The sequence below is a fragment of the Cryptomeria japonica genome, chromosome 2, assembly GCF_030272615.1.
Source record: "Cryptomeria japonica chromosome 2, Sugi_1.0, whole genome shotgun sequence".
NCBI lineage: Eukaryota > Viridiplantae > Streptophyta > Pinopsida > Cupressales > Cupressaceae > Cryptomeria > Cryptomeria japonica.
In genome coordinates, this window is record NC_081406.1 from 572,276,092 (window position 1) to 572,348,180 (window position 72,089).

General features: G+C 33.2%; 2 long non-coding RNA genes across 2 annotated transcripts in view; both read left to right on the forward strand.

Annotated features, from left to right (window-relative positions):
- The first annotated feature begins 10,737 nt into the window (after nt 1–10,737).
- Nucleotides 10,738–47,888, forward strand: LOC131050782 (uncharacterized). The gene is made up of 4 exons (XR_009371643.1): nt 10,738–12,005; nt 12,093–12,214; nt 47,285–47,382; nt 47,470–47,888. It is a non-coding gene; the product is annotated as an uncharacterized LOC131050782 (long non-coding RNA).
- A 23,197-nt stretch (nt 47,889–71,085) lies between these two features.
- LOC131050801 (uncharacterized) overlaps nt 71,086–72,089 on the forward strand; it is a 1,859-nt gene continuing 855 nt past the window's right edge. The window contains exon 1 of the long non-coding RNA XR_009371644.1: nt 71,086–71,189. This is a non-coding gene — a long non-coding RNA (uncharacterized LOC131050801). The remainder of the gene's footprint in view (nt 71,190–72,089) is intronic.

Genomic DNA, 72,089 nt, shown 5'->3' on the forward strand with positions numbered 1-72,089 from the left:
ACCTACAAACAAGAGAGTGCAAGAATAATTGCAGACAATTGCAAGAAGGAATCAAAATTGAATTAACTTGCTAGAATGAATAGTTACAATGAGATCATTCATTTAATGAAGGAGATCAAAACCCTAAAGGAAACCCTAAGGGATGAATGCATGAAATAAAATAATTATTAAATGCCTAAAAAAGTTTCCTAAATTTTAGCTTAAGTGAAAAAAGAAAAGGAGAGTTAATTAATTAATTAATCAATATGATTAAATTAATTAAGTAAATAAAACATTTTACTCTAACACTTTGTACTTAGTAATGTTTGGATCTCTATTCATGGAGAAATATATTGTGGATAACAATATTCTTAACAAAACTTAGCTAACCAATACTTTTATTTCTTATTTAGATAAGGAGTTATCTAGGTAGAAATTCTCATTGTATGTCTCTAGAGAGAGACCTTGTGAGGAAAAAAACATGTAACTTCAATTTCATTTTGAAGTGAATATATAGGTAGTCCATGGGTTGAAAGGAAGTAGTATAGTGAAAATAGCTTCCTACATTGATTTAATGAGGAAAGTTGTGCAAAAAAATTATTTTCAAACCCTTAAATAGTTACTAAAAGAAGATGCACAATAATAAATATAAACATGCAAAACAAGACCATAACACAATGTATACGCCGGGAAAACCCTTTTGAGAGAAGAACCCCACAATCCAGAGCATAACATAATGCATTAAAATAAATCAAATGGTTACAATACAATTTTAGAGATATCTCTTTAGAAGTCTTCACATAATAATAGTCTCCTCGACTGAATTAAACAACATAAAAAATACTCGTTAAAACCTCAAACAAAACACTCCAAACTACACATGGAAATGTCTAATGCCATCATCCTCTTTACTACATGTATGCAAACAAAAAGGTGAACATGCAAGACACCTATCTTCTTTTATTTATGCAAGATGGCTCTAATCTCAACATGTAAGAAATTTGCATGAATGTAATAAATCCCACTTGATTTGCATAACACCTAACACATGCAAGATTACCACCAACGCCAATTTCACTAGCCATGACTCTCACACTATCATATAGGTTGTCATAGTTTATCATAATTTGTCATTGTGTTGTCATAACTTGTAATAAAATGAACTCCTACAACCTAGGACAAATGTGACAGTAAATTAGCATAAACTGGGATCCACCAAGTGAGCCATGTACTTCCACAATTATAGTTTAAATGTCATACAATAACCTCCATGTAGGATTCTACCTCAATCGATAAGTGTCACAAGTTGACTTGACATTAGTAGACATAAAATATATAGATATATGCTAGTAATTGCAAAGCTTGAGGCACCTTAAGGCTAACATGGACAACGAATGCCAATATGATATCAAGTGCACAGGGGAAGGGTTTAGGTGATAATTGTTAAAACATAATGTTATGAGAGGTCATACCCTTATAAGATTTATATAATATTATAATATAGGGTTATAAAACCTTACTTTATAAATCATATCCATTTAAAATTAATAATCTAATAAATATTAGATTGTTGATTATCTGTGAATGGTTGTTTTGAATAGGCATGACTAATACCGTCAATGTATTTTTCTACCCTTCTATATTTAATGAGGTTTTATCTCATTTGAGAGTATAGTGAATTTGAATATTTATAGTGAAATGTATCACTATACACACTAAGACATTATTGGCCATGTGAACATATGTAGAGGTGTGTCCCTAATTCAATCTATTTTTAATACTATTTGTAAGTGTTTTAATAAAATGATAATTTATGGGGTTTTTTATTCAAAATGGTTTCTGCATGTATATCTTATGTAATGTGTAAAATATATATTTATATGGTTCTCATTTTTATTTTATTTTAGATTTTGTCTATAATGATTTGTATCCTAATATTCTAATTTCTAACATGTTATGAGGATCAATTAGGTTGTGCTAATCATTTACTACATGTAAATTCACTTTATTTACTAATTTTTTTAAACTACTTGCATCATCAAGTTTTGGACTAGGTTAACATTTCAATACTTTTGTGATTTGCAAAAAAAATGTAGATTCATTTGATAAAGCTTGGAATACATTTTCACCTCCTTAGGTAATTATATGACATTATTTGAGTATGATTCATTCTAAAAGGTTGAATTTCATTCTAGAGAATTTCAAGTGCGCATCATGTTGTGATTTCATCTAGGGTACTTAAATAATCATATACCTTGAATTGATGTTAATTTGTGATCTCAACATAAATAAAAGAGCTTATCATCTATCAAATTTAATTTAGGCCTAGAGATTTCATATTTGAAGAAGAATGAATCATTTTTTGTATATCATTGCTATTATTACTAACAATTAGACATAATCTATGACATTATGTAAAATTTCTACTAATTTATGTGTATATCATATGATAATTTATACATCTCTACAAAGATAATTAAAATTATGTTGATTAAATTATTACACATAGCAATATAATTGCTATGCTTGAATTGAGAGGACAAATATGTTTTGTTGATAGATATTGATTGAAAAATGTAAGAAAATAAGCAATTTGGCCTTTTGACTACTTAAAATTAAATCAATATTTGGCCTTGGATGATGCCATTGAGGGGGAGTGTGCATTTCAATGACACCACTCAGTGGCTAAAAAATAGATGTAATCCCTAATATGCACAAGTCCTAATAGCATAACATAAGACCTCTAGGCATTATTAAGTCCTTTGGGCATTAAGGCGTAACAAACATAAGCATGTCTTAATATGCATAACATAAGACCTAGATATTAATTAGTAAGCTCTTTGAGCACATCATAACTTTTTGTCTTTGTAAATATTCTACTTGTAAAAGAATTGTATTATATAAGTTCTACAATCACTATGAATGAACTTGAGTGAGTGCAATTTGAGGAGACATGAGCTTCAAGAACATTTTATAAGACCTAATATACATAACATATTTTTAAAAACACTAGGATTATAAATTATGGCAATGTGACTTTCATGTTTCATCTTAACATATATTTGTGTCCCTATTTATCAGTATCAAAGAAGACCTACATTATCGAGGTACTTCATTTTTTAATTTTATATCATCAGGGATTTTTCAGAAACGATGTCTCCCGCCCAAGCATTTTCAAACGGCTCTTGGATCCCTACCGTTGCGAATGGTGCAACTTCTAGGGATGTCGCTGTTGCTGTGGGTAGTGGTTGGGGCTGCTCTGCGCCCTTTACCGTTGCCTCCCCTCCCCTTTATGTTGAGCGTTTTGTGCGCGATGCTGCCCTGATGGTGGGTTGTGCAGCTTCCCCCGCGACTGGTGTCCCTGATCCGATTTTGGATTTGGACGCCCTTGCTGTTGTTTTTGCTACTGATGCTCAGGTTAATAGGGACTCTCCTCAAATTGGTGGAGCTCCTAACGACCCTCTTGTGGGTGCTAATGTTCTGCCCAGACCTTGTTTTGTTGGGAACCGTAGCTATGCTCGTGTGGCCAGATTTCTTGTCCATCCTTCCAAGGGGGTTCATCCTCTTCCTTGTGCCAAGACTTCCCCTGTTGTGGTCTGCGGCCAGGAGGTTGTGGAGAATATTGATTTCTACCAACACAGTGCTTTGGTCTGCAGATTTGTTGGGTTTTGGCCTTCTCTTCCAGACCTTCATCATTGGGTGAGTGATTCTTGGAAGCCTTTAGTTGCTTATGGCATTGAGCTTTTCCCTCGTGTTAAAGACTTTTTCATTGCTTTTTTACCTCTACTCTTGGCCGTGATTTGGTTATGCGAAAGTTGTGGTCTTGGGGGGATCACGCTCTCTCTATTAAGCCCTGGTCTACTTCCTTCAACCCCCTTACTGAATCTCTATCTATTTGTCCGGTTTGGGTCAGCCTCCCCAATCTCCCCCTCCATTTTTGGGAGCCTTCTTACTTTGAGGCCATCAATAACTCCATTGGCATCTTCTTGAAGTTTGACGATGTAACGACCTCCATCGGTCATTCTACCTTTGCTCGCCTATTAATTGATGTTGACATATCTCTGGCCCTCCCCAGGGATGTGGTTCTTATGGTTGGGGATAGGCCATGGGGTCAACCGCTGGGTTATGAGTGTCTGCCTTTCGCTATCAAAGGTGCTTCTCAACGGGCCACTTAGCTTCAAATTGCTCTCTCTCTTGCCGCAGAGGTGTTGCTACTTGGTGGAAGGACACTACTGAAGATCACTTGACAATTAATGCTTCTGACTCTGTCTCGGTTGAATCCTCTCGAGATGAGGTGCCCCTTACTGCTGATGATGCCTTTGTTGAGGTTACTATTGTTGTAGACTCTTCCGTCCCCTTGGCTCCTACATCTGTCGCTCCTGATCCTCAACTTTGCTCTTCTCCTGGCAATTTTGTTCTTGTTCAGCAACAGTCTGCTATTGTTTTGCAGCAATAGTCTGCTGGTGTTCTGTTGCAACAGTCTAGCAGTGACTCTGCGAGGTCTCCCCCGCTTGATTTTTCTTTGAATATTCCTAATGATAGTGTTGCCTAGATGGTTGTTTGTCGGAGGCGGAAGGGAAAATATACCCCCCTTCCCTAGTCCCCCCTTCATCAAGTTGTGGATTATCCCCACTCTTGAGTTGGGTTGGGTTGTTGATGTTTTGATAGGTGGGTTTGTTTGACCTATCTAACTTTGTTTTTTTGGGGTTTACACCCCTACTTGGTCTGTTTAATTCTGATAGGTTGTTGGCTTTGTAAAGGGTCAGCGCCCTAGTAAACGCTGATTTATTTATCAAAAACATTAAGGGGGATTGCTAGAACATAATATTATTAGGGGTCATACTCTTATAACACTTATATATTGTTATAGTATAAAGTTATAAAACCTTATGTTAGAAATCATATACTATTTAATAATACTAAATATAATTTTTTTTTTTAAGCAAAAGGCCATGGCCTATAATATATTAATAATAATTGAAGATATACTTAGATAAAAGAAAAAGACACTATCTCCTTCGCCCTACTAGATTCAATTTTGAAGGAGCAGTCCCCATTTAATGGACATGGGGTCATTTGAAAAAAGCCCTGAACAAAGGCTGAATGGGACAAAACCTTTCCCGATATGGACAACAACAAAACTAAACCCGTACAAACGATGAAGCGAGATTATCAAAAAACAAAGAGACTACATGTTTGAAAATGCCATGCTCGGATCTACCCAAATTCTACCCACTTTAACTGCCACCCCAGCTAGAGAAAACTTTCATGTTACAATTCTCGATTTTTGAGAGGAAGTGGCCTCCATTAGAGTTGGGAAAGACGAATGGTACTTGTGAGGGTCAACTAGAGCATGATCACAAATTTGCCACACAACCTTGAATTTAGCCATTACAATTGAAGCCAATTGTTCCCCGATTTGAAATGCAAACTACATTATAAATTATAAGGTTATTAATTATTTTTTAATGGATACTTTGAATAGGTGTGACTAATATCCCTTAAGGTATTTTCCACACTTTCTCTTTATTTAAGGAGATTATCTCTCATACGAGAGTTTAAATTTGGAGATTTGTAGTGAATTATATCATGATGCATTGGAGTTATTATTGACCATGTGCAAGTATGTAGAGGAGTGTCCCCAAGTTTGGTCTATTTTTGTAAGTGTTATAATAAAATGATGTTCTATGGGTTGTTTTTCTTTATCTAGAAGGGTTTCCCCCATGTATATCTTTTGTAATGTGTAAAATCTATGCTTATATAATTGTCATCTTATTTTTTAAAATATATTTTATAATGATTAGTATCGTAAGACCCTATTCTAACAACTAGCGTATCTATATTAAAAAAAATTAGGTATAATACATCGAGAGATATCCATTTTAAAAGAGCAGTGGACCTTCTAGAAAGCCATGCATGTAGAAAAAATCCACACATTGAAAAAGCTAGCAAAACAAACCAACAAACACTTACTATTGCTTCACCGTCAACCCAACATATTGAGCAAAAAACAATATGTACTTAAGCCATTTAAATCTTCTGTACACTAGAAGAAATATTCCATAACAAATAATAACCTTCCAAAAAGCTTCAAAGCTTCAGGAACACAAACAATTCAATTCTCCTAATAAAAGTGAAAATAAAAACACAACCTAACCATCAATTATAAATTCAATTGTTAGAAGACAACATGCAACTACTACCATATTTTACAAAATGTGTTTGAATGAAAATAATCAAAAAAGTTAAAAAAAGCATCCCCAAAACCCATGCAAACAATATTTTAATAGAAAACAACTTAGAAATGGATGTTAAATAATTAGAAAAAAATTTATGGCAACAGTTTTTTTTGTTTTAAAATTATTTATGGAGTACTTTATTTAAATAATAAATGTTTAGAAGTTAAATAATCAATTACAAATTTGTAGATTACAATTTCTTAGATAGAATCTTTTAGTAACATATAAAGAAAAAACTTTTTCACATTTTCATTTGGTGGCCACGATGATGAAGGTTTTGTTGTTCAATCTAAGTTTTTTGCATGTTATAATTTTCATGAGTCAAAATTATATATAGATTAAATACCATTTACAAACATAGTGGTATGTACAAATTTAAAAGTTTGTTCTGTTGTTGCTCTATTCTTCCTAATGATGGATCATGGAGTTTGATCCGAAATGTCAAAGAAACACACTTACATAGTTGATACCAAAAGCTAAGCACAATAACATTATGGACTATGAAAATCATATGACTACAAATATAGTGGTATGTTATAATTTTGATGTAAGTCAAAATAATATCAAGTAAAAGTCATTTACAAATATATGCATAATAAAATTGATTAGATTGTCCATGTAAAATCAAATCTTTTTATTCAACTGATCATGATGAGGAATACCATATATATATTTTAAATCAATTACAGTATTACACACTGCAATTTATAAAATAGATGTTTTTAAAAAATATATAGATTTTTTTTTTTGACCTTTTAATTTAATGCTCATCATCAAAGAAGTTGGATATTTCAATTTTATGTTGTTGGTAGGTTATAGAGTTTTGATATAGTAAAAAGTATTATCAAGCAGAAACACATGTACATGTATAATAGAATTGATTAGATTATCAATATTGAAATTAATTAGTCATAAAATCATTTTTTTTATAACTGTATCATAATCAATACAATTTGTAATACAATCTAAAACAAACTTTCACTTTCATATTTGGTATTGACCAATAAGAAAGCTGGATGAACTAACAACCCAAATTGGCAATGCAGTAAAGTTAAAAGTACCAAATATATTTTGTCGACGTTCTTTCATGGAAGACTGTAATTAGAATTAGATAAAATATTTGTAAGTGTGAAATAGTTGTGAAGTTGGAACATGCAATCTTCCATTTAGCGCCCACAATATTGACATAATAATAATTCTTTGCATCCTTCTTCGCTAGATTGATTCCCATCTAATAGCAATACATTAAACCCTCATTGTACTGTAATATGAGGCAAAGAGGAGTGAAATGAATAACACCTAGGTTTGCATGATCAACAACCAAAATGTTAGTAGTTTGTTGGTTTGCAAAACTCAAGGTTGAGAACCTTATTAAAACATATGATTTGCGACATAAATGTTAATGAATTTGCTTGATGATAATCCTTATTAGATGTTATGGGTATTCAAACATGGCACTATTAGATGTTATGGACATTCAAACATGACAACTAGAACACACTAAAACTAATAAAATTGAAAGATGTTTAAAATGATATATTTTGTGTGTAAATAACCACGAGAAGAAAGTATAGTCAAAAGTCCATGACTCTATCTAGTTGGAAAATAAAGACTTTGGATTTATTAAAACATGCAATAATTGAAACCAAGGTGATATCGTAATTAAGACATCACAAAAGACTACACCTTTCAAAATGCACATGAAAGCTAGGCTCTACACATACATTCAATTTTTTTTTGATAATTACAAAATTTTAAACAAGTCTACTTATTTATTCATGAACCTAACCATACATTTTCTTTATTTTTCTTGAGAAGATAACTTGAAAAAGATTTATAGAGATTTTATAATCGATTTGTTGGCCAACTAATTAGAAACACATCTAAAATTGTACATCCTTAATAGGGAGACTCAATCAATATCAAATATACTTTTAATCATTTATTCTATAATGGTTACATGTATTATTACATACATGAGATAAACCTAGATCATCAAAATAAAAAAATACAATACCTAGATTAAGATTGTGAACCCTCTAGTTGTATTGCCTAATTCTTCTTTTTGCTATGTTCATCGCCAATCCAAGGGCATTCTATATATTTTGTATGTTTACTATCACATATAAAAATACTTTTGCACTGGAAACATATCACTTATCAAACAAACCCTTCAGAGCAAATCATAAGGAACAAAAAGTCATTTTTATATGTACGACTATATAAAAAATTACATTTAAAAAATCAAGAAACTCTTGCATATCATAATCAAAAAGTTTAATGGGTTAATGTATGTATCACCATTGACTATCTATCGAGAATGTAAAAGTATTTGTTAGGTGATCAACACTCATCCTTACTAAAAATAGTTTGATCATAAACTACAACACATGGTTGAAGGGTTTTCTCATAGCCTCACCAAGATTTACTCTTGAAAAAATAAAATCTCTTGTCAACTTAGATAGACCTCAATCATGAATCTAACAATTAGATATAACTCCCCAAAACTTGTTTTAAAAAAAAAGATTAAAATAAGTGACAAATACTAAAGAAAAAATATTACTTTTACACTTGGATGCCATTGACGAATCGTAGAGGCACATCAAAGCAATTTGAATTGCTCATTTTTTGCTTCACCATCTTCTCCATTTATTTTTCACCATGACCGTATCTAAAAATATCATATTTCCAACAAACACTACAAAAAAGAGGATTTTCAATACCTTCACAAAAAAAATACTCATGCTATCTTTTGTCGGTAATTTGGAACTCTAACCTAAATGGATTTCTATACAAATTGGATCCGATAGTTTGAGGTTTTAAGTAGTAGGAAAAATAAGAGCCCAAATGTAGGTATAAGGAGTAAAAAACATAAAAATTCCAAATCTTATTTAACTGATTTAAATAAATTGACGTGTTAGCATAGAAATGGTGCTGATTTAATTGTCCTCATTTGAGAAAAGCCTCTTTAAATGACTAGACTGGGGAGTATGTTTGTCATTGATGTCAACACTTGTCAACACTTGTGAACACTTATCAACACTTAGAGATCTTTGGTTATGTTCACCAACAAGTCAGTGACTTATGCAGAGTCAGAGATGAAAAATTTAAATATTTCATAGATTGCATAACCCGACTATTTAATTGCATCTTTAAATCTGCGTTGCATTATATTATACATTTATGGAAGAGGCAATTTAAATAATTCGTATGATGCACTCATAAGGAGAGCTCGAGTAGGTTTACAAAGGTTCAATCGTTGAGTGTAATGAAGGAAGTTGGAAGAGGAAATTAGAGGCTAAGGATGGTAGTTGTAATATCTCAAAATCCTCTCACTTGTGGTAGGGATGATTTGGTGATGTCAAACAAGGAATAATATGATGCATACAAGCATATGAGAGAGATGGGGATGTTACTGACAGGAAATAATAAGCCCTCCTAAGCCATGCAACATGCTCAAACATTTCACCTCTATCTTTGTTATCATCTTCACAAAGCCACAAATGCTACAATACACTTTTTCATGTCTTCCCCTAGGCTTCACAACTCCACCTTGCTTTACAAGTTTGTTCCAAGTTGAGATCTTACAAATATATAGATGGGGTAAGTTTTAAATTTCTATGTTTTCTTAGGTATGTAGAAGTACCCTATGTGGAATGTCTTCCAAGTTATTGGGACCTCTTTGCTTATTTGAAATTTCAACTCCTTTTGGAAGATAGGAATCTTGGTTAGAATGACAACATTCTATGCACATGGTCATCCTCTTAGAGAGGATAGTTGTTGGTCTACTAATCTAGACACTCCTAGAATATGGTGGGAAGTGTGAACATTTTATGTTTTGCTCTTAGAGAAAATTAGGCTAGGCGGAGGATAGAACAACTCACTAATGGATCCATACCTATTTGATTGAGGGAACCATAAATTTACTGGCTAAATGTCTTGAAAATGAATGTTAAAGAATCTTATTTATCTCCTTTCCAAAAGAAATAAAAAACAAATGCTTATTTAATTTAATTTAATAATAAAGTTATGAGTAGAGACTTCTTTTTTAAAGATGAAATATTGAAAATTAGGATACTTCCTATTGCTAAATAATAAAATATAACAAGTATCTAGAAATATGGAAAAACAAAAATAGTATGCAAGGAAGAGGTGTGGAGAGGGTACAGGAAGTGGGTGCCTTGCTATTCACTTCTCATCGAAATTACCAGTAAGAAATGAACATAAACATATTTGAATCCAAAAAAACTTTTCATTGTTAAAAACTTGGCACATCCGTACAGATAACATTCTGATTTTTTTCAAAGATTTTTCATTTTTCTTGTAAGAGTTTGTTTGCATTGTGCACACTGATCTGTCTGTCCATTATTTTCATCTATGTCCATTATTTTCATCTATTATTTCATTTTTTTGGTTTTTCTTTAACGGTAGAAGATGAAGAGGTAAAGCAGAGGATGAAAAAATAGCAACTGAATGAAGACAGAATTCTTCCTCCAGGTAATTCTTTGTACCTCTTTATTATTTATTTATATTTTTACGCGTATGTGGTAATAGATGAAGAGGCAGAGTAAAGGATTGTTTACCCTGCGCAATAAAATTGTGCACTGATGAAAACCCTACGAAATTTACTAATAGATCGCCCAAAATGACATGAAAAATTGAGCTCTATAGGATTCAATCCTTTGCATTAATTTCAGCTATCCTGGCATTCTTCTTCATTGAATTCGTTAGGCTAGGGTACCAGAGCAGTCTCTGATCATTCTTAGATAAATGTAGGACCAAACTAGCCGGCAAATGAAACCCCAATCACTTTCTACTTTCAACAATTGAAAACTACTTCAAAATTGAATTAAAACTATGGATGATAATGCCATGACTAAGAGGTATCTATATTATCAAAGTCACCGAGGATTTGCTCTTGCACTCATCTTTTGGGTACACAATATCTATAATTGGATGCAATTGTTTACCAGTTTAACATTTAAACCTGTAACATGATTCTCGCTGATGAACATGAGTCTCCACTATGCAAACCATGATGATCATCACTGTTCATATACAATTGCATTTGCATTAGAAGCTTAATCTGGCTTCTAAATTGGTAGACCAGCTTAGAATTGATTCGATGTTTTATGGATAGGCTGAAGTTGTTTTTTTATGAATTGAACATACAATATTCAGGTCTAAAGCATCCTTGACACTTAGAATTGATTCAATGTTTTATGGATAGGCTGAAGTTGTTTTTTTATGAATTGAACATACAATATTCAGGTCTAAAGCATCCTTGACACCTGTTCTAACCTCTTGAGGGAAGGGAAAGACAAATTTTCAGAGAAAAGGGAACAGATGTATTATTGTTTAGATCATATTATATTTTTTTTTTATGTTTATTGCAGGGATATGATAATCCTAATAGATATGATTATTATCAGCTTATTTATTCTGGAGTAAATAGGAGATATTGCCCAGTTTCTATTGAACCTGTCCATCCATCTTTTCGCTAATGTTTAAAATACATTTTCACATTTGCATTGGAAATTTAGTCTGTTTCCAAACTTCTAGTTCTTTCTACACATCCGGTTTGCAGAAGTATAAAATTTTAATGTATGAATTTATTCAATTTATTTTTGATAGGCTAATTTTGATTCTTAAAATCTAATAGTACATTGTGAAGGCGGTTGTAAGTCAGATTATTATATTTGATTGTTGCATCTCTGCATGAGACAATGTTTGGTTTCTCCTATGGAGAGGTGCTGCTACTTTTGGGAGCAACCGTTGCTGTTATTGGTGGGAGAAATGTCCTTCTCTTGTATATTTTCTTATCATGGTTTCTTATTAATTATGGTATCTCTAAACTTCCTTGTCTGGTTGCAGGGCCAAAAGATGTACCGAGGATTGCTAGAGCGGCTGGCAGGTTAGCTGGTAAAGTAGTAGGCTATGTCCAAAGTGGTCGAGGACAGATGGAAACTGTCTTGCATCAATCTCAAGCTACTCAGGTCCATAGTCCTCTATTTGCAAAACACTTTTTTTTCATGCTTTCTTTTCTGAGTGTCATATTTATTAAATAACATTTTCTTTCTGATCAAAGAAAATTAATGTGCATGATGCATTTTTGGGAATGTTGATGTGGCTTTTTTAATACTCTGAAATAGGACGTAAATGACTTGTGCTCACCAAAGACAATTCCCTTGGAGGGGCATAAGAATTGTGACCTCTCCTAACTTAATAACCTATCAACATTAAAACTAGAAAAACCAAAATAAGGAATCCTATAAGAGTAGGGGTGTCGAACACCAACCTGTACTATAAAAATTATGTTCTAACATGGACAATATAAAACATGCAACGTATGTATATAAAAAAAGTTAGACCAATCTATAAACATGCTGTAATGTATTCACAGCATTCAGCTTGGCTTTTTTATATCTATTGGTATACTATCCAATAATGGCACCTAGTAAATCTCTAGGAAGCAATGTAGGAATGATGCTACAGATGGGATTTGCCATGCTTCCATTGGTAGCTAGCATGTCTGAATGTTCAACAACGCAAAAACCTAACGATCAACACTTCAAGATGGTCTAGCTCTAAACTTTGAATTAATCCTTTTCATTGCAGGCTCTAAATTGCAGGGAACAATTAAGATAGACAACCATTTATTTTTGGCTAAAGAAATGATATTAGAAGAAAAAACTACATATTAGTGATTATCATGAACACCATATGATATACAACATAGTGAGCTCATCAATTATGGCTTTATTTATGAATATCTATCACGAGTCATGCTGATCACACTTGAAAACAATTGTTCTCTCATTTTAATTGTGAATCACTGCAACTGATTGGAGCCAAGATCTCCCTATATTGCATTGTAAGATCTTTCACTGTATAGCACAATTACTGCAAAATCAATTCTAAGAGTTAACTGGCATCAAGTAACAGTTTTTGGCTTAATCTTCTCAAAGGATGTTTTCTAAAGTGTTTGTCATTCTTAATTTAAATGGCAGATGTTTTGTTTAGTTTAGTCAAAGTCTTTCGTTCATAACAATTTTTCTTGTTTCATCATATAAAACAGCACAACCCAATTGGTTCCAGCTATATTAACCAAACTGAGGACATTTGCTAACAGACTTGTCAAATCTCGAAAAAAATTATTGGTTCATCATCCAAAAGCATGACATCAATATTTTTTTCATGTTCCACTAACTTAAGAAATGTGTTTCTGAAAAGCAGTAACCCAAATGAAACTGCTATAGTGCTCAAAGTTTGACATAAACAACCTTTGTCATCAATGCAATATTTCCAACAATGTCACTCTTACATCAATGACCATATTTCCAACAATCTCCCTTGAACAAAACACAATTTGACATCAATGAAAACATTTCCAACAATGCTTTCACTTGTAGGTGGGTTTCTTGACATTAGGATGATTACATGGTGTGATTGGTAGGTGCATGATGGGTTGGTAGATGCCTTGGTATAACATTGAGCCTCAAGTGTGCTTCTCAGATAATTATGATGACAACACTATTTGATTTTATAAGTGTAATTCTTGGAACAACACTGTACCATGTAGTTACTATGTGATGATTGCTAATCTTTGTTGTTGGCCTAGAGGTGTGTTAGACTCTATTGAAGTTATGGTAGCTAAATTCAAACATGTTTATTTTTATTTTGCAAAACAAAACTTATCTTACAGTTTGCAAATATCATTTACATTCTATTGCTACTCTGCAGAACAAAACTCTCTAAACACTTGTTCAAAATCGTTTTCTATATATTTGAAATTGCAACTTCACTCTTAAATTGTTTTCTCTCCCAATCCAATGCCCTTTTCCTGCTAAGCATTTGGCTCTGAAAAAATTCTTTATTCTTTAAACTCCAGCATACCTTTCTCTTCTCCATCTGCTCTGTTCTTAATAACCTTTTACTTCACCTTCCTTACCTCCTTATTCTCTGTGCATTTCAACCTTTGCTTCCTTGCACACATATTTCTTTTTCTTCTTGCACTTATTTATTACTTCTCTTCTTTAATATGCACTTTCCTTCATTTTACTGATGAGTTCCTTAGAGAATTACATATGTTTTATTTTGCAAGCTCCATTCTCCTTATTCTCCCATGTGCTTCTATTTTATTTCAATTTAATTGAATCTGCAAGTTCTTTCTTCCTCTAGCATGGATGCCTTCCCTCTTTATTTTGTATTCTGCAGATTTTAATCCCAATTTCGGTGCTTCAATCCATTTTCTCTCTCTTCCCACACTCTCCTCTATTTTCCACACACTTTAACATTCTAGCTTATTCAGCTCTTACGCAACTTTGATTTATGTTCCTTACACATCTAGTTTGACTCTCTCTCATCTCTCAAATTGTAACTTTGTTTTAAACATAAAACTCTCTTCCTTATGCCATCTCCAATCAAGAACATCTTCAAATTCTATGCCCCTTTGTCTATTCTGCCTTAAAACAATTCAACTTTTCCAGTGTAGTTTTAGAGGAGACACTTCCTCTTCATCACCATAATCTACAAAAATAAAAGTAATTTGATTCGCGCTGCCTCTCTAATAATTACTTTTAATATTATTATGGTTTGGGACTTTTGTTCAGGTTCCTATGCACTTTCATTCATGTTGCTCTTCTTTAAAATTAACTAGCTTTTATTTTCCCATCGATTTGTCTCCCAAAATAATGGGATGGACTATCTTCACAGTTGTTTTTCGTAAATAATGTTTTTGTCCAATAATGTACCTGCCAATGGATTCTTGATCTTTTCTTTTCACTTCCCATACCTCTCTATTTCTCTATGGCCCTCATGATTGTCTCTATTTCACACCTGACATCATTAATTATTAATTATCTTTTTAAATCTTGCAAAACGTCTTTCCATTCAGTACATAGAATCAAGATTGAATGTCATTCCACGTGGGAAAAATGCAGATGCAACGATGGTCCAATGGCTCATATTTAATTGCAAAACATTTATTGTTTAATATCAGTCCATATAAATGTTGAATGGTAGACACTTGAGAATGAACCCTACAATATTTCACCACCCATCTCTAGTTGCTAAGTCATTTATAGTAGCATTGTTCTTGGGAAATCAAAGCAACATAGGTGATGAGACACTAGATATATGGTAGAATGTGGTCTAGATGTCTAAAAATTTGGAAAACACTTTGGTATGCAGCTTGAAAATTGATTAGGATGAATAATTTTCCCAATTTAGGTGCATAATAAATGATTAACAATCCTTCAATAAACTGAGCAGGTTTCTCTTTATGTGAACCATAGAGTATACCCTAACTGATTAATAATAAATGCAAGAGAAAGGTCCACAACCAGATCATGTTATCTTTGCTTCTGTTCTGACTCATGCAAGAGGATGTTACCACACTCTTTTTAGTAATGCAGGTCTAGTGTCAAAGAATGCAATACTTTGATGTTATGTTTGTCTGATGCAAAACTAAAGAATCCCTAACAAGATATAAACTTCTCCTGCCTCCAATGACTTTTACTTTAGGTTGAATTTTTTTCAAGGCCCATTTTGAAATTTGTTTATCTATGACAAAACTAAAGATTCCCTAATAGGATATAAACTTCTCCTGCCTCTAATGACTTTTAATTTAGATTAGAGTTTCGTCAAGGACCTTTTTGAAATTTGTTTATCTGTTACAAACCTAAAGACTCATTAATAGCCCTCTTCTTTCTAATTCCATGGGGATTTATTTCTGGTTTACAAGCCTTGCTAAAAAAATTAATCCATAGTTTGTGTTTCGTTGATTTGTTGAGCCTATAATTTTCTTTTCCTTTTAGTAGCTCATTTACAGATTCTATGAACCTGAAGATTACAGTTCACCAATATGATTCAACTATTCTAAAGGGCATGGGTGGAGTGACTGGTTAGGATACTGTAGAGGCAGGGCTTGTAGATGTCTTATTCTAGCTTATTCTTTGCATAAAATTTGTTAGGGGCCAAAAATAGATTGCCTTGATAGGAAGGAGCTCGATCATGTGGTAGATCAAAATTACTTGCTACCGTATGATTAGATGCAAACAAAATTTAGAGTTGCCTCCAACATTGACAAGAATAACAACACCATCAAAACTATGATTAGAATTCAGAAGAGTCTTCATAAAAGGAACAAGAAAACTTTCCATGGTAGTCCAATGAGCTCATTAGAATCACTATAGGGCTCTTGCATAGGCCGGGCTTCAAGCAAGGTCTTTTGATGGTGCTGCAATATATAGGACTCATATGATACCCATTTTATTCTTAACTAGAGTTTTTCCCACCTCTGTTAGGATGTAAAATCTCTAAGAAACTCCATTAATGTCTATGAAACAATCTCCTTAATTACAACATGACTTGCAAGCGTTGTAATTATTCTCTTTAGATTTTCAAAGGATTGGGCTATTGTAGGTATTTTTGTAATGTCCCTTTCTAAGATTTCTTCTATCTTCACAATCTAATGATCATACTTATGATTTTGGGGGTATTGATTGAAATGTGTAGCAGATTTATTGTTATGCACTACTATAATTAAAGAGGACTTAATTCGAGCAATTTTTACGAATTTGGAATGAGAGGACGAAACCTTCTTATCTGATTTAACATTCAATATGCAATGGATCTAAGTTCATTGGGTTTATGACTATATTGGTGTTACAAATATGTAGTTTCAGATCTTTCTCTAGTAAGATTGTTGTCTCTGCCATACCTTTATGATAATGCAAATTGATTGGGTCATGAATCTGATCTGAATTGTAATCTTCTTTTGGTTCTCCTGATATAGCCTTAAAATTGTGCATCCTTGATGTTGTTCTTGCTATAATATCCTTTGTGCATGTGCCCTTTTACCTTGCAATCAGACGGGTGATCACCTTCCTCTCTCTCAGTTGACTGTTGGCTTGTGTGAGAACTTTAGATAAATAGAAATATATTAAACAAACATTCGATTATGATATTCTTGATGACGTGTTTTGGATTGATTGTTGACTGCCTTCTTATTGGTTCGATCCTAATTGAATTGGTCTCCCTTTGATATGATTGTCTAATTTGATTAGTTGACTCTAAGTTGTTGATTCCAATGATGCTTATCCTTGACTGATTGTTGGTTTCTTCTAGTAGATGCAGATAGAATTCTCTTACTTGTTCGATTGTGTCCTTATTGTTTTCTCCTTATGAAGGGATCGATGTTCCTTAAAAGTTGCTTCCTCCCCTCACCCTCTCTTCCATTCTCTTAATGCCATGAGGCCAGATTCTTGTTGTATGCACATGCTCTTAATGCCATGAGGGCAGATTCTTTATGTTATGAAGTATGCATGCATGTTAAATTTCTCTAATATTTAAAGAGATGACACTCTTTCACCATTACGCTCTACACACAACTAACAACACATAGACAATTGAATTTCCTTTCATAAATCATTAAGTATTGACCATCTTCTCATTTGTGAATTAATACTCAAAGAGAGCACTTAGTAATTCGTTTCAACTCAAATATTACTAGCCGATTTGCACACCTCTAGGGTAACCGTCTACCGCTAATTAGCCAACTTCATCCATGAATGGTACATCCATCCATTGCATCCATACCCTTAGAACCAATCACAATCATCTCTTTTCAATAGCCTCCTCTTACTAAGATGTCATAAGGAATATTATTCACTCCATATCTGAAGTTAAGGGAAAGTTAGTGCAACACCACCCGTACTATGATTCATAACAAAAATTAATTGTTAACATATCATTCACCTCTATACTCACGTTCATTCATCCCTCTATAGCTTAACCTCGCCAATAATGAGCAATAACCAAATCTCCCTCCTAGATCACAAACATACTCTTTCAACTCCTCCTTATCATAACTTGGCATGATCTCCAATGGCCAGGCTATGCTCTAGTTCTCTCACATCTAATATGATCAAACTCATTCAACCAATCCAGTTTTCTCAATATCCAATCTTTACTTACTCAAGTCCATTGCACATTAAATTGACTACTCTAAATCTCCTCTCGACAAGTTATGCTACAATGTCAATATTATCCGTACTAATCAAATCAGCCATTTACCTCTTTTGCTACCTTCACTTGGTCCTATCATCGTGGTCCTTAGTTATGTCCTTCCTTCTTATTCATTAAGCAAAAGATCTCGTTGTACACTAATTGCAACTATAGTCTCCTTAGTCACAACATAGCATCAAACGAAATACACATCATGCTTTCGTACTAATCAAATCAACCCTTTACCTCTTTTGTTACCTTCACTTGGTCCCATCATCGTGGTCCTTAGTTTTGTCCTTCCTTCTTATTCATTAACCAAAAGATCTCGTTGTACACTAATAGGAACAATAGTCTCCTTAGTCACAACATAGCATCAAACAAAATACACATCATGCTTGTTGTCCTTGAGTCCCGATGAAGATGTATTAGCTTAAACAAAACAACTTCTGACCACCTTTCTAACTAAACATTCCATTGTGGCCAAAGATGTAAACTTTTGCTTTGGATATCAACCGTTGGGATTTAGATAACAACTTGATAGCACAAAATTATGTCATTCATAACTTTCACGTAAAACATTATTTAGCTAATCGCTCCGGTGGAAACATACAAAACTCAGTCTTGAACATCATATCCAATTTTTGTGAATATCCAATGGTACATTAAAAGTTATGCTCGTTGTCTTGAGACTGTCTTGACTGACCTAAAACAAGAAGAAACTATGGCACAGTCTACCTAGGGCATCAAATAACTCTGCCAATACAAAACCATTTGTTACCAAATCAATTCCATATTAAAGTTCCTATAATACACTATCAAAATTGAAAATACACTTTCAAAAATGATAAAAACATAGATTCAGACCTCCTTCTATATCATCTTTAATCTTCCATGGGAATATTGAAGTTGGAGTAATTCCCATCTTATAATGTAGTAAGCAATGGTGCCCAGTATATTTATCACTAAGGGTTTATGTGGCCCTTCAATCTTATGGACTGGCGTAGGTTCATTTCCGGTGTGGAATGGATCACTTGGAATTTGCTGCAAAGTTGTTGCTTACTATGATGTGACTCCTCAGAAGCCTGAGGACGAGGATTCCTACGAGCCTCTATGCGACTGCTATGGCAACAACCATGTTAGCTGCCTTTAGCAGGCATGCTGACCGGACAAGATGCAAGGCACACTATAAACCACTAATACAAGAAACTCAACAACATCTAGTGGGGATATAACTATTGGGCCATCCCAAGGTTAACTTCTATATAGCATAATGGGTTGACATATAACCAAAGTACCCAGTGTAGAACCCAGAAACTTGTGAGCTATGCTCTGATACCAAAGTGTAGTGACCCGCCAACAACCCCAGGGAAAAACACTAACCTAAGCCACTAAAAGCGGACTATTTTGTTGTTGTTGTTGTTGGCAAAGGTTCACTTAGCATTACTAAATATTAATTACAATTAGTTGTTTTGATTAAGGAGTTAGATGTTATCATATAACAACCACTTCGAACAAGCGGTAACCTTACCGTGCACTGCTGCCCTAACTTAAACTATGGATAGTTAGGTCCAATTTTAATGTTTAATTTAGCATACATGGTCTGATAAGATTTACTAAGGCTTCCTTGTTAATAATTCGTTCATTTAGGAGGTCTAGATTAAATCCAAGTGTTATAGTATATTGTTGTCCTTAAGAGTTTAATCCATTTGTCTCATGTTTAATGATCATTGTTTATATTGAAAGAATCCCTTAATGATTCTATACATGTGGAAGCACATATGGAGGATAAGGGGTTTCGATTGATATGAGTGCCATTGCTGATTCCTAGTTTGAAGTTAATCATTTACTTCTCGTAATAAAACCATGTAAATGCATGCTTATGACTAACTTTAATTTGCAATAACCATACAAGGTAATACTTCTAATCAATTACAACTTGCTGATTTGATAACATAAAATAGTGCAATGTAACTAGCATTCAATCCATTGAGATATTATAATCTGCATAATATCCTTCTAAACATCAAGTACAAAGCCGGTTTCTCAAACTATTACAAGGCTCTAATATCTTTACATTAATTCATCAACTGCTTAACCTTCAATATGAATTACAATACTAGAATCAAATAAAAGATCACATCTCATGTTCTTATACAAAAAGATGTCCATAATGTCAATGTTTTATGTCAAATACATAAATGAATATAGTGCAATGCATAATGATGCGAGGCATCCAAGAAGAGGTGCTCCAAGATTCCAAGAGATGAAAGAAGAACTCCAAGCCACGAACAAGAAGAATGAACATCAACAAAAGGGAAAACCCAATGTCGACAAAGCTCCAACCACCCGACCAAACGTGGAACCAATAAGGTTCCACCCCCTGAGCTAGGAGATGTCACTGGGTCCCCCACATATGCTCTAAATCGGGATGACACTCAACGAGAACTGACACAAACATGCAATGCAATCAACATATTCAACCACATATAAAGTACAAATGCAAGTCAACAAAGACTGCCGAACAAACGTAACCAATAAATGCAACATATGAGACTCATGTAGGAGGAGTGTCATCGCATGCCCTAACAAATGAACCAAGGCATCTAGCCTGGGCATGCAGAGCCATCTCAGCCCCTGAGAGTTTTGAGGGAGATTTGGCTTACTGTCTTAACGACCTTCTCATGCTTGCTACATGCATACGCTCACGGGCTAAGTGATGAGGCATCATAAGATTTCTTATCTTATTAATTTTCCTATCTACCCATTCCCATTAATTCATTGAGTTTCCACTTATTAATTATACAAAACCCTCATGCATCCTAATGTCTGGATTCCATGCATCCTTACAAGGAACCTCATGAAATCCAACTCTCACGACTTTTGGCACGTAGGAGAGCCCACTCCCCTACATAAGCTCAAAAACTCAAGAGACTCAGTATGAAAACCAAAGATCATGTGCATACAAGCATAAACATACATGCTCACAAAAAAACTTGGTAGTAAAAGAATAATATGTCATATAAGAAAGAATGAGTCTCTTGGACAAGATATTGAAAACCAATAAAAGATGGATTGCTGCAATTAAAATACATATCCATCAATGTCTCCACACATGTTGTCCCTCCTGCAGTCAATAGGCAACTACCTCGTGGCATGGGTCCTCACGAGGGTGCATAAGTAGACATCATTAAATAACTCAAATCGTGACAAAAGCACAATTTAAACTCAAAGCGAACAACACTTTACAACCAAAAAGGGCCTCTGGATAGCAAGATCCATTATGACACTAAGTGCAACATTAAAAGAGAAAGGTCAGCAAAAGTCCTATCGATGCCCTATGTATAACTTGGGATCCAGTTTAAAAACAACCACATAAATACATACAAGTCGTCATGTAAGAATTAGAAATAAGAAGAATTGCAAATTATGAGAAAAGACATGTATTATAGCTGATTATGGAAGAAGAGAACAACAATTAAAATGGACCTGAATCAACTCAGATTTATGTGCAAAACATCATTAATCCGTCTATGTCTTAACTTTCCAGTTTCGAGTTATTCTAGTTTAATCATTCGTTTTAAGTTTCTACATGCTGATAGTCTTCCAAATTCTTTCTTAAAATCTATGTTTTCTCGTTTTCCAAACTTCATTTCATGTTCTTCATTATTTTCCAATATGCTGCTAGTTTTCTATTTGTCTTTAAGTCTATAAAAAATTGTCATATTTATTATTGCTAAAATAATGTTTCTCAGTCCACATTATATTGTGGGTTCACATATACATATAAATATATATTGTTGTTTTAGACTTGTCCACGTAACTGTGGATTTTGTTTTATTTTATTTATTTATTTTTCATTATTTAACTATTGGCAAAACACAATCGCAACAATATATAAACAAAAGAATCGTGCAACATAAAATGAAAGCAGCATATAGGGTAATAAAATAATTGATATTTAGGTTTTTAAAATAGCAACACTATATATATCTGTGTGTGTTTGTGTTATTATTTTTAACATATAATAAATTTATATGTATTATTATCTTCTGCTGTAGATGTAGAAATTTAATAGTAGATGCCATTAATCCCCAAATAAAATTGGGCATAAATAAAAATTTCTACCCAGAACTTTCAAAAGGGCACGAGATTTTTTTTTTCATATGCACAATTTGGAAAGGAAATTTGCAATAATACTAATTCTAGTAAACACATAATATCATTTAATCTTAATAAAAAATTTGGGCAAGCAAAATACACATCCAGATTGCTATTTTAAAACCCTCAAATAAATTTTAAATGAATATGATAAATCATTTCCCTTCCAACAACAAATTTCTTCATTCATTTTCAGTTTCCAATCAATTTCGAAAATTCAAACAAGAAGAAAATAGGGAAGAATAAAAATTCTCCAACCTTTTCCAGAATTATGGGCAAAGTAATTGGTGTTGGAGATGCAAAAAACTCTTCCAAATCCTCTTCCAACCAGCAATGCCCCTCAATCCAGCAGTGAAGAATCAACAAATAAATCCCAAGGTAAGACCAAGGTAAGACGGATTGGACACTGGGTTGGGTCGTGGGATACCTTTAGAGGTAAAAACAAAAAGAAAACTATCAATTGTTAATAAAATAATACACAAAGTAAAATTACTCATTTTATGAATGCAATTCACACTAGATTATTTAAAAGAGTATTACAAAAATATTATTTATTAATACAATTCACACAATTATTTAAAAAAGTATTGACTTGTAACATATTAATACGATTCCATATTTGATAACTAACAACAAATCATAAAATATGACAACATATTAATCATATGTTAGTTGCATATTTAAAATTATGTAAACAATTGTTATAAAAAAAAAAAAAATGTGTGTTGTGTTATGTCATTTTGTTGCCGTGTTAGTCAATTAAGGGAGATCAAACAAGCTTCCACCTTCATGGCCAAGTATAATGTTTAATAAAAAAATTATTTGAAGGGGTTAAAAACCCCTTTTAAAAATTGAAGGGAATAACCAATGGTCATGGTTAATCCTTGAGCTCGTATTTTCTAATAAATTAAATAATGGTCAATAAGTCTGCCATTTTTTAAAGTTTATGTATTGTTTTTTTTGCATTTTTTACATTTTAAGTTTTATTTAAAAATTTATTAAATTTAATCTCAACCTTAAAGTAAAAAATCATAATTTTTGAAAATAAATTTATCGTTTACTCACAATATAAGCCCCCTTCTTTGCTTTAACTCATTTCTGACCCCGACTTGGCAATAAGTAAGACCAAGGTAAGGCGAATTGGATACATTTAGAGGTAAGAGCTCCCTTCTTCATTTTAGCGCTTTCCTGACCCCAACTTGGCAATAAGTAAGACCAAGGTAAGGCAGATTGAACACTGGGCTGGGTTGTGGGGATGCCTTTAGAGGTAAGAGCTCCCTTCTTCACTTCAGCGCTTTCTTGACCCCAACTTGGCAATAAGTAAGACCAAGGTAAGACAGATTGAACACTGGGCTGGGTTGTGGGGATACCTTTAGAGGTAAGAGCTCCCTTCTTCACTTCAGCGCTTTTCAAACCCCAACTTGGCAATAAATAAGACCAAGGTAAGGTGGATTGAACACTGGGCTGAGTCGTAGGATACCTCTAAAAGTGAAAAATAAAAATAAAAATTATGAATTGTTAATAAAATAATGTACATAGTAAAATTACTCATTTTATGAATGTAATTCACACTAGATTATTTAAAAGAATATTACAAAAATATCATTTACTAATACAATTCACACAATTATTTTAAGAAATATTGACTTGTAGCATATTAACACGATTCCATATTTGATAACTAACAACAAATCATAAAATATGACAACATATTAATCATATTTAAGTTGCATATTTAAAACTATGTAAATAATTTTTGTTATAAATAAAATAAAATGTGTTGTGTTGTGTTATTTTGTCGTTGTGTTAGGTCAATTAGGGGGACACCAAACAAGCTTCCACTTTTATGGCCAAGTATAATGTTTAATAAAAAAAATATTTGAAGGGGTTAAAAACCCTTTTTAAAATTTGAAGGGAATAGCCAATGGCCATGGTCAATCTTTGAGGTCGTATTTTTTAATAGATTATAAAATAGTCAATAGGCCAATGCCAATATTTAAGGTTTATGTCTCGTTTTTCTTTGTATTTTTTATAGTTTAAGTTTTATTTAAAAATTTATTAAATTTAATCTCAACCTTCAAGTTTTTTTTTTCAATAAAAGTGGAGAACTTTTAAATTTTATTAATATTTTAATTTTTTACAACCTGGTTCAAAGAGCACCGATAAGAAAGAACCAGGTAAAGAAAACCTCCGGTCTTGTTCATACATAATAAAGACAGATAAGAAGCCAACCCAAGAATTCCTCAATAGCCATAATGTTCAACAAAAAACCCCACCCCCCTAGAGAGTAAGTACAAAATTTCTTTGAATGAGAGAATATACATCAAGAATGCAGGAACCAAGAGTGGATAATATCAACATTGTGAGCTGTAGGAGGCACAATCTGAAGAGGCAAAACTGAAGTTGGAGAAGACATCACTGCTTTCAACGAATCCAGTAGAAAGTGAATTCCTGAAAATACGTTAACAACCGCTACCAAGATATCTAGAGAAACATGATCTAACAACGCTACCAGAGCAAACATAGTATCATCATAAAGGTTAGAAATCAAGCCTCCTCTCACAATTGAAAGAAGTTCACCGTGCCAGCTAGAAGATAGCAATTGAGAACGAGATAGGAAACCACCATTAAGAAAAAATGCCAAACTCAAAATGATAGAAAGACAAAGCATTATCCAACTCAACAACAGAATAAAAATAGGGATGGAAGTATGCATCAAAAAGTGCCCTAACCATAGAAGAATCCAAGAGCAAGTCCATACAGATAGTGATAAAACGAGATGCAACCTCAGCAAGGAAACAATCTGCATTTTTCACTAGCCATCATTTGCCCAGTACTTTGCGAAAAGCTAGAGAGAAATCCAGAGAAATTTTTTAAACAGATGACCAAACTTTTCATCATCAAAACCATGAGAGTCCTAGAAGTCATGTTGCTTAATAGGCATCAAGACTCTATAACCCATAACTCCATGAAAAGATAATGTGATACAAAAAGAGGAGGAATATAAAGAAAACAAAGGCCATCATAAAAGAGTGAGCTCAGCCACCAAAGGAGGAGACAGATATATCAGCACAAACTAGCCCATGACAAATCGTGCGAACAAACACCCGCAGACCGCCACCTCAAAAAAAGAATAATGAGAACTTCCTTTCAAAAAGCACGATCATAAACTCAAGATCGTAACATATGATAATACAAGATTGTCACACGAATGAGATCTCCAAAGCGGTAAAGAAAAAAATCACAGCCTGCCACCACGAAGGAAATAATAAACCAATCATAAATAAACCTTCAAACGTGCCAACAGAGAAACCCCAAAAATGAGTCAACCTAGACTGGACCAAAGGGGAAACATTAAGAAAGAAAATCTTAGACTTAGCCCGATTGACCTTCAGACCAGGAAATGAGGAGTAATCCAAAATGATCCTATTAATGACCTTAGCTTCCCCCATAGTAGCTTTACCAAACAATAACTTGTCATCTGAAAATAAACAATGAATGACTAGCAGTCATATGAGGAATAGAAATCCCCTTCGAGAGGCCACTATCCCAAGCAGCCAAGATAGCTCTACTAAGAGCTTCAGCCAAAATAATAAACAAAAAAAGAGACAACAGATCCCTTTGCCTGAGACATGAAGCAAAAAAATCACATGGAGAACCATTCAAAATCATTGAGAACCTGGCTGTGCTAATACATGCCTATATCAATTTAACCCATTTTACCCCAAACCCAAAATTCTTAAGCACACACAAGAGCGCCTGCCAACTTACCCTATCATAAGCCTTCATCATATCCAACTTTAGAATCAGAGCCGGAATAGACAGCTGAGAGATATAATGCAGAATCTCATGGGCCACAATAACACCTTCTGTCGTTTCCCTACTAGGGACAAAACCCGCCCGCTCCCTCGAAACAATCTTTAGGATGAGCTTAGCAAGCCGTAAAGAAATAGCTTTAGTGATAGTTTTATATAAGGTATTGCGTAAAGCAATTGGACAGAAATCCACAAAAGATTTAGGATTATCTAATTTCAGAATGATAGCAATCAGAGTTGTGTTGAGCTCCTTCAAAATAGACCTATTGCACTAAACCTCTTCTAAAACAAGTCGAAGGTCCTCCCCAAGAAAATGCCAGCATTTTTGAAAAACGAGAGTAGTAAAACCATCATGACCAGGAGCCTTATTAGGTGCCATTGAAAAAACAACCTCCTTTACTTATTGAATAGAGAAAGGTGCCATTAACATTACATTATGCTCATCAGAAATAAGCCTAGGAATAGCAGAAGCAAATCTATCATTAAAGACAAATATCTCCTCAGATAGTAAGGACTTAAAAAACCGGGCAACCTCAACAACAATCTCTTTCTCATCTGTAATAACAACTCCGTCAGGATTTTGAATACAAGAGATCCTATTACGTTGTCTTTTTAACTTAGCTGAAGAATTTAACATTTTATGTCTCTGAAAAGTAGTAGAATCCATACCACAGTTCATAACCATAGTATTAAGAACTTCGAGTTCTTCCTGAATCTTATGCTTTTCAGAAAAAATATTTTTAAAATGCAACACATTCCATTTCTTAATCTCTTGTTTCAGAAAAGAGAGTTTCTTGACAAACCGAAACATTCTAGTTCCATAAATAAAGGGAGCCAAGGACCACCAAGATTACAAAAGCATGAGGAAAGATGGATCTCGAAACCACATTGGTTCGAATTTAAAAGAACGACCAGGAGCTCTATCATCCAAAATAGACAACACAACCGAAAAATGATCAGAACCGACATAAGGCAAAACTGAAGCCACAACATCCATATAAGAGGAAATCCAATTGGCAGAAACCAAAAAATGATTAAGTCGTAGAAATCTTTTCTCCTATTAGTCCAAGTAAACAGACCATTCAAGGTTTTACAATCCACCAAATCTTTATTATGAATAAAAGCAGAAAAATCCCCTAAGATACGCTTATTGGGCAAAATACCCCCACTTTTCTCATCATCAGAGGAAGTGACATTAAAATCCCTTCCGAAAACCACAGACTGCCCATGCAGGGAAGACTAGGTAATAGATAAATAATCCCAAAGAGCTTTCTTACCCCCAATTGGCATTGGTCCATACACATTGAACAACCATGATTTAACATTTGAAATACGACTCTTTACCAAAGCCAACATCCATAAGGGAGCAGAAACAATCAATTTTAACTCAGTAGACACATCATTCCAAAGAAAAGCCAAGTCCCTAGACGCCCCTGCAGAAGGAGAGACAAAAATTCCACAACTTCCATTTTGAAAACAAAAAATCGGCACCCTGACAACTTAACTTAGTCTCTTGCAATAGTAACACATCACACTTCATTAAATCCAACAATGATTTAATGAGGCACTTTTTGTTAGGGGCATTTAAGCCCCTAACATTCCAAGACATGATTTTCATTTCTCTTGAGGGGAGATAATTTCTCCCCTCTTCTCAATTGCAAAATCAGAGCTCTCCAACTCAGCCAGCAAGCTACACTTGGAGGCAACAGACTGAGTAAACGGAGGCCTAAATTCGAAAATCATAATTTTAAAAATAAACTTATCATTACTCACAACATAAGTCCCCTCTTTTGCTTTAGCTCAATCCTAACTCCAACTTGGCAATAAATAAGACCAAGGTAAGACAGATTTGACACTAGGCTGGGTTGTGGGGATACCTCTAGAGGTAAGAGCCCGCTTCTTCACTTCAGCGCCTTCCTAACCCTAACTTGGCAATAAGTAATACCAAGGTAAAGAGATTGGACACTGGGCTCGGTCGTGGGGATACCTCTAGAGGTAAAAACAAAATAAATAAATTATGAATTGTTAATAAAATAATGCACAAAGTAAAATTTACTCATTTTATGAATGCAATTCACACTAGATTATTTAAAAGAGTATTACAAAAATATCATTTATTAATACAATTCACACAAATATGAAATAGTGTTGATATGAATTAAGTTTTATTTTAGAATTTATTAAATTTAATCTCCATCCTAAAATTAAAAATCGTAAATTTAAAAATAAATGTATCATTACTCACAACATAAGCCCCCTTATTTGTTTTAGCTCACCCTGACCCCAAGTTGGCAATAACTAAGACCAAGGTAAGATGGATTGCACCTTCTTGACCCCAACTTGATAATAAGTAAGACCAAGACAAGGTGAATTGGACACTAGGCTGGGTCGTGGGGATACCTCTAGAGGTAAAAATAAAATAAATAAATTATGAATTGTTAATAAAATAATGCACAAAGTAAAATTTACTCATTTTATGAATGCAATTCACATTAGATTATTTAAAAGAGTATTACAAAAATATCATTTACTAATACAAATCACACAATTATTTTAAAAAATACTGACTTGTAACATATTAATACTATTCCATATTTGATAACTAACAACAAATTATAAAATATGACAACATACTAATCATTTTTGAGTTGCATATTTAAAACTATGTAAATAATTTTTGTTATAAATAAAATAAAATGTGTGTTGTGTCATTTTGTGATTGTGTTAGGTCAATTAAGGGAGACCAAACAAGCTTCCACCTTCATGGCCAAGTATAATGTTGAATAAAAAAACTATTTAAAGGGGCTAAAAACCCTTCTAACGACTAAAGGGAATAGTCAGTGGCCATGGTCAATACTTGACGTCGTATTTTCTGGTAGATTAAAAAATGGTCAATAGGCCAATGCCATTATTTAAGGTTTATGTCTCATTTTCTTTGCATGTTTTATAGTTTAAGTTTTATTTAATAATTTATTAAATTTAATCTCAACCCTAAAATTAAAAATCATAATTTGAAAATAAATATATCATTACTCACAACATAAGCCCCCTTCTTTGTTTTAGCTCCTTTTTTACTCCAACTTGGCAATAACAAAGACCAAGGTAAGACAGATTGGACATTGGGCTGGGTTGTGGGGATACATCTAGAGGTAAGAGCTTCATTCTTCACTTCAGTGCCTTCCTGACCCCAACTTGACAATAAGTAAGACCAAGGTAAGACGGATTGGACACTGGGCTGGGTCGTGGGGATACCTCTAGAGGTAAAAAATAAAAATAAAAACAAATTATGAATTATTAATAAAATAACGCACAAAGTAAAATTTTACTCATTTTATGAATGCAATTCACATTAGATTATTTAAAAGAGTATTACAAATATATCATTTAGTAATATAATTCACACAATTATTTTAAAAAATATTGATTGTAACATATTAACACTTCCATATTTGATAACTAACAACAAATCATAAAATTTGACAACATATTAATCATATTGAAGTTGCATATTTTAAAACTGTGTAAATAATTTTTGTTATAAATAAAATAAAATGTGTGTTGTGTTGTGTCATTTTGTGGTTGTGTTGTGTCAGTTTGTAGTTGTGTTAGATCAATTAGGGGAGACCAAACAAGCTTCCACATTCATGGCCATGGTCAATCTTTAAGGTTGTATTTTTTTATAGATTAAAGAAAGGTCAATAGACCAATTCCATTTTTTAAGGTTTATGTCTCGTTTTTTTTGCTTTTTTTATAGTAAGTTTTATTTATGAATTTATTAAATTTAATCTCAATCCTAAAATTAAAAACTATAATTTTGAAAATAAATTTATCATTACTCAAAACATAAGCCCCCTTCTTTGATTTAGCTCATTCTTGATCCCAACTTAGCAATAAGTAAGACCAAGGTTGTAAGGCGGATTGGACACTGGGTTGAGTTATGGGGATACTTCTAAAGGTAAGAGCCCCCTTCTTTACTTCAACGCCTTCCTGACCACAACTTGCCAATAAGTAAGACCAAGGTAAGGCGGATTGGACACTGGGCTGGGTCGTGGGGATACCTCTATAGGTAAAAACAAAATAAATAAATTATGAATTGTGAATAAAATTAATAATGCACAAAGTAAAATTTACTCATTTTATGAATGCAATTCACATTAGATTATTTAAAAAAGTATTGCAAAAATATCATTTACTAATACAATTCACACAACTATTAAAAAAAGTATTGACTTGCAACATATTAACATTATTCCATATTTTATAACTAACAACAATTCATAAAATATGACAACATATTAAGCATATTTAATCACATTAAGCCTTGTAAACTCATTTTTAAAAAGAACATTATATTTAAAATATGGGACGATACTACAATTTTTTTAATAGAGATGGAAATTAATAAAAAATGTTATATTTATATAAACTCCTTACTATGATTTAAACATAAATTCTAACGATGGAAATGAATAATCCATTAACCTAAAGGATTAAATTGTATATAAATGTATATAGGGTCATCATGTCATATTTGATGATGCATGTATTTTATGATGATAATAAGTTGTGACTACTATTGCAAAACAACCTATGAGCATGGGAATCTGTTTTTCATTTTTTAAGAACTCTTAATAATGATGACAAAAAGTTTGTTACATGTTAAATGAAGTTTTATGGGTTTGAAATGGAGAAGATGATCTGATAGTTATGTACTTTAATAATGTAATCAAAAGTTTAGAGTAATGGTTAATTGTGACAATGCTTATGTAGATAATCATTTCTAAGTGGTATTTTAGAAGCAACAAATAGTCATACAAGAAAGATCTTAACGATCATACATTACATTCATCAAGAATTCTGTTTTTATCATTACTATTTCATATTATTTAACTCATATTGAAAAGTGTGTTTAATTTAAATTTTTACTACTAAATAAAAGTCCTCTAAAATATCATTTTTAATCCACTGACTTAAAACATTTTAACCTAAAACATCATCCACCATTTTGTTATACCCTAAAACAAGAAACATGCCTCCCATAAAGTGCTCCCCTGCCTGTTGACCTCCATGGTGAGCAGACAAATTTGCTCATGAAGCAAACATATTTTGAGAAAATTGCTTACTTTTAAGGTTCAAATAAATGGTTGGTGGTTTTCGAAGGGAAATAGGCTTGTATTTGGAGTGTTATTTTTTTAATTAAATTTCATAAAAAAAATTTCATTTTGAAATGGTCATTTTGTGTGTGTTTCTTTCTTTAAATTTTTCATGTATTTTTTATTTTGATAGGTTTGAGTGTTTCTTTTATGATGATATTTAAATTGATAATAGATATTTGAATGGTTTTTGGTTTGTGGAGAAATATTTATGATATAAGATGTTTATTTTTTGAAATTTATTTTTTAGAGGTATTAAAGTGATGAATTTAGAGGATTTTTTGTCTTGATTTGAAGTTACAAATTGATATTATAAAAATTAAAACGAGTTGTATAGATTCACTAGTTTCAATTTGAAGTTGTTTTGATATTATGAAATGTAAAATGAATTGGATATAATCAAGAAACCATTTACAATTGTAGAAATTTGCATTTTTCAATGAGAGTGGAATTCCAAGGATGGAAATGTTATTTTGACACTACTTATTTTCACATTTGATGATTTTTAGAGCATTCAACCATGTTTTATCTGCATACCAATTCATACTTAGGCTATTGGATGGAAACTGTTTGTTGGTTTAGGATTCACATGGTACCATGATCTTAGTCGTTGCAAGGTTCTATTGATCCTTGGAGGAGCCTTGATAATTAGCCATACCCTTGTGAATGCCATTTCTTTTGTTTTTAGGCTTTTTCTAGGTTGAAGTTGAAGCTCCCTTAAAGCCAATTTGTTGTGTTTTTAAACAAAAAAAAGGTATAAGGACCTCTATTTTAAATATGAATAAGTCTTTTGCACTGTATTGTATGATACTCCGCCTTAGTTCAATAGTTTGGTATTTGCCATAAAAATAGTGTGTTATCAAAGGATTATTTGCATGAAATCCAAATGAGTGGAATAAATACTAATCTTCATTTAGATCCTCCTAATCCCCCATACAATTGATTCTGATCTCCCTTGGGAGTAGTAGTTACCTTGTTAATAGCTTTTCCCTAATCAAATCAAAGTGCAAGTTGGCGTATGACAATGATCTAATGCGATATCTTTGATTAAGGATGTACAATATTTTAATTTGATTCAACTCCATGAGAAACCAATGATTAAATCTTATTTCAAATTAGGTCTACCCATAGATGACAAGCTTAATGCGTAGAAATGAATTATAGACCCTTGCATGTGAATAGAAATGTGTAATAATTGTTTATTCCTCTTAGTACAATGTAAGATCACATTCATAGTCAATTCAAGTGCTAGAACAATAACACCAATATGATTATCAAAAGTATAACAAATTCACAACAAAGGGGGTGTTATAAAAGCCATCATTGAATTACAATCCCTAGGCACTAGGAGTGAGACACCTAACTTAGACAAACATACATTGAGAAGAATCAATCCTTGAGTGGAATTGCTTAACGTAGGGTAGAGGATTCTATCCACTAGTTGGCGGTGGAGATTAAGAGGTTTCCACACTTTAATCTATAAGGATAAAAACTAAAATTTTGATATATTTGAGGAATAATATCATAAAAATAGGATGATGTAGAACATCGTGTTAGATTTAAATAGGTAATTGAGCATACTTTTCCTCTAAAATGCAAATTCAATTTTTTTTCCTCTTCAAGTAGCCCTATACATAGGTTTTTGTCATCTATGATCTAATAATACGAATTAAAATTTTGACATGTTTGAGGAATAATATCATAAAAATAGGATGATGTAGAACTTTGACTTATATTTAAACAGGCAATTGAGCATCCGCTTTCCCTCTAAAATGCAAATTCAGACCTTTTTTTCCTCTTCAAGGAGCCCTATGCACACACCCTTGACCAACAACACTTAAAGGAATAAAGCTTGATTGTATGATACCTAGAGGGCTCTATAATTTAGGTGTACGTACAACATGACACAACAAATTATAACAATCATTTCCCTAATTTATTTTTTTAGTCTACAAGAAATGGAAAATAGGTTTAAGGAACATCTAGTAATCCCATGTAGAAAGGGAACATGACAATTCTCCATCATTGATATTTTTTCCCCTCAAGCAATTCAAATTTGGATGCTTTAAAATGTCAATTCCTTTCCATGTAGCATCTTCAGTTGGTAGATCCTTGGACCACCTCACCAAATACTTTGCAAATGGTTCTATTCCTCAACTTTCTTTCTTGAGAATCCATGATGGCTTTTGGTATTAGAATGAGTCTTTATATGGTGCAAGATATTGCCCCAATGCCTTTTTAGACAAGAAATATGAAAGATGTCGTGGCTTCAAGTATTCTTGGCCACTTCTAGTTCATAAACTACTTCTCCCACCTTTCTTATAATCTTGTAGGGGCCATAGAATATGGATTTTAACTTCTCTAATCCTTTCTTTCTCAAAGAAGACTACCTATAGTGTTGTAGGTTTAGGTAAACCACGTCTCTAATTTCAAAAGCTCTTTTAGCAGTTGCTAGTTTACATAGAGATCTATTGGATTTGAACATACTGAATATGGTTTTTAAGGGATTTCAATACCTCTTGACTTTGCTTGATCAAATCGATTTCTCTAAGAACCTTGTTTTCTATGATTGCAAGATCCATAAAGGTTAGAGCATTATATCTTTACAAAGCCATGAAAACTGACATACCTATGGACATATGGTAGGAGCTATTATAACAGTGTTCTCCTAACTGTAACCACTTGACCCAAGTTGTTTGCTATCCAAATATGTAATTTCTTATGTACTCTTCAATCTATTTGTTGACAATTAAAACTTGTTCATTTGTTTGGGTGTGAAAACTTGTGTTAGGGGTGAGCTTTGTTCTTGCCAAAAGGGATTCAAAAACCTACTATATTGTCACTAACAATGTTCTTAGGTAAACCATGTAATCTAAAAAACTTCTTGAAGAATAAATTAGCATTTTGGGAAGTCTTGGAGTAAGAGGATATGGCATTAAAATGTATGTACTTGGTGAGTTTGTCCACCACCAAAAATATACAATCTTTTCCAATTATCTTGGGTAATCTAGTGATAAAATACATAGATATACTATCCCATTTTTTCTTAAGAATGAGCAATGGTTGAAGTAGGCTTGTGGGATAGACTTGTTTTACTTGTTCTACTAGCAAGATGAACATTCCTTAATGTTCTTGAACACATCCATTTTCATATCTTTCTAGGAGAATGTCTACTTGATCTATTTCTATATCTTAAAAGACCCTAGATGCCTAGCCAATGGAGTATCATGCATGGACCTTAAAATAGTTTCCTTCATCTTTGACTCTAGGATAAAATATATCCTCTATTTATGTAAAGTCTCTAACCATTTTGAACTTGTCATCTTGTACTTTTCCATCCAACAACTTAGTAATAAAATCATTCTTGACATATTTAGATATGATGATGATAACCTGGCCAATAGATATTTTAAAAATAGAACGTAGAGTGGATCTCTAAATAATGCATCAATCTTTTACATATTCAATATGTATATCATGTTTTTCACCTTGCTAACCCACTTATCTTTCATTTAGATCATTTTGATTGAGAAGGTACTTAAGATTGTTGTGGTGATTCTCAACCACAAAAATGTCACACACCAAATATTGTCTAAACTTTGCTAGGCCACAACTATTCTAGCTTCAAAAACACACTAACGTACCAGGAAAAGTCGACTAACATGAAGTTACAGATGCATTACAGATCTTTGATCATGAAAGCTACGACTGTAATTTTTTGAAAGAGTTAATAACACATGATTTTGGAGCCAGAATACCTGTGTTCACTTTGCTAAGGCATGCATGATTGCTAGGAGAAAATGTCACACCTCACGTGAGAGACAAAGTTACAATATAGGTATGGACATCCATATAATCTTTCAAAACAGTTGTCAATGAGGATATGACATAGGATGGAGTGGCATGATAGAAGTATGGAAATCCTAAATGTCTCGAGGGACATGCATGCAGCTTGGGGAAGCGTTTTCAGGGTCCATGAAATGTTTGACAAAATGCCTCAAATATATCTCATCGCATATAATGCAATGATTACAAGATATCAAAAATCTTTTTGATGGAAGCCACAACCCAGAATGCTAAAGCACGATGCCATCTCAATAAATGCAGTGAATGCAACAAGCACAAAAGGGATTTAATGAGAAGTCTATACAAAATTTCAAACAAATAGAACTGGTAGGTGAAAGTCCAGATTCTACCTTTGTCAATGTCTTCCTTGCTTGCGCCACAATCAGAGCCCTTGCATAGGTGATGTATAACCATCAATTAATAAAGGATATAGGGATTTTTGTTACCTAAGGAGAGGGGACTCTTGAGTAGAGGCTAAAAGAATGTTGGAAAAAAGATTATAGGAAGGAATGGACCATGTCTACGACGTGCAATCCCTGAAACTTTATCGTGTAAAAAGGATGAAGTTTGGAGGAAAATTTACAGGGATATTCATCCTAGCAAGGGCTATAGAGAAAGAGAGAGATCAAAGACCATATTCCATATGTTTTCTCTTATCTTCTTCTGAACTATTATGTACGTTCATCATGTTCTAGAGCTTTTCTCTGCAAAATCTTAAGTGGGTAAATGTATGAATTAGTTAAAAAGAAAATTTGTACCTTCAGAAAAGGATTCGGCTTGGAAAGAGATTTTTGACGTTATATGGTTTGTCAAAAAATGCCTCTGTTTGCTCTCGATACGACAAAAAAAACCAATTAGGCTAAAAAAAAGGCTTAAAAAAATGAAACTTGTGGCGCAGCTGGTGGCGGCTGGGCGGAGGTGGCGTGAGGCGATGGCGGATGGTAATCCGCTAGCGACTTGACTAGCAATTGTTACGGAAGCGGCCTGCTCACTGCAGCGGAAGCATTTGCTAACCGCTGTAGGAGTAGTTGCTAACCACACATCCATAAAGTGGGCCATACGACCCATAATGATTTTTTTTGCCTCCTGTGCCTCTGATGCCGAAATATAGCAAATTATATATTAAAAATTGGGGAATCGATCTTCGTAAGCCAACCGTTATGTCCTTTTTTTCCCAAATTGCTCCAAAAAATAGGTGCCCCCTTGGATCACAAAAAAATTTGAATTTTCAAACCCTCACAGATCTGATTTTCAGATTCAAATTGAGCCAAGATGCACAAAAAACTTCGCTGTAAGGAAAATATGAAATTTGACGAATAGGGTGCATTAGGTCTGGAGCTCTGATACCATCTTAGAATTCATGATTAATGAATTCCACAATGCTCAATAATCACTTGCATGCAAATACTTGCCACACACAAGAGAAAAACCTACAAACAAGAGAGTGCAAGAGTAATTGCAGACAATTGCAAGAAGGAATCAAAATTGAATTAACTTGCTAGAATGAATAGTTACAATGAGATCAATCATTTAATGAAGGAGATCAAAACCCTAAAGGAAACCCTAAGGGATGAATGCATGAATAAAATAATTATTAAATGCCTAAAAAAGTTTCCTAAATTTTAGCTTAAGTGAAAAAAGAAAAGGTGACTTAAGTAATTAATTAATCAATCTGATTAAACTAATTAAGTAAATAAAACATTTTACTCTAACACTTTGTACTTAGGTATGTTTGGATCTCTATTCATGGAGAAATATATTGTGGATAACAATATTCTTAACAAAACTTAGCTAACCAATACTTTTATTTCTTATTTAGATAACGAGTTATCTAGGTAGAAATTCTCTGTCTATGTCTCTAGAGAGAGACCTTGTGAGGAAAACAACATGTACCTTCAATTTCATTTTGGATTGAATATATAGGTAGTCTATGGGTTGAAAGGAAGTAGTATAGTGAAAATAGCTTCCTACATTGATTTATGAGGAAAGTTGTGCAAAAAAATTATTTTCAAACCCTTAAATAGTTACTAAAAGAAGATGCACAATAATAAATATAAACATGCAAAACAACACCATAACACAATGTAATAAATCCCATAACACCTAACACATGCAAGATTACCACCAACCCCAATTTCACTAGCCATGACTCTTACACTATCATATAGGTTGTCATAGTTTATCATAATTTGTCATTGTGTTGTCATAACTTGTAATAAAATGAACTCCTACAACCTAGGGCAAATGTGACAGTAAATTAGCCTACACTGGGGTCCACCAAGTGAGCCATGTACTTCCACAATTATAGTTTAAATGTCATATAATAACCTGCATGTAGGATTCTACCTCAATCGATAAGTGTCACAAGTTGACTTGACATTAGTCGACATAAAATATATAGATATATGCTAGTACTTGCAAAGCTTGAGGCACCTTAATCCTAACATGGACAACAGATGCCAATATGATATCAAGTGCACAGGGGAAGGGTTTAGGTGATAATTGTTAAAACATAATGTTATGAGAGGTCAGACCCTTATAAGATTTATATATTATTATAATATAGGGTTATAAAACCTTACTTTATAAATCATATACCATTTAAAATTAATAATCTAATGAATATTACATTGTTGATTATTTGTGAATGGTTGATTTGAATAGGCGTGACTAATACCCTCAATGTATTTTTCTCCTGTTCTATATTTAATGAGGTTTTATCTCATTTGAGAGTATAGTGAATTTGAATATTTATAGTGAATTGTATCACTATACACACTAAGACATTATTGGCCATGTGAACATATGTAGAGGTGTGTCCCTAATTGAATCTATTTTTAATACTATTTGTAAGTGTTTTAATAAAATGATAATTTATGGGGTTTTTTATTCAAAATGGTTTAAGCATGCATATCTTGTGTAATGTGTAAAATATATATTTATATGGTTCTCATTTTTATTTTATTTTAGATTTTGTCTATAATGATTAGTATCCTAATATTTTGATTTCTAACATGGTATTAGGATCACTTAGGTTGTGCTAATCATTTACTACATGTAAATTCACTTTATTTACCTATTTTTTTAAACTACTTGCATCATCAAGTTTTGGACTAGGTTAACATTTCAATACTTTTGTGATTTGCAAAATAAATGTAGATTCATTTGATAAAGCTTGGAATACATTTTCACATCCTTAGGTAATTATATGACATTATTTGAGTATGATTCATTCTAAAAGGTTGAACTTCATTCTAGAGAATTTCAAGTGTGCATCATGTTGTGATTTCATCTAAGGGACTTAAATAATCATATACCTTGAATTGATGGTAATTTGTGATCTCAACATAAATAAAAGAGCTTATCATCTATCAAATTTAATTTACGCCTAGAGATTTCATATTTGAAGAAGAATGAACCTTTTTTTGTATATCATTGCTATTATTACTAACAATTAGACATAATCTATGACATTATGTGAAATTCCTACTAATTTATGTGTATATCATATGATAATTTATACATCTCTACAAAGATAGTTAAAATTATGTTGATTAAATTATTACACCTAACAATATAATTGCTATGCTCGAATTGAGAGGACAAATATGTTTTGTTGATAGATATTGATCGAAAATTGTAAGAAAATAAGCAATTTGGCCTTTTGACTACTTAAAATCAGATCAATTCTTGGCCTTGGATGATGCCATTGAGGGGGAGTGTGCATTTCAATGACAACACTCAGTGGCTAAAAAATAGATGTAATCCCTAATAGGCACAAGTCCTAATAGCATAACATAAGACCTCTAGGCATTATTAAGTCCTTTGGGCATTAAGGCGTAACAAACATAAGCATGTCTTAATATGCATCACATAAGACCTAGATATTAATTAGTAAGTTCTTTGAACACATTATAACTTTTTCTATTTGTAAATATTCTACTTGTAAAAGAATTGTAGTATAAGTTCTACAATCACTATGAATGAACCTGAGTGAGTGCAATTTGAGGAGACATGAGCTTGAAGAACATTTTATAAGACCTAATATACATAACATATTTTTAAAAACACTAGGATTATAAATTATGGCAATGTGACTTTCATGTTTCATCTTAGCATATATTTTTGTCCCTATTTAGCAGTATCAAAGAAGACCTACATTATCGAGGTACTTCATTTTTTATTTTATAGAAATAAACTTGTGATGCCCCATATTAACATTAAGGGGGATTGTAATGGTTTAAATCATCAGGAGTTTTAAGAAACGGTGTCTCCTGCCCAGGCATTTTCAAATGACTCTCATATCCCTGCCGTTGCGAATGGTGCAACTTCTAGGGATGTCGCTGTTGTTGTGGGTAGTGGTGGGGGCTGCTCTGCGCCCTTTACCATTTCCTCCCCTCCCCTTTATGTTGAGCGTTCTGTGTGTGATGCTCACCTGGTGGTGGGTTGTGCTGCTTCCCCCACGACTGGTGTCCCTGATCCGGTTTTGGATTTGGACGCCCGTGCTGCTGTTGCTGCTGCTGATGCTGATGCTGATGTTAATAGGGACTCTCCTCAAATTGGTGGAGCTCCTAACGACCCTCCTGCGGGTGCTAATGTTCTGCCCAGACCTTCTTTTGCTTTGAACCGTAGCTTTGCTCGTGTGGCCAGATTTGTTGTCCATCCTTCCAAGGGGGTTCGTCCTCTTCCTTGTGCCAAGACTTCCCTTGTTGTGGTCTGCGTCCAGGAGGTTGTGGAGAATATTGATTTCTACCAACAAAGTGCTTTGGTCTGCAGATTTGTTGGGTTTTGGCCTTCTCTTCCAGACCTTCATCATTGGGTGAGTGATTCTTTGAAGCCTTTAGTTGCTTATGACATTGATCTTTTCCCTCGTGTTAAAGACTTTTTCATTGCTTTTTTACGTCTACTCTTGACCGTGATTTGGTTATGGGAAATTTGTGGTCTTGGGGGGATCACTCTCTCTATTAAGCCCTGGTCTTCTTTCTTCAACCACCTTAGTAAATCTCTATCTATTTGTCCGGTTTGGGTTCGCCTCCCCAATCTCCCCCTCCATTTCTGGGAGCCTTTTTGCTTTGAGGCCATCGGTAACTCCATTGGCATCTTCTTGAAGTTTGACGATGTCACGACCTCCATCGGTCATTCTACCTTTGCTCGCCTATTAATTGATGTTGACATATCTCCGGCCCTCCCCAGGGATGTGGTTCTTATGGTTGGGGATAGGTGGTTCTTATGGTTGGGGATAGGCCATGGGGTCAACCGCTGGGTTATGAGGGCCTCCCCTTTCGCTATCAAAGGTACTTCTCAATGGGCCACCTAGCTTCAAACTACTCTCTCTCTCGCTACAGAGGTGCTGCTACTTGGTGGAAGGATACTACTGAAGATCACTTGACAATTAATGCTTTTGACTCTGTCTCGGTTGAATCCTCTCGAGATGAGGTGCGCCTTACTGTTGATGATGCCTTTGTGAGGTTACTACTATTGTAGACTCTTCCGTCCCCTTGGCTCCTACATCTGTTGCTCCTGATCCTCAACTTCGCTCTTCTCCTGGCAATTTGGTTCTTGTTCAGCAGCAGTCTGCTGTTGTTTTGCAGCAGTAGTCTGCTGGTGTTCTGCTGCAATAGTCTGGCAGTGACTCTGCAGGGTCTCCCCCACTTGATTTTTCTTCGAATATTCCTAATGATAGTGTTGCCCGGATGGTTGTTTGTCGTAGGTGGAAGGGAAAATCTACCCCCCTTCCCCAGCCCCCCCTTCGTCAAGTTGTGGATTATCCCCACTCTTGAGTTGGGTTGGGTTGTTGATGGTTTGACAGGTGGGTTTGTTTGACCTGTCTAACTTTGTTTGTTTGGGGTTTACACCCCTGCTTGGTCTGTTTAATTCTGATAGCTTGGTGGCTTTGTAAAGGGTCAGTGCCCTAGTAAACATTGATGTATTTATCAAAAACATTAATCGGGATTGTTAGAACATAATATTATTAGGGGTCATACTCTTATAACACTTATATATTGTTATAATATAAAGTTATAAAACCTTATGTTATAAATCATATACTATTTAATAATAATAAATATATATATTTTTTTAAGCAAAAGGCCATGGCCTATAATATATTAATAATAATTGAAGATATACTTAGATAAAAGAAAAAGACACTACCTCCTTCCCCCTACTAGATTCAATTTTGAAGGAGCAGTCCCCATTTAATGGACATGGGGTCATTTGAAAAAATCCCTGAACAAAGACTGAATGAGACAAAACCTTTCCCGATATGGACAACAACAAAACTAAACCTGTACAAACGATAAAGCGAGATTATCAAAAAACAAAGAGACTACATGTTTGAAAATGCCATGCTCGGATCTACCCAAATTCTACCAACTTTAACCTGCCACCCTAGCTAGAGAAAACTTTCATGTTACAATTCTTGATTCTTGAGATGAAGTGGCCTCCATTGGAGTTGGGAAAGACGAATGGTACCCGTGAGGGTCAACTAGAGCATGATCACAAATTTGCCACACAACCCTGAATTTAGCCATTACAATTGAAGCCAATTGTTCGCCGATTTGAAATGCAAACTACATTATTAATTATTTTTTAATGGATACTTTGAATAGGTGTGACTAATATCCCTTAAGGTATTTTCCACACTTTCTCTTTATTTAAGGAGATTCTCTCTCATATGAGAGTTTAAATTTGGAGATTTGTAGTGAATGATATCATTATGCATTGGAGTTATTATTGGCCATGTGCAAGTATGTAGAGGAGTGTCCCCAAGTTTGGTCTATTTTTGTAAGTGTTATAATAAAATGATGTTCTATGGGGTGTTTTTTTTTATCTAGAAGGGTTTCCCCCATGTATATCTTGTGTAATGTGTAAAATCTATGCTTATATAATTGTCATCTTATTTTTTAAAATATATTTTATAATGATTAGTATCGTAAGACCCTATTCTAACAACTAGCGTATCTATATTAGAAAAAATTAGGTATAATACATCGAGAGATATCCATTTTAAAAGAGTACTGGACCTTCTAGAAAGCCATGCATGTAGAAAAAATCCACACACTGAAAAAGCTAGCAAAACAAACCAGCAAACACCTACTATTGCTTGACCATCAACCCAACATATTGAGAAAAAAACAATATGTACTTAAGCCATTTAAATCTTCTGTACACTAGAAGAAATATTCCATAACAAATAATAACCTTCCAAAAAGCTTCAGGCACACAAACAATTCAATTGTCTCCTAATAAAAATGAAAATAAAAACACAACCTAACCATCAATTAGAAATTCAATGGTTAGAAGACAACATGCAACTACTACCATATTTTACAAAATGTGTTTGAATGAAAATAATCAAAGAAGTTAAAAAAAGCATCCCCAAAACCCATGCAAACAATATTTTAATAGAAAACAACTTAGAAATGTATGTTAAATAATTATAAAAAAATTTATTGCAACAAATTTTTTTGTTTTAAAATTATTTATGGAGTACTTTATTTAAATAATAAATGTTTGGAAGTTAAATAATCAATAACAAATTTGCAGATTACAATTTCTTAGATAGAATATTTTAGTAACATATAAAGAAAAAACTTTTTCACATTTTCATTTGGTGGCCACCATGATGAAAGTTTTGTTGTTCAATCTAAGTTGTTTGCATGTTATAATTTTCATGAGTCAAAATTATATATAGATTAAATGCCATTTACAAACATAGTGGTATGTACAAATTTAAAAGTTTGTTCTCTTGTTGCTCTATTCTTCCTAATGATGGATCATGGAGTTTGATCCGAAATGTCAAAGAAATACACTCACATAGTTGATACCAAAAGCTAAGCACAATAACATTATGGACTATGAAAATCATATGACTACAAATATAGTGGTATGTTATACTTTTGATGTAAGTCAAAATAATATCAAGTAAAAGTCATTTACAAATATATGCATAATAAAATTGATTAGATTGTCCATGTAAAATCAAATCTTTTTATTCAACTGATCATGATGAGGAATACTATATATATATTTTTTAAATCAATAACAATTTTACACACTGCAATTTATTTAATAGCTGTTTTTAAAAATATATATAGATTTTTTTTTTTGACCTTTTAATTTAATGCTCATCATCAAAGAAGTTGGATATTTCAATTTTAAGTTGTTGGTAGGTTATATAATTTTGATATAGTAAAAAGTATCATCATGCAGAAACACATGTACATGTATAATAGAATTGATTAGATTATCAATATTGAAATTAATTAGTCATAAAATCATTTTTTTAATATCTGTATCATAATCAATACAATCTAAAAGAAACTTTCACTTTCATATTTGGTATTGACCAATAAGAAAGCTGGATGAACTAACAACCCAAATTGGCAATGCAGTAAAATTAAAAGTTGCAAATATATTTTGTCGACGTTCTTTCATGGAAGACTGTAATTAGAATTAGATAAAATATTTGTAAGTGTGAAATAGTTGTGAAGTTGGAACATGCAATCTTCCATTTAGCGCCCACAATATTGACATAATAATAATTCTCTGTATCCTTCTTCGCTAGATTGATTCCCATCTAATAGCAATACATTGAACCCTCATTGTTCTGTAATATGAGGCAAAGAGGAGTGAAATGAATAACACCTAGGTTTGCATGATCAACAACCAAAATGTTAGTAGTTTGTTGGTTTGCAAAACTCAAGGTTGAGAACCTTATTAAAACATATGATCTACCACATAAATGTTAATGAATTTGCTTGATGATAATCCTTATTAGATGTTATGGATATTCAAACATGGCACTATTATATGTTATGGACATTCAAACATGACAACTAGAACACACTAAAACTAATAAAATTGAAAGATGTTTAAAATGATATATTTTGTGTGTAAATAATCACGAGAAGAAAGTATAGTCAAAAGTCCATGACTCTATCTAGTTGGAAAATAAAGACTTGGATTTATTAAAACATGCAATAATTGAAACCAAGGTGATATCGTAATTAAGACATCACAAAATACTACACCTTTCAAAATACACATGAAATCTAGGCTCTACACATACATTCAATTTTTTTTTGATAATTACAAAATTTTAAACAAGTCTACTTATTTATTCATGAACCTACCCATACATTTTTTTATTTTTTTGAGAAGATAACTTGAAAAAGATTTATAGAGATTTTATAATCGATTTGTTGGCCAACTAATTAGAAACACATCTAAAATTGTACATCGTGAATAGGGAGACTCAATCAATATCAAATATACTTTTAATCATTTATTCTATAATGGTTACATGTATTATTACATACATGAGATAAACCTAGATCATCAAAATAAAAAAATACAATACCTAGATTAAGATTGTGAACCCTCTAGTTGTATTGCCTAATTCTTCTTTTTGCTATGTTCATCGCCAACCCAAGGGCATTCTATATATTTTTAATGTTTACTATCACATATACAAATTCTTTTGCACTGGAAACATATTACTTATCAAACAAACCCTTCAGAGCAAATCATAAGGAACAAAAAGTCATTTTTATATGTACCACTATATGAAAAATTACATTTAAAAAATCAAGAAACTCTTGCATATCATAATCAAAAAGTTTAATGGGGTAATGTATGTATCACCATTGACTGTCTATCGAGAATGTAAAAGTATTTGTTAGGTGATCAACACTCATCCTTACTAAAAGTAGTTTGATCATAAACTACAACACATGGTTGAAGGGTTTTCTCATAGCCTCACCAAGATTTACTCTTGAAAAAATAAAATCTTGTGTCAACTTGGATAGACCTCAATCATGAATCTAACAATTAGATATAACTCCCCAAAACTTGTTTTAAAAAAAAAGATTAAAATAAGTGACAAATACTAAAGAAAAAATGTTACTTTTACACTTCGATGCCATTGACGAATCGTAGAGGCACATCAAAGCAATTTGAATTGCTCATTTTTTGCTTCACCATCTTCCTCCATTTATTTTTCACCATGACCGTATCTAAAAATATCATATTTGCAACAAACACTAGAAAAAAGAGGATTTTCAATACCTTCACAAATAAAATCCTGATGCTATCTTTTGTAGGTAGTTTGGAACTCTAACCTAAATGGATTTCTATACAAATTGGATCTGATAGTTTGAGGTTTTAAGTAGTAGGAAAAATAAGAGCCCAAATGTAGGTAGAAGGAGTAAAAAAAATAAAAATTCCAAATCTTATTTAACTGATTTAAATAAATTGATGTGTTAGCATAGAAATGGTACTGATTTAATTGTCCTCATTTGAGAAAAGCCTCTTTGAATGACTAGACTGGGGAGTATGTTTGTCATTGATGTCAACACTTGTGAACACTTATCAACACTTAGAGATCTTTGGTTATGTTCACTAGCAAGTCAGTGACTTATGCACAGTTAGAGATGAAAAATTTAAATATTTCAGAGATTGCATAACCCGACTCTTTAATTGCATCTTTAAATTTGCCTTGCATTATATTGTACATTTATGGAAGAGGCAATTTAAATAATTTGTATGATGCACTCATAAGTAGAGCTCGAGTAGGTTTATAAAGGTTCAATCGTTGAGTGTAATGAAGGAAGTTGGAAGAGGAGATTAGAGGCTAGGGATGGTAGTTGTAATATCTCAAAATCCTCTCACTTGTGGTAGGGATGATTTGGTGATGTCAAACAAGGAATAATATGATGCATACAGGCATATGAGAGAGATGAGGATGTTACTGACAGGAAATAACAAGCCCTCCTAAGCCATGCAACATGCTCAAACATTTCACCTGAATCTTTGTTATCATCTTCGCAAAGCCACAAATGCTACAATACACTTTTTCATGTCTTCCCCTAGGCTTCACAACTTCACCTTGCTTCACAACTTTGTTCCAAGTTGAGATCTTACAAATATATAGATGGGGTAAGTTTTAAATTTCTATGTTTTGTTAGGGATGTAGAAGTACCCTATGTGGAACCTCTTCCAAGTTATTGGGACCTCTTTGCTTAGTGGAAATTCCAACTCCTTTTGAAAGATAGGAATCTTGGTTAGAATGACAACATTCTATGCACATGGTCATCCTCTTAGAGAGGATAGTTGTTGGTCTACTAATCTAGAAACTCCTAGAATATGGTGGGAAGTGTGAACATTTTATGTTTTGCCCTTAGAGAAAATTAGGCTAGGTGGAGGATAGAACAACTCACTAAGGATCCATACCTATTTGATTGAGGGAACCATAAATTTACTGGCTACATGTATTGAAAATGATTGTTAAAGAATCTTATTTATCTCCTTCAAAAAAATTCTTCCTTGCATGTAAATTTACTGGTAGAAGATGAAGAGGCAAAGCAGAGGATCAAAAAATAGCAACTGAATGAGGACATAATTCTTCCTGCGGGTAATTCTATGTACCTCTTTATTATTTATTTATATTTTTACACGTATGTGGTAATAGATGAAGAGGCAGAGTAAAGGATTGTTTACCCTGCCCAATAAAATTGTGCACTGATGAAAACCCTACGAAATTTACTAATAGATCGCTCAAAATGACATGAAAAATTGAGCTGTCTAGGATTCAATCCTTTGCATTAATTTTAGCTGTCCTGGCATTCTTCTTCATTGAGTTCGTTAGGCTAGGGTACAAGAGCAGTCTCTGATCATTCTTGGATAAATGTCGGACCAAACTAGCCGGCAAATTTGGGGTTTCAACCATTGAAAACTACTTCAAATTTTTGATAGGCTAATTTTGATTCTTAAAATCTAATAGTACATTGTGAAGGCGGTTGTAAGTCAGATTATTCTATTTGATTGTCACATATGTTAGTAGGAGCGAACAATAAAAGAATGAGATTGAGAGAGCAACGAGGCTTGCAGAGTATGTTTGGGCCCATTGTTTATTTATTTTATCAAAATGGGGAGTTACATACAATGGTTATAACTTAATGTTATAACAAATATGTACAGGACTATTTGATTAGAAGTGTTTATATACACATTTTAATGTGTGTTTATGTAAACTTATATTATTTTAATATCATATTGACTTTAGATTTTGGTCTGGTTGCAGATTTTGAGTCCATATTGTTGCATCTCTGCATGAGACATTGTTTGGTTTCTCCTATGGAGAGGAGCTGCTACTTTTGGGAGCAACTGTTGCAGTTATTGGTGGGAGAAATGTCCTTCTCTTGTATATTTTCTTATCATGGTTTCTTATTAATTATGGTATCTCTAAACTTCCTTGTCTGGTTGCAGGGCCAAAAGATGTACCGAGGATTGCTAGAGCGGCTGGCAGGTTAGCTGGTAAAGTAGTAGGCTTTGTCCAAAGTGGTCGAGGACAGATGGAAACTGTCTTATATCAATCTCAAGCTACTTAGGTCCATAGTCCTCTATTTGCAAAACACTTTTTTTTCATGCTTTCTTTTCTGAGTGTCATATTTATTAAATAACATTTTCTTTCTGATCAAAGAAAATTAATGTGCATGATGCATTTTTGGGAATGTTGATGTGGCTTTTTTAATACTCTGAAATAGGAAGTAAATGACTCGTGCTCACCAAAGACAATTCCCTTGGAGGGGCATAAGAATTGTGACCTCTCCTAACTTAATAACCTATCAATATTAAAACTAGAAAAACCAAAATAGGGAATCCTATAAGAGTAGGGGTGTCCAACACCAAACTGTACCATAAACATTATGTTCTAACATGGACAATATAAAACATGCAACGTATGTATATAAAAAAAGTTAGACCAATCTATAGACACGCTGTAATGTATTCACAACATTCAGCTTGGCTTTTTTATATGTAATGGTATACTATTCAACAATGGCACTTGGTAAATCTCTAGGAAGCAATGTAGGAATGACGCTACAGATGGGATTTGCCATGCTTCCATTGGTAGCTAGCATGTCTGAAAGTTCAATAACGCAAAAACCTAACGATCAACACTTCAAGATGGTCTAGCTCTAAACTTTGAATTAATCCTTTTCATTGCAGGCTCTAAATTGCAGGGAACAATTAAGATAGACAACCATTTATTTTTGGCTAAAGAAATGATATTAGAAGAAAAAACTACATATTAGTGATCATCATGAACACCATATGATATACAACATAGTGAGCTCATCAATTATGGCTTTATTTATGCATATCTATCAGGAGTCATGCTGATCACACTTGAAAACAATTGTTCTCACTTTAATTGTGAATCACTGCAACTGATTTGAGCCAAGATCTCCCTATATTGCATTGTAAGATCTTTCACTGTATAGCACAATTACTGCAAAATCAATTCTAAGAGTTAACTGGCATCAAGTAACAGTTGTTGGCTTAAGCTTCTTAAAGGATGTTTTCTGAAGTGTTTGTCATTCTTAATTTAAATGGCGAAGCCTCGAAAGATGTTTTGTTTAGTTTAGTCAAAGTCTCTTGATCATAACAATTTTTCTTGTTTCATCATATAAAACAGCACAACCCAATTGGTTCCAGCTATATTAACCAAACTGAGGACATTTGCTAACAGACTTGTCAAATCTCCAAAAAAATTATTGGTTCATCATCCAAAAGCATGACATCAATATTTTTTTCATGTTCCACTAACTTAAGAAATGTGTTTCTGTTAGTTTTCAGCAGTAACCCAAATGAAACTGCTATAGTGCTTTGATAGTTTGGTTGTAATTTTTTGTGGCTTGCGGTTGCATCCCATCCATTCTTCTAATTATTTAGTAGTTCTTTGAATGCCAGGAGCTTGGACTTTGGTTGACATTATGTTCTTTCTCAAGCAAGGAGCATCTTTTCTTATCATTCCTTGTCTTGTCTTCTCTTAACTTGTTCCTGTATCATGTTTGTGGACATTAAATTTTTCTTAACAGCAGTCAACTTCAGATCCTGGCCCTATGAAAGAGCAGATTTTAACCTCTGAGTGTTTATTTAAATTAAAGTTTACTTTCATATGTTCACTTTATTAAATAAATGAGATTTCTAATAAAATGCAACACTGAGAGGAATATTCAGATATGATCTTATATATCAAAGTGTGTGAACTTGGACAGGTATAAGAAATGAAGTAAACTATAGAAATAAACTCAGAATTAGGATAAAGCATGTTTGGTCAAGAAATGAATGCTGGAAATGGACTCAAGAAGGCTACAGGGTCATCCTTGACAAACTTCAACTGATATTGATAACTTTGGTCCTGGGGTTACTGGTGTCCAAGTGTCAGATGATTGTGTTCTGATATTGGGCATGTGTCTAGGTGTTGTGTGTTTGTATCCTCAAACACTCATGTTCATGCCTCCAAATGCGATACAACTGACAGGATCTGCTTGCTTAATTATTTTGATACTTTCTATTTTAAAGATTTTTAATGCCTGTCTTCAATTCTGAGGAATTTGTAGTAGAACTTTTGGTGGATGGAGAAACTGATTTATGCTTATGGGGAAACCACCTCATCAAGTCCCCAATTTGTCTTATTTCAGCTTCCACCGTAGCACTAGGGTTGCTGGGTGTGTGTCCCTTAAATGTGTTGTGATGTGATGCATGAGCCTCACCGCCATGCATTGTTATGTGATCGCATAGTTTGACTATTAGTTTGCTAACTATTAATAGCTTTCATTTCCACCGTTTATTTTCTATTTTCAAGCTTTTGTTCGGAGAATGCATAAAATGCATGAGAATTGCATGGACCAAAGATAAGTCAAGTTTCAGTCTAAATTTAGGGATTTTTATCTTTAAATAGAGATGCCCTGTTGCTGAGAATGTTAAGATATTGAGTTGTGCATGATGTAATTCCATTGAATTGAATAAAGAGCATTGTTTTGTTTGTGTTTATTTCTGTGTTGCAGCAGTATTATCTATGTTTTCTGTTAATCCTTTGTATTTCAAGAATCTACAAATGGTATCAGAGTAGGTGAGGGATCCATGGGTGTAGCTGTTCCTGAAGTTTGAATAGGAGCAGATCGTATGAATGATTAAAAAAAATTGCTGCAAAAATTGCAGAAATTAGTCCCAGCCAAGATAAAGAAAGTGTGGAGATAATTCAGTTAGAGAAGTCAATGTCGCTGCCAAGAAAAGTGTCTCTAGTTTAAAACACCGTGCAAAAGGGTTCGTAGGAAAATAAAAGAAACACTCAGGCTAGGTTGTGGTTTTTTGTTCAAGGGTGTCAATCAAGAAAATTTGGATTGTCGGTTGCAAGAATCTCCATTGTTGAAAGGAGAAAATTCTCAAGGGAGCCAGAAATTAGAAAGATTGTGTGACAAAGCTGTCAAGATTGTGATCTGTCACTATTGTGAAGCTGTAATATCAGTAAAAAAAAGATTGGTATGTGAAAAAGATTGTTTGAAAGATGAATTGGTGAAATTGAAAGAGTGTAATTCACAGTTGATAGCAAGTTTAAAAGAATATGGAAAAGAAAGATGTGAGTATTTGTTTGAAATTGAGAAGTTTGAAAAAGAATTACAGAAGGATAAAAAAAAGAATGAAGATCAAAAAGCAAAATTAAAATTGTTTGACGAAATCAAAAAGAAGAATGACGATCTGGAAGAACAGTTAAAGTTGTTGGCAAAAGAAAATGATAGTTTAAGGCTGAAGCCTCTTGTTCATGATGTTGCATGTGATACAAGTGATTTGTATCTTTTGGTTGATATGGATGATGTACCGAAAGTTTTTGCAGGTGAAGATGGTGAAGTTGAAAGTAAGGATGTGTTTGCATGTACAGATGCAAGTTGTGATGTTAAAGGCAAAGGTTGTTCTAAAAATAATGTTGGTTGGAAGATGATGCAGAAAATGGGTTATAAAGGAAGAGGACTTGGAAAGCATGAGCAAGGAATAAGAGAGCCCATTAGGTCGGTTATGAGACCAAAAAATGAAGGTCTTGGATATTGTAAGAAAGAGAAATTTGATGTTGCTAGTGTTACAAGCTCGTGCAAATTAGCTGAAAGAATCTTGTGTTCACATTGCCATAGAGAAGGACATAAAGAAGAGAAGTGTTGGGATCTTCACCCTTGTTCAATTTGTGGGTTGAAGAATCATTGTGGAAATTCATGTTGGAACAAAGGGATAAATGAGAAATCTAAGAAAGGTTGTATGCAAATTGATTATGGTTGGATCAATGGATCCTGTTGGCAAAAGTTAACGAATATGTTTAGAAGGTTGTACAAGCCTAAATGTTCACATGTGAATGGGAGAAGTGATTGGGCATAGTTTGGATGTTCGAGTCAAGTAGTAGATGACTACTTGCTATGATGGCACATTGAACTGCCATAAGTCTTCTTTAGAGAAAGTAAGGGAAGGCTTTGGAGTCTCTCATGAAGTGAGTTGCAAAGGTTTGGATTTTGTCACATTGAGTTATCTTGTACTAACAAGGTCACATCAAGTTACAAAGATCCAATTTGTCAAAGCTTTGAGATCAAATTATCATTCTCAGCATCAAGGGGGAGTGTTGTGATGTGATGCATGAGCCTCAACGCCATGCATTGTTATGTGATCGCATAGTTTGACTATTAGTTTGCTAACTATTAATAGCTTTCATTTCCACCGTTTATTTTCTATTTTCAAGCTTTTGTTCGGAGAATGCATAAAATACATGAGAATTGCATGGACCAAAGATAAGTCAAGTTTCAGTCTAAATTTAGGGATTTTTATCTTTAAATAGAGATGCCCTGTTGCTGAGAATGTTAAGATATTGAGTTGTGCATGATGTAATTCCATTGAATTGAATAAAGAGCATTGTTTTGTTTGTGTTTATTTCTGTGTTGCAGCAGTATTATCTATGTTTTCTGTTAATCCTTTGTATTTCAAGAATCTACAAAATTTTCACCCCCGATTTTTTAATTTTCTTGGCTGATGTAAAGTGTAGCATGCAATGGTTTACTATTACAAAGGAATTGCGAGCAATAATCTGATCTGATTGTTTCCCAAGCATTCAAAGCAAACATGCATCTAGAAAGCAACTTAAACCTCAAATCCAGAAGCTTAAATCACACTCTACATGGATTGTGGAACTACAACTTAAACCTCATCAAATCTGAAATATAAGAGCTACAAGTCAGAAATTTTGTCTTTCAACTTTGTATTACAAGAAGTAAACACTTGACAAGAAAGTCTAAGCATGAAACACCTTTAGAAAGGTAACTCTACTCACTGTATTAGGTCTGATACACCTTTAAAATCTCCTTCAAAATGCTCATACAAGTAGCTACAGATCTGCCATGAAGTTTCCAACTTATCACCAATCATAAACACAATAACCAAGGCTCAAAATACTCAGAAATGTATCTCAGTAAGTCTGCGACAACAAGCTGGAAGCAAGAAATTCCACGGGCGATTCACCAATGTGTAAGTAAATGTCACATTTGACCACCAATCGAACTAGGCTATGGGCATGCTTTGAGGACCTAAACGCCACCCTGTAAGAAGAATTTACAGACCACAATGCTCAGAAATCTCCACAATCAGCTCCCGCGTGCCAAGGCAAGAATGGCGCTTCTCCCTAGGAGGGCAATTTGCAACATCACAAAATCTCAAAGATCTTCATATTTTTCAAAAACATATTACCATTCTTGCGAGGGTAGATTTCTTTCAAAATCACTGTAATCTGTATCTCAACACACCAACTAGCGAGCGTAGATGTTTCACCACCGAAACCACCAACATAGTAGAGGGTTTTTGTCCTCAACCAGCAACAAGACAACTCTCAGAGTTCATTCCAGCAGCTTCTCGTTCAGTTGTCAATTCTGAATGTCCAAATGAGAGCTCAAAGTTTGACATCAACAACGTTTGTCATCAATGCAATATTTCCAACAATGTCACTCTGACATCAATGACCATATTTCCAACAATCTCCCTCGAACAAAACACAATTTGACATCAATGAAAACATTTCCAACAATGCTTTCACTTGTAGGTGGGTTCCTTGACATTAGGATGACTACATGGTGTGATGGGTAGGCGCATGATGGGTTGGTAGATGCCCTGGTATAACAGTGAGCCTCAAGTGTGCTCCTTAGATAATTATGGTGACAACACTATTTGATTTTATAAGTGTAATTCTTGGAACAACACTGTACTATGTAGTTACTATGTGATGATTGCTATTCTTTGTTGTTGGCCTAGAGGTGTGTTAGACTCTATTGAAGTTATGGTAGCTCAATTCAAACATGTTTATTTTTATTTTGCAAAACAAAACTTATCTTACAGTTTGTAAACATCATTTACATTCTATTGCTACTCTGCAAAACAAAACTCTCTAGTAAGATCGTTGTCTTTGCCATACCTTTATGATAATGCAAATTGATTGGATCATGAATCTAATCTGAATTGTAATCTTCTTTTGCCTCTCCTGATATAGCCTTAAAATTGTGCAACCTTGATGTTGTTCTTGCTATAATATCCTTTGTGCATGTGCCCTTTTACCTTGCAATCGGATGGGTGATCACCTTCCTCTCTCTCAGTTGACTGTTGGCTTGTGTGAGAACTTTAGATATACAGAATTATATTAACAAACATTCGATTATGATATTCTTGATGACTTGTTTTGGATTGATTGTTGACTGCCTTCTTATTGGTTCGATCCTAACTGAATTGGTCTCCCTTTGATATGATTGTCTAATTTGATTAGTTGACTGTAAGTTGTAGATTCCAATGATGCTTATCCTTGACCGATTGTTGGTTTCTTCTAATAGATGCAGATAGAATTCTCTTACTTGTTTGATTGTGTCCTTATTGTTTTCTCCTTATGAAGGGATCGATGTTCCTTAAAAGTTGCTTCCTCCCCTCACCCTCTCTTCCATTCTCTTAATGCCATGAGGCCAGATTCTTTATGTTATGGAGTATGCATGCATGTTAAATTTCTCCATGATTATTTTAAGAGATGAGTATGCTTGAATATTAACGATATAAATATTAAGACCAAGGTAAGGTGGATTGGACATTGGGCTGGGTTGTGGGGATACCTCTAGAGGTAAGAGCCTCCATCTTCACTTCAGCTCCTTCCTGACCCCAACTTGACAATAAGTAAGACCAAAGTAAGACGGATAGTAAGATGGATTGGACACTGTGTTAGGCCATGGGGATACCTAAAAACGAAAATAATAATTATGAATTGCTAATAAAATAATGCACAAAGTAAAATTTACTCATTTTATATTAACACTATTCCATATTTTTTAACTAACAACAAATCATAAAATATGACAACATACTAATCATATTTAAGTTGCATATTTAAAACTGTGTAAATAATTTTTGTTATAAATAAAATAAAATGTGTTGTATCGTGTTCTGTGTATTTGTGTCTTGTGTTATTTTGTGGTTGTCTTAGGTCAATTAGGGGAGACCAAACAAACTTCCACGTTCATGGCAAAGTATAATGTTTAATATAAAAAATATTTGAAGGGGTTAAAAACCTTTTCTAAAAACTAAAAGGATTAGCCAATGGTCATGGTTAATCATTGAGGTCATATTTTCTGATAGATTAAATAATGGTCAATAGGTCAATGTCAATCTTTAAAGTTTATGGCTCATTTTTCTTAGCAATTTTTATAGTTTAAATTTTATTTAAGAATTTATTAAATTTAATCTCAACCCTAAAATTAAAAATCATAATTTTGAAAATAAATTTATCATTTACTCACAACATAAGGCCTCTTCTTTGCTTTAGCTCATTTCTGACCCCAACTTGGCAATAAGTAAGACCAAGGTAAGGCGGATTGGACACTGGGCTAGGTTGTGGGGATACCTTTAGAGGTAAGAGCCCCCCTCTTCACTTCGGTGCTTTCCTGACTCCAACTTGGCAAAAAGTAAGACCAAGGTAAGGCGGATTGGACACTGGGTTAGGTCGTGGGATACCTCTATAGGTAAAAATAATTTTTTTTTAATGAATTGTTAATAAAATAATCCACAAAGTAAAATTACTCATTTTATGAATGCAATCCACACTAGATTATTTAAAAGAGTATTACAAAAATATTATTTATTAATACAATTCTCATCATTATTTAAAAAAATATTGGCTTGTAACATATTAACACGATTCTATATTTGATAACTAACAACAACTAATAAAATATGACAATATACTAATCATATTTAAGTTGCATATTGAAAACTATGTAAATAATTTTTGTTATAAATAAAATAAAATGTGTGTTGTGTTGTGTCATTTTGTGGTTGTGTTAGGTAAATTAAGGGAGATCAAACAAGCTTTCACCTTCATGGCCAAGTATAATGTTTAACAAAAAAAATATTTGAAGGGGTTAAAAACCCCTTTTAAAGATTGAAGGGAATAGCCAATGGTTATGATTAATCTTTGAGGTCGTATTTTCTGACAAATTAAATAATGGTCAATACGCTAATTGCATTTTTTAAAGTTGATGTATCGTTTTCTTTTCATTTTTTTACATTTTAAGTTTTATTTAAAAATTTATTAAATTTGATCTCAACCTCAAAGTTAAAAATCATAATTTTTGAAAATAAATTTATCATTTATTCACAACATAAGCCCCCTTCTTTGCTTTAGCTCACTTATGACCCCAACTTGGCAATAAGTAAGATCAAGGTACATCGGATTGGACACTGGGCTAGGTTGTGAGAATACCTCTAGAGGTAAGAGCCCCCTTCTTCACTTCAACATTTTCCTGACCCCAACTTGGCAATAAGTAAGACCAAGGTAAGGCGGATTGGACATTGAGTTGGGTCGTGGGATACCTTTAGAGGTAAAAACAAAAAAAAAACTATGAATTGTTAATAAAATAATGCACAAAGTAAAATTACTCATTTTATGAATGCAATTCACACTAGATTATTTAAAAGAGTATTACAAAAATATTATTTATTAATACAATTCACACAATTATTTAAAAAAGTATTGACTTGTAACATATTAATACAATTCCATATTTGATAACTAACAACAAATCATAAAATATGACAACATATTAATCATATGTTAGTTGCATATTTAAAATTATGTAAACAATTGTTATAAATAAATAAAAATGTGTGTTGTGTTGTGTCATTTTGTTGCCGTGTTAGTCAATTAAGAGAGATCAAACAAGCTTCCACCTTCATGGCCAAGTATAATGTTTAATTAAAAAAATTATTTGAAGGGGTTAAAAACCCCTTTTAAAAATTGAAGGGAATAACCAATGGTCATGGTTAATCGTTGAGCTCATATTTTCTAATAAATTAAATAATGGTCAATAAGTCTGCCATTTTTAAAAGTTTATATATCATTTTTTTTGCAATTTTATATTTTAAGTTTTATTTAAAAATTTATTAAATTTAATCTCAACTTTAAAGTAAAAAATCATAATTTTTTAAAATAAATTTATCTTTTACTCACAATATAAGCCCCCTTCTTTGCTTTAACTCATTTCTGACCCTAACTTGGCAATAAGTAAGACCAAGGTAAGGTGAATTGGACACTAGACTGGGTTGTGGGGTTACCTTTAGAGGTAAGAGCTCCCTTCTTCATTTCAGCGCTTTCCTGACCCCAACTTGGCAATAAGTAAGATCAAGGTAAGGCGGATTGAACACTGGGCTGGGTTGTGGGGATACCTTTAGAGGTAAGAGCTTCCTTATTCACTTCAGCGCTTTCCTAACCCCCACTTGGCAATAAGTAAGACCAAGGTAAGGCGGATTGAACACTGCGCTGAGTCGTAGGATACCTCTAAAAGTAAAAAAAAAAATTAAAAAATTATGAATTGTTAATAAAATAATGTACGTAGTAAAATTACTCATTTTATGAATGTAATTCACACTAGATTATTTAAAAGAATATTACAAAAATATCATTTACTAATACAATTCACACAATTATTTTAAAAAATATTGACTTGTAACATATTAACACAATTCCATATTTGATAACTAACAACAAATCATAAAATATGACAACATATTAATCATATTTAAGTTGCATATTTAAAACTATGTAAATAATTTTTGTTATAAATAAAATAAAATGTGTTGTGTTGTGTTATTTTGTGGTTGTGTTAGGTCAATTAGGGGGACACCAAACAAGCTTCCACTTTTATGGCCAAGTATAATGTTTAATAAAAAAATTATTTGAAAGGGTTAAAAACCCTTTCTAAAATTTGAAGGGAATATAGCCAATGGCCATGGTCAATCTTGGAGGTCGTATTTATTAATAGATTATAAAATAGTCAATAGGTCAATGTCAATCTTTAAGGTTTATGTCTCGTTTTTCTTTGCATTTTTTATAGTTTAAGTTTTATTTAAAAAATTATTAAATTTAATCTCAACCCTAAAGTTTTTTTTTTTTCAATAAAAGTGGAGAACTTTTAAATTTTATTAATATTTTAATTTTTTACAACCTGGTTCAAAGAGCATCGATAAGAAAGAACCAGGTAAATAAAACCTCCGGTCTCATAATAAAGCCAGATAAGAAGCCAACCCGAGAATTCCTCAATAGCCATAATGGGTAACAAAAAACCCCACCCCTCAGAGAGTGAGTACAAAATTTCTCTGAATGAGAGAATATACATCAAGAATACAGGAACCAAGAACTAGTGCTTTCCAACGGAGATGAGGAAGGGTGGATAATATCAACATTGTGAGCTGTAGGAGGCACAATCTGAAGAGGCAAAACTAAAGTTGGAGAAGACATCACTGCTTTCAACAAATCCAGTAGAAAGTGAATTCCTGAAAATAGGTTAACAACCGCTACCAAGATATCTGGAGAAACATGATCTAACAACTCTACCAGAGCAAACATAGTATCATCACAAATGTTAGAAATCAAGCCTCCTCTCATAATTGAAAGAAGTTCACCATGCCAGCTAGAAGATAGTAATTGAGAACGAGATAGGAAACCACCATTAAGAAAAAATGCCAAACTCAAAATGATAGAAAGACAAAGCATTATCCAACTCAACAACAGAATAAAAATAGGGATGGAAGTATGCATCAAAAAGTGCCCTAACCATAGAAGAATCCAAGAGCAAGTCCATACAGATAGTGATAAAACGAGATGCAACCTCAGCAAGGAAACAATCTGCATTTTTCACTAGCCATCGTTTGCCCAGTACTTTGCGAAAAGCTAGAGAGAAATCCAGAGAAATTTATTTAAACAGACGACCAAACTTTTCATCATCAAAACCATGAGAGTCTTGGAAGTCATGTTGCTTAATAGGCATCAAGACTCTATAACCCACAACCTCCATGAAAAGATAATGTGATACAAAAAGAGGAGCAATATAAAGAAAACAAAGGCCATCATAAAAGAGCGAGCTCAGCCACCAAAGGACAAGACAAATATATTAGCACAAACTAGCCCATGACAAATTGTGCGAACAAACACCCACAAACCGCCACCTCAAAAAAAGAATAACGAGAACTTCCTTTCAAAAAGCACGATCATAAACTCAAGATTGTAACATATGATACTACAAGATTGTCACACGAATGAGATCTCCAAAGCGGTAAAGAAAAAAATCACAGCCTGCCACCACGAAGGAAATAATAAACCAATCATAAATAAACCTTCAAACGAGCCGCCATTTGAAAAATCAGATATTAATATGTTCATTAACTCCAAACAGGCAGTACAAAAACCAAAGTAAACATAATTAAACCGACGTGCGAGTTGCACAAGAGATATCATATTACGGGCAACCAAAAAACCCAAAACAAAAGGCACAAAGTACTGAGTAAAACATGATTATAAGGTACCCCCCGCTCCAAATACCCAACCCATAAACAAAAGCACAACCAGTACTATGGCTGAAATTACAAGCAAAAATGCAAACATAATGGGGAGATATGAAAGGCCAAGAAGGCCACCAACACCTCCACACTAAACTCCATACTTGGTTATAATTACCAACAAGATACTAGTTCGAGACTAAGCCAATAAGTTATATTCAATTAAACAGGAAAAAACGGGATACCTAAATACTTACAAGGGAACTGGCCAACAGAGAAACCCCAAAAATGAGTCAACCTAGACTGCACCAAAGGGGAAACATTAAGAAAGAAAATCTTAGACTTAGCCCGATTGACCTTCTAACTAGAAAATGAGGAGTAATCCAAAATGATTCTATTAATGACCTTAGCTTCCCCCATAGTAGCTTTACCAAACAATAACTTGTCATCTGCAAATAAACAATGAATGATTAGTAGTCATATGAGGAATAGAAATCCCCTTCCAGAGGCCACTATCCCTAGCACCCAAGATAGCTCTACTAAGAGCTTCAGCTAGAATAATAAACAAAAAAAGAGACAACAGATCCTTTTGCCTGAGACATGAAGCAAAAAAACCACATGGAGAACCATTCAAAATCACCGAGAACCTGGTCGTGCTAATACATGCCTATATCCATTTAACCCATTTTACCCCAAACCCAAAATTCTTAAGCACACACAAGAGTGCCTGCCAAATTACCCTATCATAATCCTTCATCATATCCAACTTTAGAATCATAGCCGGAATAGACAGTTGAGAGATAGAATGTAGAATCTCATGGGCCACAATAGCCCCTTCTGTCGTTTCCCTACTAGGGGCAAAACCCCCCTGCTCCCTCGAAACAATCTTTGGGATGAGCTTAGCAAGCCGTAAAGAAATAGCTTTAGTGATAATTTTATATAAGGTATTACATAAAGCAATTGGATGAAAATCCACAAAAAGATTTAAGATTATCTAATTTCGGAATGATAGCAATCAGAGTTGTGTTGAGCTCCTTCAAAATAAACTTATTGCACCGAGCCTCTTCTAAAACAAGTCGAAGGTCCTCCCCAAGAAAAGGCCAGCATTTTTGAAAAATGAGAGTAGTAAAACCATCAGGACCAGGAGCCTTATCAGGTGCCATTGAAAAAACAACCTCCTTTACTTCTTAAATAGAGAAAGGTGCCATTAACATTACATTATCCTCATCAGAAATAAGCCTAGGAATAGCAGAAGCAAAGCTATCATTAAAGACAAATGTCTCCTCAGATAGTAAGGACTTAAAAAACCGGGCAACCTCAACAACAATCTCTTTCTCATCTGTACTAACAACTCCGTCAGGATTTTGAATACATGAGATCCTATTACCTTGTCTTTTTAACTTAGTTGAAGAATTTAACATTTTATATCTCTGAAAAGTAGCAGAATCCATACCACGGTTCATAACCATAGTATTAAGAACTTCGAGTTCTTCCTGAATCTTATGCTTTTCAGTAAAAATATTTTTAAAATGCAACACATTCCATTTCTTAGTCTCTTGTTTCAGAAAAGAGAGTTTCTTGACAAACCAAAACATTCTAGTTCCATAAACAAAGGGAGCCGAGGACCACCAAGATTGCAAAAGCATGAGGAAAGATGGATCTCGAAACCACAATGGTTCGAATTTAAAAGAACGACCAGGAGCTCTATCATCAAAAATAGACAACACAATCAAAAAATGATCAGAACCGGCATAAGGCAAAACCGAAGCCACAACATCCATATAAGAGGAAATCCAATTGGCAAAAACCAAAAAACGATCAAGTCGCAGAAATCTTTTCTCCTATTAGTCCAAGTAAACAGACATTCAAGGTTTTACACTTATTGGGCAAAATACCCCCAATTTTCTCATCATCAGAGGAAATGGCATTAAAATGCCCTCCAAAACCAAAGATTGCCCATGCAGGGAAGACTAGGTAACAGATAAATAATCCCAAAGAGCTTTCTTACCCCTAATTGGCATTGGTCCATACACATTGAACAACCAAAATTTAACATTCGAAATACGACTCTTTACCAAAGCCAACATCCATAAGGGAGCATAAACAACCAGTTTTAACTGAGTAGACACATCATTCCAAAGAAAAGCCAAGCCCCCAGACGCCCCCGCAGAAGGAGAGACACAAAAATTCCACAACTTCCATTTCGAAAACAAAAAATCGGCACCCTGACAACTTAACTTAGTCTCTTGCAATAGTAACACATCACACTTCATTAAATCCAACTGTGATTTAATGAGGCGCCTTTCGTTAGGGGTATTTAAGCCCCTAACATTCCAAGACACGATTTTCATTACTCTCGAGTGGAGGCAATTTCTCCCGTCTTGTCAATTGCAAACTCAGAGCTCTCCAACTTAGCCTTCAAGCTACGCTTGGAGGCAAGAGACCGAGTAAACAAAGGACTAAATTTAAAAATCATAATTTTAAAAATAAACTTATCATTACTCACAACATAAGCCCCCTCTTTTGCTTTAGCTCAATCCTAACTCCAACTTGGCAATAAATAAGACCAAGGTAAGGCAGATTTGACACTAGGCTGGGTTGTGGGGATAACTCTAGAGGTAAGAGCCCCCTTCTTCACTTCAACACCTTCCTAACCCTAACTTGGCAATAAGTAATACCAAGGTAAACAGATTGGACATTGGGCTGGGTCGTGGGGATACCTCTAGAGGTAAAAACAGAATAAATAAATTATGAATTGCTAATAAAATAATGCACAAAGTAAAATTTACTCATTTTATGAATGCAATTCACACTAGATTATTTAAAAGAGTATTACAAAAATATCATTTATTAATACAATTCACACAAATATGAAATAGTGTTGATATAAATTAAGTTTTATTTAAGTATTTATTAAATTTAATCTCCACCTTAAAATTAAAAATCATAATTTTAAAAATAAATGTATCATTACTCACAACATAAGCCCCCTTATTTGTTTTAGCTCATCCTGACCCCAAGTTGGCAATAACTAAGACCAAGGTAAGACGAATTGCGCCTTCTTGACACCAACTTGACAATAAGTAAGACCAAGGCAAGGTGAATTGGACACTAGGCTGGGTCGTGGGGATACCTTTAGAGGTAAAAAGAAAAAAATAAATTATGAATTGTTAATAAAATAATGCACAAAGTAAAATTTACTCATTTTATGAATGCAATTCACATTAGATTATTTAAAAGAGTATAACAAAAATATCATTTACTAATACAAATCACACAATTATTTAAAAAAGTATTGACTTGTAACATATTAATACTATTCCATATTTGATAACGAACAACAAATTATAAAATATGACAACATACTAATCATAATTAAGTTGCATATTTAAAAGTATGTAAATAATTTTTGTTATAAATAAAATAAAATGTGTGTTGTGTTGTGTCATTTGGTGGTTGTGTTAGGTCAATTAAGGGAGACCAAACAAGCTTGCACCTTCATGGCCAAGTATAATGTTTAATAAAAAATTATTTAAAGGGGTTAAAAACCTTTCTAACAACTGAAGGGAATAGTCAGTGGCCATGGTCAATCCTTGAAGTCGTATTTTTTGGTAGATTAAAAAATGGTCAATAGGCCAATGCCATTCTTTAAGGTTTATGTCTCATTTTCTTTGCATTTTTTATAGTTTAAGTTTTATTTAATAATTTATTAAATTTAATCTCAACCCTAAAATTAAAAATCATAATTTTTAAAATAAATATATCATTACTCACAACATAAGCCCCCTTGTTTGTTTTAGCTCATTCTTGACTCCAACTTGGCAATAACTAAGACCAAGGTAAGACGGATTGGACACTGGGCTGAGTTATGGAGATACATCTAGAGGTAAGAGCCTCATTCTTCACTTCAGTGCCTTCCTGACCCCAATTTGACAATAAGTAAGACCAAGGTAAGACGGATTGGACACTGGGGTAGGTCGTGGGGATACCTCTAGAGGTAAAAAATAAAAATAAAAATAAATTATTAATTATTAATAAAATAACGCACAAAGTAAAATTTATTCATTTTATGAATGCAATTCACACTAGATTATTTAAAAGAGTATTACAAAAATATCATTTAGTAATATAATTCACACAATTATTTAAAAAAATATTGATTGTAACATATTAACACTTCCATATTTGATAACTAACAACAAATCATAAAATATGACAACATATTAATCATATTTAAGTTGCATATTTTAAAACTGTGTAAATAATTTTTGTTATAAATAAAATAAAATGTGTGTTGTGTTGTGTCATTTTGTGGTTGTGTTGTGTTATTTTGTGGTTGTGTTGTGTCAGTTTGTAGTTGTGTTAGGTCAATTAGGGAAGACCAAACAAACTTCCACGTTCATGGCCATGGTCAATCTTTAAGGTTGTATTTTTTTATAGATTAAAGAAAGGTCAATAGACCAATGCCATTTTTTAAGGTTTATGTCTCGGTTTTTTTTTGCATTTTTTATAGTAAGTTTTATTTATGAATTTATTAAATTTAATATCAATCCTAAAATTAAAAACTATAATTTTGAAAATAAATTTATCATTACTCACAACATAAGCCCCCTTCTTTGATTTAACTCAATCCTGATCCCAACTTAGCAATAAGTAAGACCAAGGCTATAAAGCGGCTTGGACACTGGGTTGAGTTGTGGGGATACCTCTAAAGGTAAGAGCCCCCTTCTTTACTTCAACGCCTTCCTGACCACAACTTGACAATAAGTAAGACCAAGGTAAGGCGGATTGGACACTGGGCTGAGTCGTGGGGATACCTCTAGAGGTAAAAACAAAATAAATAAATTATGAATTGTTAATAAAATTAATAATGCACAAAGTAAAATTCACTCATTTTATGAATGCAATTCACATTAGATTATTTAAAAAAGTATTACAAAAATATCATTTACTAATACAATTCACACAATTATTAAAAAAAGTATTGACTTGCAACATATTAACACTATTCCATATTTGATAACTAACAACAAATCATAAAATATGGCAACATATTAATCATATTTAATCACATTAAGCCTTGTAAACTCAATTTTAACAAGAACATTATATTTAAAATATGGGACGATACTACAATTTTTTTAATAGAGATGGAAATTAATAAAAAATGCTATATTTATGTAAACTCCTTACTATGATTTAAACATAAATTCTTTACAATGGAAATGAATAATCCATTAACCTAAAAGGATTAAAATGTATATAAATGTATAGAGGGTCATCATGTCATATTTTTTAAGAACTCTTAATAATGATGACAAAAAGTTTGTTACATGAAGTTTTATGGGTTTGAAATGGAGAAGATGAACTACTTCTCCCACCTTTCTTATAATCTTGTAAGGGCCATAGAATATAGATTTTAACTTCTCTAATCCCTTCTTTCTCAAAGAAGACTACCTATAGTGTTGTAGGTTTAGGTAAACCACGTCTCTAATTTCAAAAGCTCTTTTAGCAGTTACTAGTTTACATAGAGATTCTATTGAATTTGAGCATATTGAATATGGTTTTTAATGGATTTCAATACCTCTTGACTTTGCTTGATCAAATCCATTGCTCTAAGAACCTTGTTTTCTATGATTGCAAGATCCATAAAGGTTAGAGCATTATATCTTTACAAAGCCATGAAAAGTGACATACCTATGGATATATGGTAGGAGCTATTATAACAATGTTCTCCTAACTGTAACCACTTGACCTAAGTTGTTTGCTATCCAAATATGCAATTTCTAATGTACTCTTCAATCTATTTGTTGACAATTAAAACTTGTTCATTTGTTTGGGTGTGAAAACTTGTGTTAGGGGTGAGCTTTGTTCTTGCCAAAAGGGATTCAAAAACCTACTATATTGTCACTAACAATGTTCTTAGGTAAACCATGTAATCTAAAAAACTTCTTGAAGAATAAATTAGCATTTTGGGAAGTCTCGGAGTAAGAGGATATGGCATTAAAATATATGTACTTGGTGAGTTTGTCCACCACCAAAAAGATGCAATCTTTGCCAATTATCTGGGTAATCTAGTGATAAAGTACATAGATATACTATCCCATTTTTTCTTAAGAATGAGCAATGGTTGATGTAGGCTTGTGGGATAGACTTGTTTTACTTGTTCTACTAGCAAGATGCACATTCCTTAATGTTCTTGAACGCATCCATTTTCATTCATTTCTAGGAGAATCTCTACTTGATCTATTTCTATATCTTAAATACCCGAGATGCCTAGCGAATGGAGTATCATGCATGGACCTTAAAATAGTTTCCTTCATCTTTGACTGTAGGATAAAATATATCCTCTATTTATGTAAAGTCTCCAACCATTTTGAACTTGTCATCTTGTACTTTTCCATCCAACAACTTAGTAGTAAAATCATTCTTGACATATTTAGATATGATGATGATAACCTGGCCAATAGATATTTTAAAAATAGAATGTAGAGTGGATCTCTAAATAATGCATCAATCTTTTACATATTCAATATGTATATCATGTTTTTCACCTTGCTAACCCACTTATCTTTCATTTAAATCATTTTGATTGAGAAGGTACTTAAGACTATTGTGGTGACTCTCAAGCATAAAAATGCCACGCACCAAATATTGTCTAAACTTTGCTAGGCCACAACTATTCTGGCTTCAAAAACGCACTAACGTAACACGAAAAGTCGACTAACATGAAGTTATAGATGCATTACAGATCGTTGATCATGAAAGCTATGACTGTAATTTTTTGAAAGAGTTAATAACACATGATTTTGGAACCAGAATACCTGCGTTCACTTTGCTAAGGCATGCATGATTGCTAGGAGAAAATGTCACACCTCACGTGGGAGACAAAGTTACAATGCAGGTATGGACATCCATATAATCTTTCAAAATAGTTGTCAATGAGGATATGACATAGGATGGAGTGTCATGATAGAAGTATGGAAATCCTAAATGTCTCGAGGGACATGCATGCAGCTTAGGGAAGCGTTTTCAGGGTCCATGAAATGTTTGACAAAATGCCTCAAATATATCTCATCGCATATAATGCAATGATTACAAGATATCAAAAATCCTTTTGATGGAAGCCACAACCCAAAATGCTAAAGCACGATGCCATCTCAATAAATGCAGTGATTGCAACAAGCACAAAAGGGATTTAATGAGAAGGCTATACAAAATTTCAAACAAACAGAACTGGTAGGTGAAAGTCCAGATTCTACCTTTGTCAATGTCTTCCTTGCTTGCGCCACAATGAGAGCTCTTGAATAGGTGATGTATAACCATCAATCAATAAAGGATATAGGGATTTTTGTGACCTAAGGAGAGGGGACTCTTGAGTAGAGGCTAAAAGAATGTGGGAGAAAAGAATATAGGAAGGAATGCACCATGTCTACGACGTGCAATCCCTGAAACTTTATCGTGTAAAAAGGATGAAGTTTGGAGGAAAATTTACAAGGATATTCATTCTAGCAAGGGCTATAGAGAAAGAGAGAGATCAAAGACCATATTCCATATGTTTTCTCTTATCTTCTTCCGAACTATTGTGTACGTTCATCATGTTCTACTGCTTTTGTCTGCAAAATCTTAAGTGGGTAAATGTATGAATTAGTTAAAAAGAAAATTTGTAGCTTCAGAAAAGGATCAGGCTTGGAAATTGATTTTCGACGTTCTATGGTTTGTCGAAAAATGCCTTTGTTTGCTCTCGATTCGACAAAAAAACCAATTAGGCTTAAAAAAAAGAAACTAGTGGCGTCGCTGGTGGTGATAGGGCGGAGGTGGCGCGAGGCAGTGGCGGATGGTAATCCTAGCGACTTGACTTCAACTGTTGCGGAAGCGGCCTGCTCACCGTAGTGGTAGCATTTGCTAACCGCTGTAGGAGTAGCTGCTAACTACACATCCATAAATTAGGCCATACAACCCATAATGATTTTTTTTGCCTCCTGTGCCTCTGATGCCGAAATATAGCAAATTATATATTAAAAATTGGGGAATCGATCTTCGGAAGCCAACCGTTATGTCCTTTTTTTCCTAAATTGCTCCAAAAAACAAAATTTTCAAACCCTCACAGATCTGATTTTGAGATTCAAATTGACCCAAGATGCACAAAAAACTTCGCTGTAAGGAAAATATCAAATTTGACAAATAGGGTGCATTAGGTCTGGAGCTCTGATACCATGTTAGAATTCATGATTGATGAATTCCACAATGCTCAATAATCACTTGCATGCAAATACTTACCACACACAAGAGAAAAACCAACAAACAAGAGAGTGCAAGAATAATTGCAGACAATTGCAAGAAGGAATAAAAATTGAATTAACTTGCTAGAATGAATAGTTACAATGAGATCAATCATTTAATGAAGGAGATCAAAACCCTAAAGGAAACCCTAAGGGATGAATGGATGAAATAAAATAATTATTAAATGCCTAAAAAAGTTTCCTAAATTTTAGCTTAAGTGAAAAAAGAAAAGGTGACTTAATTAATGAATTAATCAATATGATTAAATTAATTAAGTAAATAAAACATTTTACTCTAACACTTTGTACTTAGGTATGTTTGGATCTCTATTCCTGGAGAAATATATTGTGGATAACAGTATTCTTAACAAAACTTAGCTAACCAATACTTTTATTTCTTATTTAGATAAGGAGTTATCTAGGTAGAAATTCTCTGTGTATGTCTCTAGAGAGAGACCTTGTGAGGAAATCAACATCTAACTTCAATTTCATTTTGAAGTGAATATATAGGTAGTCCATGGGTTGAAAGGAAGTAGTATAGTGAAAATAGCTTCCCCCATTGATTTAATGAGGAAAGTTGTGCAAAAAAATTCTTTTCAAACCCTTAAATAGTTACTAAAAGAAGATGCACAATAATACATATAAACATGCAAAACAACACCATAAAACATTGTATACGCAGGGAAAACCCTTTTGAGAGAAGAATCCCATAATCTAGAGCATAACATAATACATTAAAATAAATCAAATGGTTACAATACAATTTTAGAGATATCTCTTTTAGAAGTCTTCACATAATAATAGTCTCCTCGAGTGAATTCAACAACATAAAAAATACTTGTAAAAACCTCAAACAAAACACTCCAAACTACACATAGAAATGTCACATGCCATCATCCTCTTTACTACACGTATGCAAACAAAAAGGTGAACATGCAAGACACCTATCTTCTTTTACTTATGCAAGATAGCTCTAATCTCAACATGTAAGAAATTTGCATGAATGTAATAAATCCCACTTGATTTGCATAACACCTAACACATGCAAGATTACCACCAACCCCAATTTCACTGGCCATGACTCTTACACTATCATATAGGTTGTCATAGTTTATCATAATTTGTCATTGTGTTGTCATAACTTGTAATAAAATGAACTCCTACAACCTAGGACAAATGTGACTGTAAATTAGCCTACACTGGGATCCACCAAGTGAGCCATGTACTTCCACAATTATAGTTTAAATGTCATACAATAACCTCCATGTAGGATTCTACCTCAATCGATAAGTGTCACAAGTTGACTTGACATTAGTAGACATAAAATATATAGATATATGCTAGTACTTGCAAAGCTTGAGGCACCTTAATCCTAACATGGACAATGGATGCCAATATGATATCAAGTGCACAGGGGAAGGGTTTAGGTGATAATTGTTAAAACATGATGTTATGAGAGCTCATACCCTTATAAGATTTATATATTATTATAATATAGGGTTATAAAACCTTACTTTATAAATCATATACCATTTAAAATTAATAATCTAAATAATATTAGATTGTTGATTATTTGTGAATGGTTGATTTGAATAGGCGTGACTAATACCCTCAATGTATTTTTCTACCCTTCTATATTTAATGAGGTTTTATCTCATTTGAGAGTATAGTGAATTTGAATATTTATAGTGAATTGTATCACTATAAACACTAAGACATTATTGGCCATGTGAACATATGTAGAGGTGTGTCCCTAATTCAATCTATTTTTAATACTAGTTGTAAGTGTTTTAATAAAATGATAATTTATGGGGTTTTTTATTCAAAATGGTTTCTGCATGTATATCTTGTGTAATGTGTAAAATATATATTTATATGGTTCTCATTTTTATTTTATTTTAGATTTTGTCTGTAATGATTAGTATCCTAATATTCTAATTTCTAACATGGTCTTAGGATCAATTAGGTTGTGCTAATCATTTACTACATGTAAATTCACTTTATTTACTTATTTTTTTAAACTACTTGCATCATCAAGTTTTGGACTAGGTTAACATTTCAATACTTTTGTGATTTGCAAAATAAATGTAGATTTATTTGATAAAGCGTGGAATACATTTTCACCTCCTTAGGTAATTATGTGACATTATTTAAGTATGATTCATTCTAAAAGGTTGAATTTCATTCTAGAGAATTTCAAGTGCGCATCATGTTGTGATTTCATCTAGGGGACTTAAATAATCATATACCTTGAATTGATGGTAATTTGTGATCTCAACATAAATAAAAGAGCTTATCATCTATCAAATTTAATTTACGCCTAGAGATTTCATATTTGAAGAAGAATAAATCATTTTTTGTATATCATTGCTACTATTACTAACAATTAGACATAATCTATGACATTATGTGAAATTCCTACTAATTTATGTGTATATCATATGATAATTTATACATCTCTACAAAGATAGTTAAAATTATGTTGATTAAATTATTACACCTAGCAATATAATTGCTATGCTTGAATTGAGAGGACAAATATGTTTTGTTGATAGATATTGATTGAAAAATGTAAGAAAATAAGCAATTTGGTCTTTTGACTACTTAAAATTAGATCAATTCTTGGCCTTGGATGATGCCATTGAGGGGGAGTGTGCATTTCAATGACACCACTCAGTGGCTAAAACATAGATGTAATCCCTAATAGGCACAAGTCCTAATAGCATAACATAAGACCTCTAGGCATTATTAAGTCCTTTGGGCATTAAGGCCTAACAAACATAAGCATGTCTTAATATGCATAACATAAGACCTAGATATTAATTAGTAAGTTCTTTGAACACATTATAACTTTTTCTCTTTGTAAATATTCTACCTGTAAAAGAATTGTATTATATAAGTTCTACAATCACTTTGAATGAACCCGAGTGAGTGCAATTTAATTTAATAATAAAGCTATGAGTAGAGACTTATTTTTTTAAGATGAAATCTTGAAAATTAGGATACTTCGTATTGCTAAATAATAAAATATAACAAGTATACAAAAATATGGAAAAACAAAAATAGTATGGAAGGAAGAGGTGTGGAGAGGGTACATGAAGTGGGTGCCTTGCAGAGAATTAGATTGTTAGCTATAACTTAAGAGCATGCACATGGATTTTAAAATATTTTGAAAGTCAGTATTGTCATTGGTATTCACTTCTCCTCAAAATTACCAGGTAAGAAAAGAAATGAACATAAACATATTTGAATCCAAAAAAACTTTTCATTGTTAAAAATTTATTGTGTTCTATTTAAATTTCTAAGAATCTTTGCCTTAGTTTTTGTATATTACATACTTAAGAACAACGTTTGATGATGGGTATTTATTTTTGGTTGGAACAATGTTGATATTATTTCTAAAAGTTTTGATTAAGTTAGATGAAAAAAATCTTTGAGTTTGTGTAATTGTAACATGTCATTGCTAATAATTGTCTGTCAAACCATAGAGAATCATACCACCATTGTACATTGCTTCTAAGATTTAGTATTTTCTCTACTAATACTCTTACAAATGAATTTTTTTAATCAATTATATATATATAACAAATCTATTACACATCTAAAATATTAATTAATTTTATATGAAAATCTTAATATAAAAAAACAAATTACATATAAATTAATTAATTTTTTTTAATACATAAAAGCTATTAATTTGTTTAAACATGTATTCACATAGCGATTTGAGAATGTTTGAAACTAAACAACCTACAATCGTATTGAGAGAATGTTCCAAACTAATCTACAACGGTAAAGAAAATTCAAAATGCCATGGAGCGGGGAATGGCACATCGGTACAGATAACCTTCTGATTTTTTTCAAAGATTTTTCATTTTTCTTGTAAGAGTTTGTTTGCACAATGATCTGTCTGTCAATTATTTTCATCTATTATTTGGTTTTTTTGTTTTTTTTTAACGGTAGAAGATGAAGAGGCAAAGCAGAGGATCAAATAATAGCGACTGAATGAAGACATAATTCTTCCTGCAGGTAATTCTTTGTACCTCTTTATTATTTATTTATATTTTTACACGTATGTGGTAATAGATGAAGAGGCAGAGTAAAGGATTGTTTACCCTGCCGAATAAAATTGTGCAGTGATGAAAACCCTACGAAATTTACTAATAGATCGCCCAAAATGACATGAAAAATTGAGCTCTCCAGGATTCAATCCTTTGCATTAATTTTAGCTATCCTGGCATTCTTCTTCATTGAATTCGTTAGGCTAGGGTACAAGAGCAGTCTCTGATCATTCTTTGCGTTAATTTTAGCTATCCTGGCATTCTTCTTCATTGAATTCGTTAGGCTAGGGTACAAGAGCAGTCTCTGATCATTCTTGGATAAATGTCGGACCAAACTAGCCGGCAAATTTGGGGTTTCAACCATTGAAAACTACTTCAAAATTGAATTAAAACTATGGATGATAATGCCATGACTAAGAGGTATCTATATTGTCAAAGTCACCGAGGATTTCCTCTTGCACTCATCTTTTGGGTACACAATATCTATAATTGGATGCAATTGTTTACCAGTTTAACATTTAAACCTGTAACATGATTCTCGCTGATGAACATGAGTCTCCACTAAGCAAACCATGATGGTCGCCAGTGTTCATATACAATTGCATTTGCATTAGAAGCTTAATCTGGCTTCTAAATTGCTAGATCAGCTTAGAATTGATTCCATGTTTAATGGATAGGCTGAAGTTGGTTTTTTATGAATTGAACATACAATATTCAGGTCTAAAGCATCCTTGACACCTGTTATAACCTCTTGAGGGAAGGGAAAGACAAATTTTCAGAGAAAAGGGAACAGATGTATTATTGTTTAGTTCATATTGTATTTCTTTTTTATGTTTATTGCAGGGATATGATAATCAGCTTATGATTA